The sequence below is a fragment of the Lactuca serriola genome, chromosome 5 (assembly GCF_051521515.1).
Source record: "Lactuca serriola cultivar US96UC23 chromosome 5, Lser_US96UC23_V15, whole genome shotgun sequence".
Classification (NCBI taxonomy): domain Eukaryota; kingdom Viridiplantae; phylum Streptophyta; class Magnoliopsida; order Asterales; family Asteraceae; genus Lactuca; species Lactuca serriola.
The window spans coordinates 36,807,125-36,879,213 of NC_136412.1; the positions used below are offsets into that span (position 1 = coordinate 36,807,125).

Below are 72,089 nucleotides of genomic sequence, written 5' to 3' on the forward strand. Positions count from 1 at the left end.
TTAACCAAGTTGTAGTATATGTTACAAGGTATCCGTACATATAAAGAAGGCCAAAATCCGAGTTATAACGAAGAAGTTATGACCCGTCGAAGTTTTTTGGCAAAATCGGCACGACACCGGGAGATGTAAATAGTGAATTTACATTGGAGGACTTTTTAGCCTTGGTGATCTAAACCAAATTTGTAGTATACGTTAAACCGAGAGCATCCATAAAAAGAACGCCCAAATCTGACTTCGTATGAGGAAGTTATGATTTTTCTAAGATTCGGCTTAGCAATGCACGGCCCGAAACTCGAATTTTAGTTCGAGCAGTTTTTGGTTTACGCGACCTAAATGAGAGTTGAATATCTCATTAATAGGAACTCAACGGTAAAAAGATAGACGAAAACGGAGTCCGTATGAAGGAGTTACGAATTCTTCGCGGTCATTTAACAGTCTAAACGCCTCCTACTGTTAAATTTGATATCGGTCGAGAATTAGTCGATGGAGTCTAAATAAAAGTTGTAGATCTTGATTTTACCTATGTGTTTAAAAAAAGAACGTCGAAAACGGAGCTCGTATGCGAGAGTTATGATTTTTCTAAGTTTGAAGGCTGATACGCGATAGGGGGTGACGTGGCACCACCAGAATTGGACACGTGGAACCACTAGAAGGCTACCACATGCCCTAACTTGGCGAGTAGGTCCTCCTACTCGGCGAGTCCATCAGTCAGCACCCCTATAAATAGAGGTGTCGGGTTCCCTCACTTCCTCACACCTTCAAACCCTTCTTTCTCTCTCTAGTTTCTCTCTCTAAGCTCCCTTAAGCCCCCTAAAGTCTAGGTAAACCCCCTAGCACCCGAAGGAAGTCCCGAGGCTCCCGGAGTCCCGAGAAAAGAGCCTTTCAACTCGGGAACGCTGCTCCAGCGAAGCCCGATTTTTGAGAAAACCCGTTGTAAGTGAGTTGTACCTATCCTATCTTTAGTATAACTTATGTTTCAATATAGTAATGTTATTAGGACCTTATAAGGAGTATTTGGGCTATTATTATGGGTTATATAAGTATTGTTTAACGCTTATATAATAGTAGTAATAGCTAGACTATTAAACTAGTCTCGTCAAACGTTAGACTAAACTCTAGTGGTAATGACACTAGGTTTCGTCAAAGGATAATTGTTTTAAGAGTAACGAAGTGCTGTCCGAGTGCCGACTCACCACCTTATCAAGTGAGTGCATAGTCCCTTTCATCTTACACATAGATATGAAGTATTTTAATATAAATTTCGTGCTATGTGTGCATACTGTCTGAATACTTGTTGTCTACGTTGGGTGAAATATTTTTATACATGTTTTAAATGATTTAAACTCTATATGTGACAACCGTCAATTTCCGGTCGAGTCAAAGTCAACTAAAGTCAACAAGTCATACCGGTCAACTCAGTTAACCCTTGTATGCTAGGGTTTACGTTATGTAATTACTAAACAACTCGCTATTCTAATGAGAGATCATAAATTGAAAAGTTCGTACATCTAGATTTCCTTAATCTAAAACTGTGGTAAGTAACGAACCAAACCGATAAAACAATGTTGCATACTCATTGGGAGTGTGTAAGATCCTTAAACATGGCTTAATGGGGCTTACGAACCTTGCGTTGCGAAGCCGGACACTCACAAATGTCACACACGAAACCTCTCTAAATCGTTTTCATGCTATCTCTCCTTATGGAGAATCTCTCCTAAATCTCTCCACGTATGTCAAATCTCTCCCAAATCTCTCTTTGTATGAAAAATCTCTCCAAGAATGAGGAATCTCTCCCAAATCTCTCACCATATGAGAAATCTCTCCAAGTATGTGAAATCTCTCCTAAATCTCTCCACGTATGTGAAATCTCTCCCAAATCTCTCTAAGAAGGTGAAATATCTCCCAAATCTCTCTTTGTATGAGAAATCTCTCCAAGTATGTGAAATCTCTCTCAAATCTCTCCAAGAAGGTGAAATCTCTCCCAGATCTCTCTCTGTATGAGAAATCTCTCCAAGTATGTGAAATCTCTCCCAAATCTCTCCAAGAAGGTGAAATCTCTCCCAAATCTCTCTTTGTATGAGAAATCTCTCCAAGAATGTGAAATCTCTCCCAAATCTCTCCAAGAAGGTGAAATCTCTCCCAAATCTCTCTTTGTATGAGAAATCTCTCCAAGAATGTGAAATCTCTCCCAAATCTCTCCAAGAAGGTGAAATCTCTCCCAAATCTCTCTCAAAACCTCTTTTGGATTTATTTTGATCATTTGGGGCATCCCGACACTTGACTTGGTGAAAAACCACTCGATACGGGGAGATTCCTTGGAAATTAGCCTCTTAGGGCCGAAGCCTCTCTATAGGGGCCAAAACCCTCTTGGAACCGAGGCCACATAAACCGAGTCCGAGGACCTTGAGTAGCCACAGCCATCCAGCCGCAGCCACCGAGCCGAAGCCCAGAGTCGCAGCCGTCAAGACCGCAACCACGAAGCCAGAGTCACCGAACCCGGAACCAAGCCCCACAGCGAGCTTCACCTCGGACCGCAGCCCTTTTTCCTTCGGATCCTCTTCAGCATCCTAACCCCCCACTTCGGATCTAATGCTGTTAAGGCCGGAGTCACCCTCCTGACTTCAGATTTGCCATTTTTCACCCGGTTTTCGACCCCAACTTCGTTTTAAGCCCGTTTTTCATAATTTTAACGCGGGATTTTCTCCAAAAATCATATTTTAACATATAAGACCCTAAATATTCATAATATAAACATATTTTTTTATGAAAATATTTATTTAAAAATAAAATCCATTAAAGGAAATCATGAGGTGGAGTGTTAATATTGCCATAATATTTGACACAAACAACCACCCCATACCCATTCCCATGACCAGCCATTGTACTCCCCACCATACCTGGTCATTCTAGAGTACTTTCCCACTCTTTTCTTCAGCAAATCAATATCCAAAGAGTTGGGAAAGTACTCCACTCACTCTTCATTTCTCTCATTTCTCTCATTTCCACCCAAGGAACAAACACCTTTTCTCTCAAACTTTCCCCCTCAAATTCGAGATTCAAGGCTTATCATCAAGTTTTCTTACACTCTTGGTAAGTTTAATTCATTCCCCTTGTGTTAATTAAACTTCCATTTTACTCAAATCATTGATTCCTTACACAAACATCATCACATTCATTGTAGATCTTCGAATCTTCAAGTGATCCTTCAAGTGTTCTTGAGTTGAACACTTCTCTTCTTCAACACTCATCTACTGAAACCACTCAAGGTGAGTTCATACCCCTACATTTTCATGTTTTCTCAAGATTTTAGGGGGGGGGGGGGGGGATACAAGTTAAAACTCCAAGAACATAACTAAACTTTTCTAACAACTTTCATCAGAAAAGTTGGACTCCATTCACGGACTGTTTTGGGCAACTTAGACATTTTAGTTTTCAAAACTGTTTTAGTTGCAAGTAGTTCCAGTTCTTAGCTTTAAAATGACTACTTGCACATCTCCATACGAGTTTTCTACAATTTATGGTGATTTTTACAAAACTGCCTATCGTTTCAAGAGCAAATCCGAACCAGTCTGTGATTATGAGCATTTTAACACAATTTAAAGGCTTCCAAAAATCATGATAAAAATTATGAACAAACTAGACACATTTTAGGAACTCTAAGAATTTACGGATTTAGTTTTCGGCTTCGTATGATTTTTCTATGATCTTTCTAAAACAGTGCAGAAAGGTTAAAAACTAGTTAACAACTTATAACTTTCAACACACTTTATAACATGTTGAGCAAAGTGTTAAATCTTTGATGACTTCATATTTTACATGTGTTTCTTGTTATGGTATAATTATATAACATAAAATACTCACTGAATTGTAAGAATCCTCCATCATTACCATTAGCACAAAACAAAGCAAGATAAACATAGTTATATTTTGCTATACATTCAACTTACATAGAAAAGGGTTCTTATACACCACAAACAAACATACTAAACTATAATAGGTATAGTTAAGTTGCTTATACATATCAAACATCTTGATAAACTATAATAGGTATAGTTTATGTTCATTTACATTACAAAATGTTTTCATACGAAAAGGGGTACAAATACAAAGTACCGGTTTCATACCAAAAAGGGGTACAAATACAAAGTACCAGTTTTAGGTTTTCATACGAAAAGGGTACAAATACAAAGTACCGGGTTTATACAAAAAGGGGTACAAATACAAAGTACCAGGTTTTCATACAAAAAGGGGTACAAATACAAAGTACCGGTTTCATACCAAAAAGGGGTACAAATACAAAGTACCGGTTTCATACCAAAAAGGGGTACAAATACAAAGTACTGGTTTTATACAAAAGGGGGTACAGATACAAAGTACCAGGTTTTTATACAAAAGGGGTACAAATACAAAGTACCAGGTTCACATAAAATAGTTTTTATGATATTAAAACTATATTTCATCTAGAATTGTTAGACTTCAGCTATAATTGCTAAGTGTATATGCTAGAGTTATATAAGAATCTAGTCAAAATCGACTTAGAATTGGTGGGCCCGCCTTATCTCCTGTTCCTTGTTTGGTTGTGGACCTGGGGCAGACCCATTATATTCAACGGTTTATTAACTTAATTTTTATATAATTTATATATGCTGAGTGATTATAGAAGGAATCTATGGGACTTTCTATGATTCATTATCGCATAACATAGAAGCATTCATTTCATACATGATAAGGAAAATATTGGATTTTCTGGAAATATACTTTGTTGCTTTTACAAGGAAAACGGTTCCATTCTAAAACAAAACTCTTATGAACTCACCAACTTAATTGTTGACACTTTTTCAAAACTACTTGTATTCCCAGGAAATCAGTGAAACAGGAAAACCAACAACATTTTGAGGATGGGACGATAAATCGTCAAACATTTCATTTTGTCATCATAATGTAATTGATTTTGAAACATGTAAACTTGCTATGATGTAACTTTCTCAATTATATTTATGATGGTTGTATTTACTTTGAGCACTATTATACTCGTTGTTATGATACTATACATGAAGTCCTCCACCCCCGAACGTTTCCGCCATCCTTGCTTTGGGGGTGTGATAGTATATGTATTTTATATCTACAAAATGTATTGGGTAAAACATGGGTAGATGAAATAGTTGTGATAACACGATGAAAGACATCAATGTTGACAGTGATCCAGTCATCTAGTGGAGTATAGATGACGACCACGGACGATACTAGACAGTCCAGTGGAACGTTAGCAGGCTCGTAATCTATAGGTGTTTTTGAACTAGGTGCTCATTAGGTCTTTTTGAACTGAGTGTGTTCACTAGGTATTTTTGAACTAAGTGTGTTCACTATATATTTTTGAACTAAGTGTGTTCATTAGGTATTTGAACTGAGTGTGTTCACTGGTTATTTTTGAACTAAGTATTTACCAGATGTTTTGGACTACGTGTTCACGAGTTGTAACTATAAGCCTTGGTAACGATGGACTTCATGCCGATTCCTTAGGATGATCCTTAGGAATGAATAAACGAGGAATAGCTGATTTTTAGAGTATATCCTTAAGACTAAAGAAGATAACGGGGATGGGTAATTGGGTTGATTGTTTGATTGTTTAAACATAATAATTATATTATTGTGGGTTGAAAACCCTATGTACTCACCAGGTTTCCCAACCTGACCCACTCAGTTTATTTATATCACAGGTGTTGAAATGAAGTCACATTACACTGAGAGATTAAAGAGATGTAGATCACTAGTGTAAATAAATGTAAGTTCCGTTTATGCTTATGTTTCTGTATTGACAATGACATCCCAAGCGTTTTAAAATGAATAAAATACGTTTTTTCGAAAATGTTTTGATAACGTATTTATCATGTTTTTCTGGGAACAAATTCCACAACATTTTTATGAAAAGAAGTACAAAGCAAAAACACAAAAAAATCGGTCTTTTTTGGCAATGAAAAATGGGGATGTCATATATAACGGTTCGACAACTTTGATCCCTTTTCTAAAAACTTGCTAATTCCTACCGCTTTAATTCTTTAGCCATTTTGACACTTTCCTTGCAGTCAAAACTTTTACATTTTTTCATAAAAACATGAACAAAACGGTCCGGGGCAAAGTCCGGGCTTGTCATCCTTGCACTTTCTACGTCTGTCATATTTATCGATTCGGAAACAAAATTGAAAGCTTCTGGCCCCCGCGTAGCGGGGGTAACCTTTCTAGTTATGATTAAGAATTTAAGAATGACTTATTTAATTATACTAGGTTATAACCAGTGGGCACCACAGATTAGAAATTAATTTTTTTTAATTAAATTGTAACTTATTTATTTAAAATTGATAATTGATAATAAAATCTTTACTTATTAAAGTGTATATGTTTTGCAGTAATATGATAATGACATAACTATTGGTTGAAATTAGGAACCGGTCGTGATTTGAATATACAATTGACATTTTGTATTTGTAGATATGCAAAAAAAAGTTATAATTTTATAAACTTGAATACGCGAATTGAGTAATAATGAAATAACAAATAAATTGGGTCCGGAACGGGTTAAAGAATATTTATAGGATAACTATATTCACGGTTCGGAATTATCTACCCGTTTACCGAATATTTACAAACAAAAATTAGAGACATAAGAAGGAGTACACATTCTCGTTGTTGGAATTCCAAATGTTGGAAAATCGGTTTTAGCAAAATCCTTACATCAAATAGGCAAAATTAGTGCTGCAGGTTATTTTGTTTTTTTGTTACACGCACAATAGTGTGTTTTAAGGTGTATTTACAAAAAATGACCATAATATGTTTAATATTTGGAATTATCTACCCTTTTACTGAATATTAAATTTGGTCAGAAATACTCGTTCCGGACCAAGCGGTCATTATGCCAAAAAATAATGATAATGAAATTATAATTTAAAAAACCAACCAAGAATAGGGTTGGATTACTCAATCGTAATAACTATTGATAATTCAGAATCGTAATAACTAATCAATATCCAAACTAATAAATCCTATTTATCAATCTTCAAATATTAGTTTTTTTAAAATCAATTTACGTTGCATATCATAGTTGATTAATATATATGTGTATTTTTCTAAATTGAGATTTAAATTATTTCCCTTAGAAAACTAATAAAATAGATGGATTTATCACAAAAGTCTACTTTAGTTAATTAAATAGAAAACAAATGTTTAAATCAATATGTTAATCACTTAGTAATTGCACAACATACATGTCTTTTTGGGAGTTAAGACTTAAGACTACAAGCCGAGACTCCGAATGACCATTTTGACACATTTGTTAACAAAACATAAATTGCTAACAAAAGAAAAAGAAATTCCATATGGGTATTTTCTTAGGCCCCGTTTGATAGTTGCTAACTGAGAAAGCACTGAATGAGAAATGTTTGTCTGAGTAATAAATTCTAACCGAGTAAGAAATCATGTTGTTTGATTGTTCATCTGACTAAACGTTCTAACTGATGCAAAATGACCATTTTATCCTGATAATAATAATAATAATAATAATAATAATAATAATAATAATAATAATAATAAATCCACAACAAATAATATAACCAAACATCACAAGTTTACATCTCACAAAGCAATACCGTCATCTTGAGTCTATAGAACATACTAGAAATACCAATAAATTCTGCCAATTTGATTTCTTGATTGAATTTTTGTATGATTGTGTCACTCATCTCAAAATCAAAATCTCATATCTGCTTATAAGTTAAAACCACCATACATGGCCTAAAATGAGCTTATTATATCATTGAACCTGAGGTGGAGGTATATTAGCTTATTATATCATTGCAAATCCTATCTACACCACAATGGATACAACAAGAATAACCCATCCACATATATTATACTTGATACTTCAAATCACTGCTCTTTTGTGATTTCAAACCCTGCAATCAATGAAATGCAATCTGTTCATCAGTAAGTAGAATGACATTTTTACCCTCAAATTATTTATTTGCTGACAAGAGATGATACCCTGGTATTGGCATCAACAAAGGCATCTCTGTTAACCACTTGAACATATATATGTATGTGTTCAATAAAATCAGCAAATGCATATTCAACATCACACATGAAGTGAATAAAAGAACTTTTAGAGAAATAATGGCAGAAATCGGAAACAACAATAATCGAAACAGCAAAAATTGAGAAGTGAAAATCGAAACTTTTAGAGAAATAATGACAGAAATCAGAACTATTGATGCAGAAATCGATGCTTGCTAGTCGATGATGGCAGAAATCAGAAGCATTATGAGACGAGGAAGGAAAAATTGATGCTTATCCGATCAGATGAGGAAGCAGCTTCGTCGATGCTTGTTGGTTGTGAGAGAAAAAACGATTCATTGAAAGATGAGAAAGAAAGGGAGGCGATGGAGAGCTATCGATGGAGGCGGCCAATTTTCCTTGCTGATATCGCTTTTAGGTCACAATGGAAGAAAGAAAATAGAGGGTATGAGTGTAATTTTTTCAGTCAGCTTTATTTCAAAGTCTGACCGAGAAAGCCATATGGGCTAGACAATCTGATTGAGGAAGCTTCTATCAAACACATATTGTCTGACCAAGTCAGCTCAAATTGCTGACTCATTCCCAGTTAGACGGTAACAAACAGGGCCTTATTATAGAATATTCACAACATTTAGAGGGACTCATTTGTGTATTTGGCCATACAAAAGATCCAAAATTTTATAAAATGGGTGATTTATGACAAGTATTTTCTATTCCACCATCCTAATTTCATTGACACATTCAATTACGACAACGATGGGAAAGAGAAAACTGAGAAGGGAACATATCTTCAGACGATGGAGGCCCTTTGTGCAGAATCTGAAAAAAAAATGGTCGAAAGAGGATCGATTTGTTGTAGTTACAGAATGAAAGCGAGGAAGATTTGGCTAATATTGAGCCAATGAAAGACTTCTTAATATGCGATTTCAACAGGTAAAAAATTAGGGCTTTTTTTTTAATGAAGATTGTAATGCCCCGATTCTCAGGTATTTAATTAAATAAGAATTTCTTTGGTTATAAGTCCTACTCAACGAGTTGGTTTCCCTACTCGTCGAGTAGCAGCGAGGTGGGATCGCGTGTTTAGTGACCTACTCGCCGAGTCCAGAAAGGGACTCGACAAGTAGGAGCTGGCAGATGAAACCCTAAATCCCGGGGTTTTGCACTCTATTTAAGGAATCATAAGCCTCATTGGCCTCTTTGCAGTCCTTGAGAGCTCATAGAAACCCTAATTCGTGTGCTGCTTCATTCTTGTGTGTTGTAAGCTTGGAAAGAAGGTTTTTGGAGAGGAAGAACTTGGAGAGCAAGAGGATAGGAGCAAGTAAGGTGTGGGAATCCAAGATCTACCTCAGTTAGCATCCATTGAAGGTATCAAGTCTTCATCTTTACCTCTTTTCCTTCTAGACCTCATATGGTGGAGATCTAGGGTTTTATGGTTTGAATGAGGTGATGTTGTGAGATATGAGCTAGATCTGAAGTTGTAACTTCAGATCTGGACCCTTCTTAAGTCCTAGAGTTATAAAGTTTCTGCTTTGGACGTGAATGAAGCCTTCCTTGGGTAGGAAACCCCATTATGGGCTTGGATTGGACATTTAGAGCCCTTATAGCTATGCATGCACGTAAAGTTTGCAACTTTACGTGAAAAGCATGCCTTAGAAGCTTGGATATGTAGTTTGGAGCCGTTGCATGAACCAAATGAGTTTGTATGGCAAAAGGACTGAAGGGACTCGGCGGGTCGCATGGTCGACTCGGCGAGTCATATGAAGATAGGCTTGAACTCGACGACTTGGAAGAACAACTCGGCGAGTCCGTTGAATATTGCCATAGACTCGACGAGTTGTATGAACAGCGAGTCGGATGAGGTTTCCCCGACTTATGTATACATGTGTAATCGTCTAGTTGCAAGAAGGAAACCCGACGAGTGGCCTTGGAGTTCGATTGTAAACCGAAGGAACTCGACGAGTCACTCCGTTGACTCGGCGAGTTGACAAGTACTCCAAGGAACTCGGCAAGTAGCCAAGGGTACTCGGCGAGTAAGGTCAACATGGACTGTTGACCTTGACTGAGGACTTTGACTTTGACCAGGGGATGACTAGTTGGTTTATGGAGTACCTTGTAAGGTTGAGGACTTATGGGTATATTTGTATTATGGTAATAGGTGGTGGGGTCTTTGGCAAGTGATCCGAGAGTTGGAGTCTATCTACCGAGTCGATATCCGCGAGGTGAGTTATCCTCACTATATCGATAGGGTCTACGGCACCAAGGCCTACCCTTTAGTTGTTATTATTATGGTATGCTACATGTGGTTATGATCTGTTAGATTGGAATCAGGATAGACAGTATGTTACGCTCTTATGATTCGTAGGGATTGGTATGTTAGTGACCTGCTAGGTCGGTGCTCTAGTTACGAGAGATTTCTATGATTGATGATTAGTGACATATATATGTTTGATGTTTGTATATGCCAGTATATGATAGTTATGCACACATGGTTATTGCTTGTTGATTGGGTTGAGGCGGTCTTGCTTTGTGCTGAAGGCCAACATACCCTATGAGCAATCCGGGGAGACTGTAGGTCCACGTGGTGAACCAGTCATGCCGAAGGCTCGTGTAACGCCCCAAAAATACGGTCCAAAAATTTCTTTTAAAAACATTACTAATTCATAGTTAAGTCGTTCAAACTTGCAAAAAGGGTTTATATTACAAATCATAGTCTCATTCCAAACAGTTGTTTAATTATCAGAGTAAAACATCCCAGGTTAACTTATCATGGTGTGTGCACTGCAACCCTCCCGAGCTCCTTCTCTAAAACTAGATACCTGAAACCAAAACTGAAAACCGTAAGCACGAAGCTTAGTGAGTTCCCCAGATACCACATACCATACAAACCAACTGATCCATACATGTCATACATAGCCAAGAGCCATAGATAACCAACATATCCATAATCAGGTAAGGGGCTATGTGCCAAACATAGTCTTGCCAAGGTGCTATGTGCCAAACATAGTCTTGCAGTTATGCCACGGGCCGCACGTGGTCTTCCTGGTCAAGCCTGGGGCCACTCCTTGGGTCTTACAGACAGGTGCCAAGGGCCACCCCCTGGTCTTTCATGCAAGTATCACAAAGACAACTATACATACTACTCTACTAGGCTACTCCACATGTAGTGTGCCAGGATCCACCTCCTGGTCTTTCATACACAATGTCATACAATGCGCCAAGAGCCACCTCCTGGTCTTTCATACATATTGCCTAGGGCTAACCCCCGGGTCTTCCTATCATACACAAGAACATACTGAGTGCCAGGAGCCGCCTCCTAGTCTTTCATGCATAATGCCTAGGGCTAACCCCCGGGTCCTCCTATCATACATAATACTACATGGGCCGACATTAGTGCCCTAGACCCATACAAACAGTGAGGAGACTCACCTCGCACTGCTGAACTTTGCTGATAATCCTCTGGCTGCTGACCGACAACCCTCTGAACCGTTGCTCCACTAGCTCCACTAGCTACTAGTACCAACATAACTCTTAGTTCCAACTGAACTCCAGAAGTCAAACTAAGCCAACTCCGGTCAAAGTCAAAGTCCTACCTTCCAGGTCAACCCTACTCGCCGAGTCTGCCTACTGACTCGCCGAGTTCATATACTCAGAGTCCATCCATTCGCGGCTCGACTCGCCGAGTCCACCGATTTCCGAGTCCTGTCCTGTCCAACTCACTGAGTCTCCACTTGACTCACTGATTCGAGTCTTAACTCGAAGGGTTCGGGGTTTCGCGACTTGACTCGCCGAGTCCAAGAACAGACTCGCCGAGTCCAAGGCAGTCTTCATCCGACTCCCCGAGTTCCTACCCAACTTCATCCGACTCGATGAGTTGTTCATCCCACTCGTCGAGTTCCTCCAAATCTTCATGCTACTCGCCGAGTCCACTCAAAGAACTCACCGAGTCCATTCAAATCTTCATACATGCAGAGGAATTTTGAGTCATGCATGGACTCCAAACTGTAGATCTACCCTTCCCAAGCCTATTCCTCACGTAAAGTTGCAAACTTTACGTGTAGAGAAGGAGATCTAGGCAAAATACACCATAAACTAGGGTTTAAGGCAAAGAGGCTCCATAATCAACTCAAGGATACTTTATGCTTCTCAAGACCATAATATGCTTAGATCCGAAGTAGCAACTTTAGATCTGGCTTCTAACTCAAATGGATAGCTAATCATGGCTAAAAATCCCCCAAAACTCACAACCATAATAGATCTAAAGGAGGGAAACGACTTAATACCTTCAATAACTCATAAAGTTTCCCCAATCTTCAGATCTAAGGCCAAACCTTGACGTTTCAATGATTCCCCCTCTTCTTCTTCTTCCTTCAAATCACCCAAAAATGGCTTGGAAGCTTGAATGGGCAACAATAGGGCTTAAGGTTCGATGTTCTGGGTGAAAGAGGCAGTAAAGGAACCCTAGGGGATAGAATGAGACATTTAAATAGGCTCCAAGTCCCGAATTTAGGGTTTTCCTCGCACAGACCAGACTCGCCGAGTCTCCTTGGCCGACTCGCCGAGTCGGTCACTTACTCTTCAACCCGGATCCCGCTCGGACTCGCCGAGTTCCTCCTTGGTCTCGCCGAGTCGTCCCTTAAAATTAGGGTTTCCTTTCCTTTCTTGGCCTTCCTGACTTTGGGTGTTACAGCTCGGGATAAGATCAGATAGACTGTAGGCCTTGCAGGGCGGTCCAGTTAGGCCGATGGCCCAGTATGCATGTTATTGATTGTCTGTTACTGACGTGGTATTATCAGTATGGTATTGGTATTTTAGGGGTAGCTCACTAAGCCCTCGGGCTTACAATTTTCAGTTTATTGTTTCAGGTACTTCATGAGATCATGGTAAGGCGAAGACGTAACCGTACCGCTCCTCATCATTTTGATCTAGTTATTGGGACACTCTGATGAATAATTATTTGAAAACATTTTGTAAACAAATACTATTTGGTTTTTATTTATGATTGGAAAATTTTAAATTTGGCGTAAAGTTTTGGATGTTACAAAGATGCAAACTGCTTGAAATCGGGTAGAATACTTTTTCTTATTCAATCCTGAGGTCATAAGATTTCTTTATGTATGTGAAAAAATAAATCCCGAATATCTCTCTGAAAAATTTAAGTTCCCGCTAGTGTAATTCCATTTTCGGATTTCATACATCCCATTTGGTAATCTACGTTAATCAAAAAATGTATTTATGGTTATTTCACTTGGATTTTTTTTAAATGAGTTTATTTGTAGTTTCTAAACTTTTTACAAGCAAGAATTAGAGACATAAGAAGGAGTACACATTCTGGTTGTTGGAAATCCAAATGTTGGAAAATCTTCTTTTGCAAAATCCTTACATCAAATAGGCAAAATTAGTGTTGCAGGTTATTCTGTTTTTTTGTTACACACACAATAGTGTGTTTTAAGGTGTATTTACAGAAATGTCCATAATATGTTTGATATTTGACAAATTGACCACTTTTTGATCATTAGCACATCTGATTTCTTTACTAATAAACTTTAAGCCTTTAAAGACGGGGGTATTTTGGGATTTTTTTTTCTAGAATTCAAGTTAGAAGAATTGAGTATTCGGTATATATGCATATTGGCATATTGCATGTTTAATGAATCATTGGTTTTTTTACTAATAAAGTTAAAGGACAGGGGTATTTTGGGAATTTTATTCAATAATTCAAGTTAGAATAACTCTATATTTGGTGTTTATGCATTGCATGTTAAATAAATCAATGGGTTCTTTACTAATAAAGTTTAAGGACGGGGGTATTTTGAATTTTTTTTCAAGAATCCAAGTTAGAAGAACTTTGTATTATGTTTTGTTGTAATGGATTATACTTTCAAGGGACCCTTTGTTATTTTGCTCCTCCTAAAAGGAAATATGTCATTTGTTGATTGTAACATTTTAAATATTTTTTTTAAAGAAAAAGGGAAGTTAAAACATGCAACTGTGAGTCCACATCCAGGGGGACAAAATATATCACAAGTTTTAAGGTATAAATTATAGGCTTAATCTGAAGTTTAATATTTATTTACCTATGTATTTATATAAAAAATTAATTTCAGATTGAAGCAATCCTAATATCTATATCTTGGACACCCCTGGGATTTTGCCTCCTGAGATTCTTGATGCTGAAATCTCATCTTTTTTTTTTATTGCAGTTATAAAATCCAAATCCCATAAAAAGTTTATTAAGTTTGGAGTTTCAAATACAATCGGTGTGTTTCTTTTTTGATTCCGATCAAAGTCTTCACATGTACGGGAGTTCAATCCATCAGGTTGGTGAATAATCAAATTTTAATATATTTTTTTGTTTCTTTTTGTGTTATTATCTTTCTGTTATGCCCGAACACTAAAAAAACATCATACATTTGAATATTACACGGTTTTGAAAACTTACTATGATTTCTTTTAAAATATGCAAAAAAAATCTACAAAATGTATTACTATAAATAGAGTATAATTTTGACAATGCACTTTCAGAATTGTACATATCTTAAAACCATTCATTAGAATAAAAATTTTAAAGAACAATTCTATAATAGAAAAAATGAAATTCAGATTCTATAATACACAATACACACACACACACACACACACATATATATATATATATATATATATATATATATATATATATATATATATATATATGAAAGTATATTGGTATTTATAAATGCAGGAGCTATAGCTGACTCTTTGATTGACCAATCAATACTATGAAGGTAAGATTTGATGCTGCAATTTATCTGCAAAAAAATTAGAAAAAAGAGAAATTCATAAAATGGTTGACTTCATAAACAAAAAACCACCATTATTTCTTTAAAACATAAAAGGACAATTATGAGATTTTATATTTATGAAAGGACCAAATTTCCCTTTGAGTGAAATAAACGAAAAATAAACTTTCTGTTATAAAACTGTTAGAACAGAAAAGTATGATGATACAATATGTTAATAAGAAAATAAATAATTTACATTTCCCTTTTTGACCTATGAGTAAAAAAATGAAAAAACAAAAATTTGTGTTATAAAATTCACATAATTGAAAGTTATGATGCTATAAATGAAAAAAAAAATTAAACTTATAGAATGGTATTACAAACCAAGTTCATTGTTGTAATGGTTATTAACCGGAAAAAATAAACTTTTGGCCGAAAAATATAGCATAAAATGGTCACTGTAGCAGAAATATTGTAAGAATCGGATTGTAGAAGAAGGAGATTAGGAGAAGAAGAAGAAAAAAAAATAAAAAAAACAGATAGTGATTTACATTACAAGGTATAGTTGAGTTTCATACGATATACACTAAATTGTAAATAAAAACTACCATTATTTTTTTAAAACATAAAAGAACAATTATGCCATTTTATATTTATGAAAGGACGAAATTGCCCTTTGAGTAAAATAAATGACAGATAAATTTTCTGTTGTAATGGTTATTAACTGGAAAAAGTAAACTTTTGACACAAAAATATAACATAAAATGGACATTGTAGCAGAAATATTATAAGAATCGGATTATAGAAGAAGGAGAAGAAGAAAGAAATAAAATAAAATAAAATAATGAAAACTGTTAACTGATGATGCTTAAATTTGTTTATCCTTTTTTCTTTTGTTTTTTATAGAAAATATCGACAAAGTATACAAAGTCAACTGATGGGTTCTATTCATACATGTAAGTCTCTTTTTACCCATTAAGTGATAAACGTGGTAAATGACAGAATGAAAACTGTTACATGTTTATCACAATATAATTTGAGAGCATAACATAAACAAAATCAAATAACAGATAAAGCATGAATTTTAAGTTGATGATACACTAACCTGATGATTTTGGTATTCTGTGAATTCTGTGAATGAAAGTGAAAGGTTGTTGAATGAATTTTAAGGTATTTGATGATATAAACGTATAACATATAACCTATAAATCCGGAATCAATTTCAAATTTATATTTATATTGATTGATTATATGTAGAGAAATAATTCGAAAAAAAGAAAAATATATAGCTGATTTGTAGGGGCTCAAATTCAAATGGATTGATGTATAACAGTTGTTGGTTTTATGGATTGAGTGTAGCTAATTTAGGATATTTAGGATATATTTAGGATATAAGATAATGATTTCTGCATATTAAGTATATGCTGATTTGTAGGAATGACTGTCAATGGATGTTGTGATTATATGGGAAGGAAAAGCAGATGTGAGATTGGCGGTGGAATGACACATGACAGGATATAGTGTTAGAAAAAGGACACGTGACATTTAGGAGAGTGCTTTATTAAGCATAAAGATTTGAATTGATCACTTAAATTATCAACCATTGTTTGTTTGTAGGGTAAGGAAATACAATTTATTATTTTATATGACTCTTAATTATTATTGTCAATAATAAATTTAAAACCTAATTATATTGAAAACTTTCAATTATTATAAAAAGAAAATAAGTTTTTGACATCTTTTTTTAAAGTTGACATGTGCATTAACATTTAAACATATTTAACTATCTTTAAAATATATTCTTTATTTTTTTTTAAATTTGTTTGATATATTGATATTTAAATTAACATATTAAGCATATACTATACTGATAATTCAAAAAGTTTTAAAATAATATTTTACCTTTAATAACATATTCTAAATATATTACTAATTAAAAAAGATATATGAAGTATTTAATTAAAAAAGTTAGGGTTTCATTTAAACTAGGGAAGAACCCCGCTTTGCGGGGCTGGGTACGCCAAAGAAATGGACAAAATAGGAAGATTTTATTGAGTTACATTGAACTGATTACATTAAACTGGTTTTGTAGTCCCAATCCTTTACATTAAACTGATTACATTAATATACAATCAAATGATCTAAATCATACATTGATAGTGAATCAAACATAACCACTTTGTTGTCATTTACTTTCATATTCGGCTCAAGGTAAAATTCCATATGAAAAACTAATGAATTCCTTGATTCCAAGAACAAAAGGAAGTAGAATTTCAATCATTATAATTGTCACTTTGTGAGGAATCAGTCATCCAAGTTTGCATTTGTTTACCAAATGCTAAAATCATACAATGGTTGTTTTACAAGTGACAAATACATGGATGAAAATCTAATTCACTCTTATACATAAGAGGTCAAATCCTGATGTTATATACTCACTTGAGTACATCTTAAGATGTGAAAATGTGAAAAGCTCAAAAAACAAATTCTACGATTATGCAGTATGCAAGACAGCATGGGTGTAGGATCACACAATTAGAATGGAAGACAATCGAGCCTTAAAATATTCTATACTGGATTTAAAATTACACGGAATGAAAACCAGAGATACAGACATGGAAATCCCAATATACCAAAGGTGTAATTGATAATAAGAATGTGATATTACTTACACAGTTCCAAATGAGTAAACAAATTATAGATAAGAAAGGACCACCACTACCAGCCACAATGAAACTTGATTAAACAACAATTCCATTGGGTCAAAAAATGCTAAAATTTTAGATTTTTTGGTAAAAACTGTAAAAAGAGCAACATACTCACAATTTGCAAATTTGTGTCCTAAATAAAATAGTTAATTTTATACCAAAATGCACATTTTAATAAAAGAAATCTATTTTCCATTCTTAAATGGTTTGTTTGTTTTAGAATATTTATTGCTACATCAACTATGATTTTTACATTGATTTATTGATGTTTTATATTTATATTTCTTTGATCCACTCAAATAGGAGTAATAAAGTATCATCTTACCTTCTGACAATGAAGGTAGTTATAATAACCCATATCCCATGCCTAACCTTTCAATCTCCCAGACTTTTCCATCTGAACATGCAAAAAAATAAAAAACAAAGCAAATAAACTTATAATTATCATAAATATGATACTGGAATTGGGGAGAAGGGCCAATATTACTTTTATTGCTAAGAAAAAATACGAACCCTGACATAAAATAAACAACAATCTATAGTCTATGCAAAATACATAATTGCCCTCGATCGACATCCTCATCATAAAAAATTATCTGAGAACGCTTGATCAGTCCAATCCAATGGAACAAAAAAAATTACAACTTTTTGTTCCATACCAAAAGGTAGGATAAGGACTCACTCTTGACTTATCGTTTGCGCAAAAGATGTAAATGCCCCTATCTCAAAAAGGTTGTCCATTATAATAAACACAATCTATATAAATTACAATTCAAGCCTAACTCACTAGGTTACTTTTACTGTCTTCGACTATTTATCTTGTTTTTCATTTCTTTTATAGATACCTCATAAAGGACATAATAGGCATTTTGTATCTTAACCAAAAATGGCATACATGACCCCAACATCCTCACATGGAAAGTAAAACTTTTATGACTAGAGCACATTTAGTGCACAAAAAGTCTAAAAATTTACAGGAGTAAAGAATGTAATCATACATCTATATACTCTCTCCCAAAAGCATGAAACTTATAGTCATCACATTTATACATGGAAAGGATGTTGCCAACGGTAAGCCCTACAAAGTCAGCCAATTTTTTCATAATTAAAAACAAAGGACTTTTTTGGTAGATAATAGCTTGAAAGTCTAAAAATGAGCTTAAAGATGATGCTTATTACTCGTGACAAATGAGATAGCCAGTTATCTAAGTAGTAACAATCATCAATAACCGTTATAATAACAATGAGATAGCCTAAAAATGAGCTTAAATATGATGCTTATTACTCGTGACAAATGAGATAGCCAGTCATCTAAGTAGCAACAATCATCAAAATCGTTATAATAACAATGCATGTGTCACTACCAATGGTAAGGACCAAATGAATGTCTAGTAACTTGTTCTAAATTATCCAAATTTATCTTCATTAACATGTGTGTTTATCTATCATGCTCTCATCCAATATCATAATTGAGGAGAAACCCGAAAGAAATGAACATTACATGGAAAAAAATTCAGGAATGAGTTAGGACCCACCTATCATTATCATATCAATTCATATCTATATGTAAAGGAGAATCTAACATACCTTGCTTATCCATCAAACCTTGTGCTTGTTATAGAATGTCTTCACCTTTGTCCATGTTACACATAAACAATAGAAGATAATAACATAGTAACATTACGATTAAACTGATATACTTGGTTCAAGCATTTAATCAAACACGTTGTTTCACAAAATACAAAATTGATAAGCCCAAAGGAAGAAAAGTGCATATGGAGATGGAAAAGTGAAACCAAGTCTACATGATTTTGTACAAAAGAAACAATTATGTAATACAAAATTAAGAATTCCATCAAGAAGTAACAGAGATGGCAGTATGTACATGAAATCGACCAAAAATGAGCAGCTGTACAAACTAAGCAATGTTTATGAATAACTTATAATTTGAAGATCCTTATTGAAATTATGAAAAATCGCTTTATCCTTCTTGGTTTCAATCAGAACTTTATTCAAAAGGCTATTAAAACCCATCTTTAACAACAAATTCCACACATATGAAGCACTTTGTAGAGAGAGAAAGAATTATAGAAGCAAATGCCCAGAAAGATTGATTCAAATAATACAAATACAAAGCACCCATATTTACCTCTAATGGTTAATACACCGATGGAAGAAGGGGCGTTAATGAGATTGAAGACATCGAGAACCTTTACTGATGACAGGAGAAGAGCGAGCAACAATGAAAATGAAACACATAATTTCAGTTTGAGTAGATATAAAGCTAATGAATCGAATTTATAGAAAACGTATAAAAGATAAATTACCGGAGAAGATTAGGTTTCAGGAGAGGAGATAGGGATGATTTTTTTAGGATTTTTCAACAGTTATCGATAGGATCAAGAGATGTCGGAAGACCTAGTAGGTAAAAAAAACAAGAACATGGTGTCAATAGTGGCCTGCAAGGTTGTGATGAGGGAGGAGAACTGATATTAGGATGAGAGGAAGGGCTTCACAATCGCAATGTGATGGGGGGTGCGGGGGAAGATGAGGTTCTAAGAAATCAATAGAAATATATCTGCATCGATTTCATCCTGATTTATTGGGATTGTGAAGAAATATTGCTGATTTTTTAGGATATATCAAGTGAAAATCTTAGAAAAACCCAACATATTTTCATCAAATGCTTAAAAAAACCATTATATTATTTTTTTAGTACACTAAAACCCTTATATTTTCTAAAATTCTTATTTAAGGTTTTCTGAGCTTAGAAAAACCTACTCTATTTTCATGAAAGGATTAAAAAAACCATTATATTATTTTTTTAGTGCATTTAAACCCTCATATTTTTAAATTTTTTTCAGTCTTATGAATTGTAACAATATAAACGTTAAGAATCGAGTACCTAATATTTTGGATATCTAGGATTTACCGAACTCAATGCCTTAAATGATACATTTTAAAAAATATAAGGGTTTTAACATACAAAAAAAATAATATAGTGGTTTTTTTAAAACTTTGATGAAAATATGTTGGGTTTTTATAAGATTATCCCATGTATTAATTAAAATGCATAAACAACAAATGAAATTGAAAATAGAGAAGCAAAAGGTGGCATAATATTGATTTAAGAGTTTGACACATTGCATGACACGTGACAAAAGCATATTAACACTATTTATTTATTAGAAAGGGAGATGTATATGTTAGTTTTAAATACAATTATTTTGTTAATTTTAAGAATAGGTGTTTTTTTATTTATATAGAAAAATAGTCTTTTGATATATTTTAGTTAATTCAGAAATATTTTATGTTCATGATCTAAAATTTCAATTTAATATTATGCTTAACTTAACAGTTAAATATAGGGAAATTGAGTAAATTAACCATTATAAACAAATTTTTTTAAAAGAAAATCATCATATTTTCTAAGTTTTTGAAAGATAACCACTTTCTTCGGAATGACTAATTTTGGAGTACTGTTCATATTTTTTCAGTTTTATTTTCAAAGAAATTATTTTGTTTTTTTTATTCCGAATGTTACATTTCGTAATGTTTAGTTTCATCGTTTTTCAATAAATGCCTAATTTTATGCACTAATATTTTATATAGTTTATAGTACTATGTTTGTATAATTATTTGTTAAATTAAGAAAAAAAAATTCTTGAAATTCGGGAATTATTGTTCGGCTTTCGGACTTGTTTTGAAATTTTGGAGTTTTTTTTTCCTAATATCTGAAATTTTAGTCCGGTATTTGGAATGTTGGTCCGGAATCCGGAATGTCATTCCGGAGTTAGTAAAAAAAATGTTTTTTCTTAGTCCGGAATACCTCATTCCGGACAACGTATTTCGGACAACGTGCTTATTTTTGCAATTTATTTTTCAGATGCATATTAAAAAATTGGTTATTTTACTGAATTTCCCTTAGATATATTTGATTGATAATTAAAACATATTTCTAAAATAAGCGGCGTTTTCTGAGGGAACGATATTGTGGTTCCAAACTCGGAATTCTCGGTACGATTTAAAAGGAGAATGTTGCTCGTTGAATTTGCTGTATAAAACCCTCGACCGCGTAGCAGCCAAGGCAGAAAATGAGAGTGGTTCTCCATTATTTTCGTCGATTAAAGGTAATGATTATTTGTTTTCCAGAATCGAATTGATTGATTATTATGTGTTTCAGGATTGAATCACATATTTAGCCCAATTCGACCACTACATCATGTGAAAAGATTTTGTTTAACATTTTAACTCATATGCTAAATGCACCGATACGCCTTGATTTTTTATATTAACTAACTGAATTTCATGCTAATTTGTATAAATTTTTTGAACTCATCATTACACTTATGGTGTTGAAGCCAATTATTGTGGCCATGGCCACTGACATGTGCAAAATTAGTGCCATTCTTGGACAAAATGCTAAACTGGATTTCCTTTTAGCTATGTTACGGAATCTGATTTGATCTTTTTATATATTAGGATTAATTAGAACTTGCTTATGAATCGAACTCTGGCTTAATTACCAGATAAAATCTATATTTGCAGAATCCTTTGGTAGCAATCATGGCAGGGGCTATGGTGCAATCTACCAGGTTTTCTTCAACACTAATTTCCAGTGAAAGCAAGCTTTGCTCAAAGTCAAAGCGATATGGTAATTATAAAAATAGTCAAGTCAAGATGATGTGTAGCTTACAACCTCCTCCATTGAGTGTCGAGACTTTCTTTAGGTTACAGGGAGTCAACGCTTTAGACAACAAGGTCAACAGAAGACATGATCTCCACTCAACGGTTGCAGACACTTCCTTATATTGGAGAGGAAGTGCTTGTCATACTTTGCCAAAGACCATGTTTTAGCGGTTTATAGAGAATGCTATCAAAGTTATTGAGCTTGCACAAAAGGAGGCTATATGCCTTGGTCACAATCTCGTGGGTACAGAGATGATTTTATTAGGTCTTACTGGTGAGGGCACAAACATAGCAGCAAAGGCCTTTGAGTCAATGGGGATTGGATTGAACGATACACGGGTTGAAGTAGATAATGCTCTTTACATGGAACTTGGGTATTTTTACCCAAAAAGGAAAAAAGCTATTGGTAAATGTAGTGGAATTGTTGATGTAGAGGTTCCTTTTACATGTGGTTCACAATGCCTAATTGAGACCTCAATAGAGGAGGCCCAAAAACAAGGTAACCCCCAAAAACAATATGTGTGTTTTGGAAACATTAATAATTTAAGTTACGTTAATATAACATATTTAGTACCACGACTTGATCTTTCAGGTCATACTGCTATTGGGACAGAGCACTTGCTTATGGGTTTGCTTCTTCCTAATGGAGGTCTAGCAATTGACGTACTTGAGGAATTAGGTGTCGACCCAAGTGATAGCTTATTTTATTTCCTTATTTTTATTATTTTATTTTAGATTTTTTTAGATCTTTTTATCATTATTGCATTATATATTCTTTATTTTCTTTATTATGGATCATACCGGGTGTTTTTTATGTTGCATGAGATATTTTGTAGGTTTTCGGTGCTTGTTGCGGTTGCGGGTTGATTGGAGATGGGCTTAGTGGGCTCCCGAGGCATTATTGGGCTTGGCGGAATCAAAGAAGTATAATTGGGCTTTGAAAGTTATTGGCTTGGATTATTTGGGCTTGTGAAGATGGATCATAAATTTCTAATTTTGGGCTTGGAGCATCCATTTGGTGGCTAAATGATGATTGGTGGATTCAAATTACATGGACAAAGGGGGGGGGGACCAAAGGAATCTTTGGTAGTGGAAGTGTGGAGTGGTGGAAGGAAGGACCAATAGCATTACAACAACATTTGCGCGGGTGGGATTTTCGTCGCGCGGGTACCCACGCAACTGCCCAGTTTGGGCATTTTGGTCATTTGGCACACCATAACCTTTGGGGATCAGATCTAGAGGCTCATTCACGAATTTTCCACCATTGGAGACCTGCAAGTGACGATTTAGAGAGCAAAATACTCAATTTCTTTCATCTTTTCAAGTCTTAGGTAGATTCTTGATGCAAATTAATTATTGTTCTTGTTACTTTGTTGTCATAAGTGGGTAATACTCTTATTTGGTTGACTTTGACTAAAAACCAATGAATGTTTGTGGCTTTTGAAGGATTTATGTTGATTATCAATTTATTCCATGTTTATGATTCTAGTTTACAATTTTTATGCTTATTTTATGCTTTGATCATGAGCTTAGTATTTGATTGGGCAATGGTTGATTTGTTTCATTGATTTTGCATTGGTTCATTGAATTTATCTAGAACAAAGGCTTTATGATGGTAGAAATCATCTCTAGCTTATGAATCATAGCTCCTTTATGGATGTGTAAGCATTTGACATCCTCTAGGAATTGGGGATTCCTTCAGTCTTAAGGCTAATTGATTTCTTGGGATTAATTGCTTCAATTGACCCTTGATCTTAATTAAGAAGGTGTATTGTGGGCTTCCCCAACCTCCATACTACCTATGAGGAATATTGGCATATCATGCTTCATGATTGCTATAACCAATTTGGGATGAAGGATAAGCTTTGTATTAGATCCTAATGATAAACATACAAATGTTCATTGTGTTGAATTGCCTTAGTTAACCAATTATTCCCAACCTTTGAGTATCTCATCAACTTGCTTAATTGCAAGGTTTTTAGTTATTCAAGTATTTTAGTTTTCAAGTAATCAAACACCCTCCTTTTAGTTTAATTGTAGTTAGTTAGTTTAATTTCACTAGTTCTATTGAATTGCATTGGTGATTGAATACAACCATTTCCCCAATGATCGATACCCCTTTTTTACCTTTATATTACGTTTATTTAGCAATCAAATGGTGTAATTTTCTTGGTGGGCTTGACATCCCATCAAGTTTTGGCGCCGTTGCCGGGGAAATTGGTTATTGTTATTTGATTGTTTATGCCTAGGTCTACAAGAACCGGTGAACTACTCTACAATCCGGAAATTGAAAAAGAAGCAAAAAGGTTGAAAAAGTTAGCCAAACAAGCAAAGCAACAACAACTCGTTCAAGCTTCTTCCTCTTCTCCACTAATCAACATAAAAGATCAAGTTCATACTTCAAGTGATACCGACACCGAACCGAGTTCTCCAATTGTTGGTCATTCCTTTGAAGACATTCCGTTTGAAAACCACATAGCCATGAATCACACTCCACCTCACAATCCCAACCCAAACCCAATCAATCAAGATGCCAATACGCCACCCCATCAACCAAGACAACAACCAAAAGAACCTCTCATTGATATGCCACCATGGAATCAAGCCCCTCCTCAAAACCAACCCAATTATCAACCACAAAACCAAAACTTCCACCAAAACAACCAACCTCAAAGCAATGCTTTTCAAGTTCAACGACAAGTACATTACCCAAATCAACCCAATTACCAACCCCCTCAAATGTACCCACAACAACAACCCCCCTACAACCAATATCCTAATTACCAAGCTTATCCACCACCAATTTACAATCACAACCAATACCCTTACCCACCTTATCATCAACCACCCAATTACTTGCAACAATATCCCAATAATCCCAATCCACCCAATCCCCCCAAGAGTTGACACGTAGACAAATGATGGAAACGGATGTTACTCACACACCTCTTGCTATTGTTTATCCCGCAAACCGCTGAGGGATTGAATTGAAGTCAATTTTCATCCATCAACTAACCAAATTCCATGGGTTGGATAGAGAAGATCCTCAAAAGCATTTGAAGTCCTTTCATATGATATGTGTTAGCATGTTGCCCGACAATGTGACATTGGATGATTTCAAGCTAATCGCCTTCCTGCTCACCTTGGAAGACAAAGCTAGAGAGTGGTTATTCAACTTACCACCGCGATCAATTCACATATGGGAAGAGTTACTCAAGGCCTTCAATAACAAATTCTATCCCACCTCCCGCATTTCAAGCCAAAGAAGTGACATTTTGGGGATTCATCAAGGGGAAAATGAAACATTTCATGATTTTTGGGAGCGCTTCAATAATTTGTGTACAAGTTGTCCTCAACACAATATACCCGAACAACTACTTCTTCAACAATTTTATGAGGGTATGAATGAAAAAGATCGAAGGATGATTGATGCTTCAAGTGGTGGTGACATCTTCAACAAAACCCCTCACGAGATCCGATTACTTTTTGGTACCATTTCTCAAAATCAAAGGAATTTTGGGACTCGAAATGACATGAAGAGAAATTCTACACAAGTGGTTGGTGAAGTTAGCAACACTCAACACTTGGAATCAAAGCTCTTGGATTTGACTAATGTGTTAAGTCAAATGGTGGTGGGAAGTGGTCAACAATTGATGGTATGTGGTATTTGTGCAATGACGGGCCATTATACGGATAAGTGTCCCACACTTGGAAGTGAACCGGAAGATGTGAATGCAATGGGCGGATATCAAGGTCAACCAAGACCCATGGGACTTCAAAACAATTTCAAGCCAAATTGGAGGAATAACCAAAACAACCCTTATCTACTAAAGCAAAATCCACCAAATCTTTTGATGAGACCCCAACATCCACAATACCAATCCTAAAAACCTCCATATCCACAAAATTCTTATAACCCTCCAAATTACCAACAACCTCCACAACAAGGCCAATCAAGTGGTACCCATCAAATGAGCCTTCAAGAACTTGTCACTTCTCTTGCTCAAAGCCAAACCCAATTTCAACAAGAAACCAAGAATACCTTCTCCAACATTCAAGCACAAATTGGAGACTTGGAAACCGCTCTCAACAAGATAGAACAGAGGGGTAAACTTCCATCACAAACCGAGAAGAACCCCAATGTGAGTGCCATCACCTTGAGAAGTGGGAAAACACTTGGAGAAAGTCAACCTAAAAGAGTTTCAAGAGAAGAAAAAGATGAAGTGATCATTGTGGAACCTCCAAAAGTTGTAGTTCCTCCAAAGGAACCGGTTGTGCCAAATGTTGTTCAACCCGATCCTTCCAACAAACCCATCAAACCATTGGTCATACCACCACCTTTTCCATCCCGATTGGCTTCCTCAAAGAAACAAGAAGAAGAGAAAGAGTTTCTTGAGACTTTCCGTAAGGTTCAAATCAACATTTCACTATTGGATGCCATTAAGCAAATCCCATGTTACGCCAAATTTCTTAAGGATTTGTGCACCAACAAGAGAAAATTCAAGACAAATGAGAAGATTCAAGTCAATGCAAATGTATCCGCGGTCATCCAAAAGAAGCTTCCACCCAAATGAAAAGACCTAGGAATGTTTGCTATACCTTGTACCATTGGTGATTTACATGTTGAAAGTGCCATGCTAGATCTTGGAGCCTTAATCAATGTCATGCCATACTCGGTTTTTCAATCTCTTAATGTTGGACCTTTGGAAGAAACTGGAGTCATCATTCAATTAGCAGACAAGTCAAGTGTATTTCCAAGAGGCGTGTTGGAGGATGTACTAGTTCAAGTCAATCAACTAGTATTTCCCACGGATTTCTATGTCATTGACCTTGAAGAAACAACTCCTTCCAAGTCATCTATGATTCTCCTTGGAAGACCCTTCATGAATACCGCTCACATGATTATTGATGTCCACAATGGGAAGATCATCATGGAGTTTGATGGAGAGACCATTCACTTCAACATCTTTGAAGCAATGAGATATCCTAGCAACATATCTCCATTGTATCAAGTTGATGTGATTGAGCCAATCACCCAACAATTATTCGAGTTATCAAATGGGGATCTTTTGAAGATGGTGCTTAACATGAGTCTTGAAGGTGAAAGTTTGAAGAATACCTTGGATTTGTATACATTGGATTCCGAAGTTGAAGATATTGTGAAGGCTTTAGAAATTACTAATTCCACAAAGAAGGATGTTTCTCAAGTTTCCTTATCTCATTCTCCAATCAAGATGTCACCTTCCATAATCCAACCACCCACACTTGAATTGAAAGTCTTACATAGCCATTTGAAATATGCTTATCTAGGTAAAGATGAGACTCTACCGGTGATTATCTCTTCTCAATTGAAAGACTTTGAAGAAAACCAATTGATTGAAGTCTTGGAAGAGCATAAAGAGGCCATGGGGTGGACCATAGCGGACATCAAGGGGATAAGTCATAATGTATGCACTCACAAGATACTTATGGAAGATGATTGCAAGCCTAGGAGGGAAGCCCAAAGACAATTAAACCCTCCCATGATGGAAGTTGTCAAGAAGGAGATAATCAAGTTACTTGATGCGGATATGATTTTACCTAATTTCCAACTCCAAATGGGTTAGTCCGGTGCAAGTGGTTCCCAAAAAAACGGGAATCACGGTTGTTGAGAATAACAAAGGCGTAATGGTAGCCACTCGAGTTCAAAATGGATGGAGGGTGTGCATTGATTATAGAAAGTTGAATTCAAGCACACGGAAAGATCACTTCCCTCTTCCTTTCATTGATCAAATGCTCAAGCGATTGGCGGGCAAATCACATTATTGTTGCCTTGATGGATACTCGGGTTTTCACCAAATACCCGTTACCCCCGAAGATCAAGACAAAACGACTTTTACATGCCCCTTTGGCACATTTGCCTACAAGCGGATGCCATTTGGATTATGAAATGCCCCCGCCACATTCCAAAGATTCATGGTGAGTATCTTCTCCGAGTATGTTGAAAATATAATCGAAGTGTTCATGGATGATTTCACCGTGTATGGCAATTCGTTTGATGAATGCTTGGGTAACCTTAAGAAGATTTTGAAAAGGTGCATTGAGAAAAAGTTGGTGTTAAACTTTGAGAAATGTCACTTCATGGTCAATCAAGGAATCATTTTGGAACACATCGTCTCTAAAAAGGGCATTGAAGTTGATAAAGCCAAAATTGATGTCATCCAAACCCTTCCTTACCCAACGTGTGTTAGAGAAGTGAGATCTTTCTTGGGCCATGCGGGATTCTATAGAAGATTCATCAAAGATTTCTCCAAGATCACGCGACCAATGTGCCTTCTTCTTCAAAAAGATATCGATTTTGACTTCAATGTTGCATGCCAAGAAGCCTTTGACAAACTTAAAGACTTGCTCACTTCTGCCCCAATAATCCAACCTCCAAATTGGGAGCTTCCATTTGAAATAATGTGTGATGCAAGCAATTTTGCTATTGGAGCGGTCTTAGGTCAAAAAGAGGGCAAAGCATCACATGTCATCTACTATGCCTCTAAAACCTTGGATAATTCTCAAGCCAATTACTCCACCACCGAGAAGGAACTTCTAGCCATTGTATTTGCCTTGGAGAAATTTCGGCCATACCTTATTGGGACAAAAGTAATTGTGTATTCTGACCATGCCGCATTGAAGTATCTCATGACCAAGAAAGATGCCAAGCCACGGTTGATTCGTTGGATTCTTCTTTTACAAGAATTCGATCTTGAGATAAAGGATAAAAGTGGTGCTGAAAACCTAGTTGCGGATCACTTAAGTCGGTTGAATATTGGTGATTCTTCTTCTCCTATCCTTGATGAATTCCTGGACGAACACCTCTTCTATATGTCAAATTCCATTCCATGGTACGCGGATATTGTGAATTACTTGGTTACTAAAGAAATTCCTCATGCATTTACCAAGTACCAAAAGGCCAAGTTGAAGAGTGATTCCAAATACTACGTGTGGGATGACCCTTATCTTTGGAAACATTGTCCGGATCAACTCATACGGAGGTGTGTTCATCAAAATGAGGTTGAGTCGATTTTGAAGTTTTGCCATGAGTATGCATGCGGAGGACATTTTGGTCAAAACAAAACCATGCGAAAGGTGCTCGAATGCGGACTCTATTGGCCAACAATGTCAAGAGATACATATCTATTTTGCAAGAGTTGTGATAGATGTCAAAGAACGGGAACTGTATCCATGAGGCATGAGATGATTCAAAGCCTTATCCTTATTTGTGAAATCTTTGATGTGTGGGGAATCGACTTCATGGGCCCTTTCCCCGTTTCTTTTGGTTATACTTATATACTCTTGGCGGTTGATTACGTTTCAAAGTGGGTTGAAGCAAAGGCTACATGGCATGATGATTCAAAAACTGTAATTGACTTCTTGAAGTCAAACATTTTCGCAAGATATGGTGTACCGAGAGCCTTGGTGAGTGATAGGGGCACTCATTTTTGCAATAAAATGATGGAATCAATGACAAAGAGATATGGTGTCAGACACCGGATATCAACCGCTTACCATCCACAAACAAATGGCCAAGCCGAAGTGTCAAATAGAGAAGTCAAACAAATTCTTGAAAAGACCGTCAACACTACCCGAAAAGATTGGAGCTTGAAGTTAGAAGATGCTTTATGGGCGTATCAGACCACCTACAAAACTCCAATTGGTATGTCTCCATTCCGCCTTGTCTATGGAAATTCTTGTCATTTACCGGTGGAATTGGAACACAAGGCATATTGAGCGGTTAAAAAGTGCAATTTCAATCTTGAAGAAAGTGGAAAGCACCGAAAAATGCAACTTCAAGAAATCGAGGAGTTGAGGAACGAGTCTTACGAAAACGCAAGCATCTACAAAGATAAGACAAAAGCGTTTCATGACAAGCACATCACTCGAAAGCATTTTATTTCGGGGCAAAAAGTTCTTCTTTATCATTCATGCTTAAATCTATTCCCAGGAAAGTTGCGATCTCGATGGCACGGACCTTTTATTGTTATAAAAGTGTTTGATCATGGTGCGGTTGAAATTAAGAGTTTGGAAACAAATCAAATATTCAAAGTGAATGGACACCGCTTGAAACCATTTTATGAAGGCTTTGATACGGGAGAATTCGACAACATAACATTGGAAATCCCAAATTACGAAAGTTGATGGAAGCGGGACTATGTCTTGGCAAAGACATTAAATAAATGCAATGTGAATAAATAATGTCCGTTTGAAATTTTGGATGTTTCTAAGTTTGAAGTTGGTCTAAAAATAAGCATCTTGAAGCCTACCAATGATCTTGGTGAAGTTTGAAAAAATGCCAAAATTTTGAAATCTGCGCAGGTACCCTCGCAACAGTTGCGCGGCCCACCCCAGTTGCGCAGGTTCCAAGTTCCAAATTGCACCAACATGGGGTTCTCTCTGATTGTTGCGCGCGGCTAGTGCCCACCCTCGCAGATGTTTGCGCGGCTAAGAAGAAAATTCCACATTCAGTTGCGCGAACCCCCCCCCCCCCTCTTATAACTCCACCAGGAAGACAGCCCCACACCCGTTTCAACCCCCTTCCGACCCGAAAACCTGACCCATTCCTCCTTATACCCCCCTTAAACCGTCAGATCCTTCTTTGTCCCCTTTTCCCTCCCGTCAACGAAAACTCGCCGCTGCAAGCTCCACCGACGATTCCATCGTTCGCCGCTGCCGTTTCCGATCAGCTTCCTCCGCTGCCACCGCTTCCAAGCCCCACCACCGGTTACCCCTTCTCCTACAGCGACACTCCATCTGCTCCCCAATTTCGCCGATCCTCACGTCGCCACCGAAAAATCGCAAATCAACAAATCCGCCTCAACGCTGCTTGTTTTGCCGGCGCTCTACCCCCGCTCTACTCCCCACCTAATTCCGACAAACCCCCACCCATCTATTCACCGGTAAACAGCAACTGCCGCCACATTCCCACCCTCGCCGGAAAATCGTAAAACGGCCGTTCCGCCTCCACATTCCATCAAAACTCGAAAATTCTTGGGGCATTCTTTACCAAATCATCTCGTGCACTCTGATCTACTATTAATTTGGGAAAATCAGCTCGCCAGAAAACTTTACTCCGCCGCCGGCCACCGTCCGCCGCCACCGCCACCGCCGGCCACCGCCACACATTTTGAAAAAAAAAATTCAAAAATTATTGTTTCTCACCGGAGATTCGAAAGACTTAATTTGTGGGCCAAAGTTCAAGCTTGGGGTGCGGATTTTTGCGGATTTCTTTCGGACTTCAACATACGAAGTTGGTAATTCCTTTTAATTTATTGCATTCAATTTGTAATTTTACTAGACTTGTGCTATGCATTAGGTTAAATAGAATTAGTCTTAGCTTGCCTTGAATTGATTGGATTGAATTGCATTGTGCCAAATTGCCAATTTGGAATATTGCCCGGTTTTAAGTATTTGGTTTGATTGGATTGGTGTGAGGCGAGTGTGAAGGATAATTTTATCCACGTTTTTGTCTTTGCTAGGTTTATTCACAGGTACAATGCCACGGGACAAGAGCATTCACACATCTCATGGTTCTTCTCGTGAAGCTCAATCCTCGGGGCCATCCAAGAAAATGTCCACCGACCATGTTGATCGTGATGGGAACCTTACCCTCACGAGTGCCCAAAGCCGAGAGTTCAAATCCAACCTTCAAAAGCGTGCAATCCGCGCCACAAAATTTTACCACCAAGATTCTATAGAGCACCTCGGCCTTGACAACCACTTGCGACAACTATTTTTCAACATTGGTTGGCACGAGTTTCTCGATCTTTCTGCACATACCTATAAGCAGCCCACACTCGAATTCCTCTCCACCTATGCCCGAAATGACAAGACGAGGGTACTCACTTTCAAACTCCAGGGTCTGCAACACCGACTCAAGTACAAAAAACTCAACAAGATCATGGGCACATATGACATCAACAACTCCGAAATTTACAGCTATCAATGGACTCAATTTAAAAGCTTGCCCAAAGTAGACTTTTGGACCCAAATCACGAGCCTTCCCAAGTTCAATCCCAATCGCCAAAAAGACCCCTTTATCATCCATCCTTGCTGGAGAATTGCCCATCGGATCCTATCCACTTCTATCTTTGCTCGTCACGAGCCGGGACAAATCAACACCGTTGAGTTGTATTTTCTCTACTGCATGTCGAGCCAACGTTGGTCTTTACCCGATTTCGCCACCTTCTTTTTAGACAAATGTGACAGCCTCAGGATGAAGACCACTGGTGACATTTGTAATGGAGGTCTCATTACCCTCATTGGTTTGGGTATGGGCCTTCAATTTCCAGAATCTTAATATGTACCAGTGGATGATCCACCTCTCTACCTTCTCGATTGCATAACTCTCATCCGGATGGAATTACTGCTACCTCATCCTACTCTTCCTGGACATTTCTCTTGGCTCAACCATGTCAAGGACCAAGTTTACATCTTGCCCAATCCAAGTATCTCCGCCTTCACCACCAATGACCCCGAAACATGGTTCTTGCCTCAAGAGTTGCCAGACGATGATGATGCAGCAACGGATGATGACATGCAGGTGGACCCTGACAATGCTGATAGCCCATTCGAGGCTGAAGACCATTATGATCTCCCGATCCGCCAGTTGCCACCACCTTATCTAGGTCAAGCCTCCGGGTCACACTTTCAGCCCTCGGGAGAACACTTTCAGCCCTCGGGAGAACACTTCCAGCCACAACATGATTACCACTCATACCAGCAACACAATGAGCCCGACCCCGCACACGAGTTTCCTCTCGATATTTATAGCCAACTTGCTTCCTTGCGCCTCCAGGGCAATAGAAACACCGCAGCCATCCACCGCATAAAGGAACAACAAGCACACAACAACACTTACATGGAGGACCTTTGGTATCATTTTCGGCCTGAAGGCGGTTATCCCCCTCGAGGGTCTCCTCCACCTTGATCCCGGTATGATCCTTCCTTACTCTCATCCTAAGAATTGAGGACAATGCTTAATTTTAAGCTTGGGGTGAGGTATTCTTTATTTTTTTATTTTTTTTATTATTGCAATTAGGTTGTATATTGTTGCATTTAGAGTAAGTCATTTAGGTCATTCATAAAAAAATTGCATAAAAAAATTAAAAAAAATTGCATATTTTGTTTCTTTCTTTTCTAATTTTCATACTTTTTAGATGCATTCTAGTTTAAGTTCATGCATTTTTTTTCTCTCTTGTCTTCTCATCCCTACATGTACCATAGCGCCGAGTCATAAGTATTGAATCATAGATTGGTCTCGGGTCTTGATATGGAATTCCTTGTATTTGATAAATGGGACACGTTTTGAGCCTCACATACCACTTTGAGACCGCTTGAGTGGGGGTCAGATGCAGGTAGCTTGATTGGGTCTAGGTGCGGAGGGATGTGGTTGGTCATGCTAATGTGTGCGAGCAAAGACTAGCCCGGTAAGGTATTTTGAAGACATTGAAGATATTGAAGACTCGCATCTTGGTTTTGTGGGGAGTACCCCTTAGTACTCCCGAGTCTCGTCCGATCCTTACTTAGTTAGATTCTCACCACCTTTTTAAGATAGGTTATTTTTTTAGGAGTCTAGAGTAGATAGCTAGATAGATTTTGTTTATCACACCTTGCATTGAGGTGCTTGATGAACTTTGAAGTGAGCCCCCCAATTCACATCTTTTGGGACCAAGTATTTTGGGTAACACCCATTTTTGAGTCATTTCCCCCCTTTTTAGTTGATCTTGGCACATTGTCAATGATCATTAGGTGTTCATGTTAGCCTCTATCTATCACTTAATTTTCACTATTGGAGCCCTATGTTACTTGGTGAAATTCCTTAGACCTTCCAAGAAGCAACACAAAGAATGAAGAAATTTGAAAAAGTGAAGACAATAAGAGCCTATAAAAGATGATTAAAAAAAAGTAACAAAAGCAAAGAAGAAAAATGAAGAAAAAGAGCAACACAAAAAGAAGAACAAGATTCCAAGTTCAAGACTCATGTTATATATGATTCAAAAAAAAATCTGAATGTCAAGCAACAAATGTGATTGAAGACCCAATAACAGAAGTTCAAGATTGAAGATTTAGGGTGTTAGGTTTAGATTTAGGTTAAGTAGAATTTTTATTATTTTATTTTTTTTTTGATTTTTGGTGAGAAAAGGCCCCGACGATGAGACAGTAGACTGTAAAGGACAGTACAAGGGAGAAGCCTCTGAAACCGAATGTTTGCCCGGAGGCCGTGCTGCAAAGCCCTATTTCGTTATTATACACTTTGGCCTGACAAATGTAGGAATCATAGTGTGTGAAGAGGCGCCTTTCCTTCATGCACTATGGTCTACATTGGTGATTTAAAGTGCCCCCACTGGGCGCATCTCTGTTTCCTTTGTCTTGCACACCGCGACCGCATCCAGTCGTGATCTATTCGCCCATCAAGTGGTTGAGAATGTGGTTTATGGCTCTAAAGCGGGGAACATTTTGAAGATGCGTAGGTTCCATGAAGGACTAATTCTGACCATGTTGACTGATGTTGACCAAGTTCTATGGTACCTTTCTTTTTCCTTTTTAGTTTAACTCATCCCGATCTCATATTAGTCTTGTTCTAACTTGAGGACAATTTAGGTTTAAGCTTGGGGTGATTTGATAGCTTATTTTATTTCCTTATTTTTATTAGTTTGTTTTAGATTTTTTTAGATTTTTTTATCATTATTGCATTATATATTCTTTATTTTCTTTATTATGGATCATACCGGGTGCTTTTTATGTTGCATGAGATATTTTGTAGATTTTCGGTGCTTGTTGCGGTTGCGGGTTGATTGGAGACGGGCTTAGTGGACTCCCGAGGCATTATTGGGCTTGGCGGAATCAAAGAAGTATAATTGGGCTTTGAAAGTTATTGGCTTGGATTATTTGGGCTTGTGAAGATGGATCATAAATTTCTAATTTTGGGCTTGGAGCATCCATTTGGTGGCTAAATGATGATTGGTGGATTCAAATTACATGGACAAAGGGGGGGGGGACCAAAGGAATCTTTGGTAGTGGAAGGGTGGAGTGGTGGAAGGAAGGACCAATAGCATTACAACAACATTTGCGCAGGTGAGATTTTCGTCGCGCGGGTACCCACGCAACTACCCAGTTTGGGCATTTCGGTCATTTGGCACACCATAACCTTTGGGGATCAGATCTAGAGGCTCATTCACGAATTTTCCACCATTGGAGACCTGAAAGTGACGATTTGGAGAGCAAAATACTCAATTTCTTTCATCTTTTCAAGTCTTAGGTAGATTCTTGATGCAAATTAATTATTGTTCTTGTTACTTTGTTGCCATGAGTGGGCAATACTCTTATTTGGTTGACTTTGGCTGAAAACCAATGAATGTTTGTGGGTTTTGAAGGATTTATGTTGATTATCAATTTATTCCATGTTTATGATTCTAGTTTACAATTTTTATGCTTATTTGATGCTTTGATCATGAGCTTAGTATTTGATTGAGCAATGGTTGATTTGTTTCATTGATTTTGCATTGGATCATTAAATTTATCTAGAACAAAGGCTTTATGATGGTAGAAATCATCTCTAGCTTATGAATCATAGCTCCTTTATGGATGTGTAAGCATTTGACATCCTCTAGGAATTGGGGATTCCTTCATTCTTAAGGCTACTTGATTTCTTGGGATTAATTGCTTCAATTGACCCTTGATCTTAACTAAGAAGGTGTATTATGGGCTTCCCCAACCTCCATACTACCTATGAGGAATCTTGGCATATCATGCTTCATGATTGCTATAACCAATTTAGGATGAATGATAAGCTTTGTATTAGATCCTAATGATAAACATACAAATGTTCATTGTGTTGAATTGCCTTAGTTAACCAATTATTCCCAACCTTTGAGCATCTCATCAACTTGCTTAATTACAAGGTTTTTAGTTATTCAAGTATTTTAGTTTTCAAGTAATCAAACACCTCTCTTTTAGTTTAATTGTAGTTAGTTAGTTTAATTTCACTAGTTCTATTGAATTGCATTGGTGATTGAATACAACCATTTCCCCGAGGATCGATACCAATTTTTACCTTTATATTACGTTTATTTAGCAATCAAAGGGTGTAAATTGTTTGGTGGGATTGACATCCCATCACCAAGTAACATTCTCCTGGCAAGTGTAGCTACTATATATATATATATATATATATATATATATATATATATATATATATATATATATATATATTGTATGTAATAACTTATATTTTTGCTTTTAGTGTTTGTTTCTTTTTTACTTAATGCATTCAACATTTCTTTTTTACTTAACTTCGTATATCCATTTTTCAACACCCCAGTCTTAATGGATCGAGTGATAGTGTGTCTTTTTTTTTTTTTTTTTTTTTTGCATTAAGACCATCATTACCATTTTATCAAATCCCTTCTTCCTTGTTCTTTGTTCTATATTTGTATTTTTGTTCCAAATACGACAAATCAAATCGACAAAAAACTGAGTCGTTTGTTATTCAACATCCCCTTTTATTAATAGAAGGTAAAAGGGTATAACGTTTACATTTTGACAATTCATTCAAACATACATCATTTAACCCTTCCTTTGAATGTAGAAAGAAAAAAGAAACATGCCCTAGTTAATTACCAGTTCCCTTATGTGCAACCTTCAATCCTCAAGGGAACAGTTAGATTTTTCATATGCTAAGAAGAAATTTGATATAAAATCTATTATTTGCATAGTGTTTTTGTTTCAATCATGGTGAGGGACTGTAAAAGCAAGGTCCATTCAGTTTGGAGAGGGAATATGCCAATGCCCTTGTTTGAGTGTTTTACAGAAAAGGCTAACCAAGCTGTTATACTTGCACAAGAGGTAGCAAGATCGCTGGGTCATAATTATGTGGGTCCAGAGATGATTTTATTAGGTATTATTGGTGAGGGCACCAGCATTGTAGCAAAGGTCCTCTTATCAATGGGTGTTAATTATGAAACTCTATATGTTGAGGTGGAAAATATTATTGATAGGGTTATTGGATTTGTTGCTGAAGAGATTCGATTTACACCCGTGCAAAACGTGGAATTATAAAATCATTAGAGGAGGCCCAAAAACTTGGTAATATGTATTTTGTTGAAACATTAATAAAGTTAACTCAGCCATAACTTATTGAGTGCCATGTCTTAATCTTTCGGAGTGGTGTAGCAGATCGCGTTCTTGAAAGTTTAGGTTTGGACCATTTTGACATTCGCAAACAGGCAAGTTGGACAAACACACACACACACACACACACACACACACACACACACACATATATATATATATATATATATATATATATATATATATATATATATATATATATATATATATAGGGAAAGGATCAAATGAGAACACCTAAAGGGTTGAGAACGCGAGAACAAATATATTTAGTTGTGATTTCATGTATTCATTTGTGGAGAAATGATAATTTTTTACGCGCAATCAACATGAATATACTTTTTCTCTTCAATTGAAATTAAAGGCGTAAAAATTTATCATTTCTTCACAAATGAATAAATGGAATTACAAATGAATATACTTTGTTCTCGCGTTCTCAATCTTTTTGGTGTTTTCATTTGATCCTATATATATATATATATATATATATATATATATATATATATATATATATATTATAAAGGGTAATTCTGTATGACTTGATGCATACAATAACTCTTAATAGGTTTAAGTGCAAGAGAGTCAGTTTATGCTTTTAAGACCATCATTTTTCTATCCCTACCATTTTACCAAATCGTTTCTCCCCTGTGTTTGTTCCAAGTATTGATGGTATGTGTGTAATTTTGTTCCAAATATGTCAAGACGATCAAAATCTCTGAGAGAAATACAATGGCTATATATATAATTTGAATTTGTAACGGTTATCAATTAAACAGTCGTTTTTATTAAACATTAGCTCTAGATAGAAGGGTAAATTAATCATTTATTCACATTTAGATGACAATGAAAAAAAAAACATACAGTGTATCTACCGATTCAGTATTTTATCCATACAAGAATTGATGTAAAAAAAATAAAGAAACAGGCATAGTTAGTTTCCTGTGCAAAAAAAATCCTTCTCTAGTCTTATGTGGAATCTTTAACACCTTGAGTAGGTGATCAAAATGGTTGAAATGGTTATCGAGAGTGCTGCACTTTTAAGCAAGATGCCAACTCTAGAGAAATATGGTACCAACTTGGCAAAGCTAGCGAAGGAGGTAACTTGTGTTCAATATCGGAGTGATTTTAACTTTTAAGCAAATAAAATAAAAATTGCAACTGTTCTTTTTCCTTTTTACAGGGTAAGTTGGATCATGTTGTTGAAATAGTTGCTCAATTTCCTGAAGGACTTACAAAAACTAATCCAGAAACAATTGATGGGAAGAAGGTCGGTTGCAGTTTGTATTTGTTTTATGTGGATAATGATGATGGTCTTGCATTAGGAGATAGATTGTGTACCATATATAGATTCTAATGAAAGGAGTTGGGTTTTTTATTTAATATTTTCTGTTTCCTAACTAAATGGCAATTAAGCCAATTGTGATTTGTGTTCCTTCTTCAGATGCTTACTGGAGCACAAGTAGGAGAAAGGGCTATTGATGCTGCTTAGGGGTGTTCAAAATATCACACACCGAAAAAACAATCTGAAATTCCAAGAACTGTACAAATTTATTTTTATTTTTATTTTTTTGGATTTTTATAAAGTTCGTTAACATTAGTGAAATCTTCGGGTTTTTTGGCTTGGTTATCATTCATGTTACTTCTGCCGATAGGAAACTGGAAACAGAAATTTTTATTTTCTATTTTCTAGCTAGGTGGATATTTATGTTTAGAATTTTGGTTGATATGAGAAATCTCAAATTTTAGTGCTCGGCTAATACTTTTGTGTTAGATTTATAATTGTAGATCATAATCATATATATCTTTTTAGGGTTATATGCGATTTTTTTTTCTTCCATATTTGATGGAGTGGAGTTCGAATTTTGGGTTTCAAAATGCTCGGTTAATACTTTTGTAGGGCAAGTGTTTGCATGTAGACACTCTTATATTATTTGGTACCCCTGGAAATTCGTTTCTTTTGTTATGGTACATGATAAATTGCTTAAATGACATAAGGGATTACTTTATTTTTACACCCGAAGACAAATGATGCATATATCATATGTTAAACAGGATACTTTTCACTTTTTAGAATGTTTATTTTGGAAGTATTGCCAGCAAGATGTATATATAGTCCCTAATTTGATCTCTTTGGTTAACAATGAACCATGTAAATTGTAGTTTTACTTCATCTGCTGCCAAGCAAATGATAGTGACAAGAGCACACGTTTTTTAATTAGTTCAACCTAAGACTTTAGTTGGATTTCTTAGAGGAATTACTCGTCTAATTCTTACGTAGTTAGAAGTAATATGGTTTCTAGCACCACTATATTGATTCCATAGGTGGATTTTATATTTATGTTTATAGATTACACAAAAACCGGATCCCGGGAATTGGTCCGATAATATCCGAATCTTGTCAAAATTGGATTTTGATCAAACTGGATCTGATTAATGCGATCGGTAGAATCCATATCCAAAATTGGATTGTTCCCGGATTGTAAACCGGTTTTAATGAGAATCCGTATCCAAAACTTCTAAAGATCCGATTCAAAACCATACTCAAAACCAATCAAAACCGGATTCTAGGTGACGTCATTTGTATCGTATCAGATCAGTCAAATGTGTACCTCTAGGGCTGAGTATTTACTGTCGGTTTTTAGATTAACAGGTGTCATATAAAAATATAACACTTTTTATACAAAATAGGGAAAAATCTCCTAAAATCCTAATTTTGACCCCAAATTGATGTTATTTTCACCACTTTCATTATCGTCTCTCCCTTTCAATGATGCTTGGGCTTTTTTTTTTTTTTTTTTTTTTTTTTTTTTTTTTTTTTATAGGAGTTCACCGTAATATTTTCGTAACTCTTTTCATACAAGTAAACCCACCCACCCAATCATCTGTGCGTTTACTCTACAATCGGTCCCACTAAATATTTAATTAATCATCGATTCTCATGTAAAGTTCTAAAATTTTCATTTGTTACACGCTACTGCTAGGAATCGTATTTGAAGCATACAGGTAGCTCTCGTCATCTCTATGATATTCAATTCGTTTGAGTTTTAGTATTGTCAAAACTATAAGTTACGCAATTAGCAAAATTAATATTCTGCTGTTGATTGTGGTTTGCCTTTGGAGTCTCTGTGTATGACATGGTTTCATAAATGATGGGATGAGCTGGAAGGGGACAATGACTTGATGTTGTTTCATTTTAAGTCGCTTGTATTTGAACTCTCAAAGCTAAATCACACCCTTTCGAGAACCAAATCATTTCATGCTTTGCTAATCAAGTCCTGCCTTTTCCATGACCCATTCTACGCAACTAAAATCATCAGGTTTTATGCAATCAATAACGACCTCACATCTGCCTGTAACCTGTTCGATGAAACTCCTAACAGAACTGTCTATCTCTGGAATTCCATCATCAGAGCTTACGCCCAAACCCATTCTTTTCTTGATGCATTTTCACTCTTCAAACAAATGCTGGCCTCAGAAACAAAGCCCGATAATTTCACATTTGCTTGCATTTTACGTGCTTGTTCCGAAAAACTAGATCTTGAAGCTCTTAAGCTTGTGCATGGGCAAGTAATTGTTTCTGATTTGGGATCAGACTCCATTACCGCTAGTGCACTTGTGTCAGCTTACTCTAAACTTGGCCTCGTTGATGATGCAAGAATGGTCTTTGATGGGCTAAACAGACACGACTTGGTTTTACACAACACAATGATTACAGGTTATGGATCTTGTGGGTACTGGGAGAAAGCACTAAATCTGTTTATTATAATGAGAAGAATTGGATATCAGCCTGATGGGTATACAGTTGTAGGGTTATTATCGGGTTTAACATGTTCTAGCTTGCTGGAAATCGGCCAAGGAATCCATGGTTACTGTTTGAGAAGCGGGTTTGATTCTAACACACACATAAGTAGCGTCCTTGTTAGTATGTACACAAGATGTGGTTGTATGAATTCGGCCTATAAAGTATTTAGTGGTTTATCACATCCCGATTTGGTAACATGGTCTGCTTTAATATCTGGTTTTTCACAATCTGGAGAGTATCATAACGCCTTAATTTATTTCAGGAAACTGAATTCCTGTGGCAAAAAACCAGACTCCGTTCTTATCTCCATTTTACTGGCTGTAACTTCACAATTGGTCACTTTGGCACCAGGTGTCGAGCTACATGGTTATGCCATACGCCATAACCTACACTCGGAGGTCATGGTGTCTTCTGCATTGATAGACATGTACTCAAAATGTGGTTTCTTGGACTTGGCACTCAAGGTGTTCGATGAAATGCCTAAAAGAAACATAGTTTCATACAATTCAGTAATAGCAAGTTTTGGTTTATACGGACTTGCATCCGAGGCTTTTGAAGTGTTTCATGAGGTTCTTGAACGAGGTCTAAAACCTGATGAATCTACTTTCACTGCTCTACTATCTGCTTGCTCCCATGGTGGTCTTCTTAAAGAAGGTCGAGACGTTTTCAGAAGAATGAGGGACGATTTTAGCATTGAAGCAAACACTGAACATTATGTTCATTTTGTGAAGCTTGTTGGTATGGCTGGGGAGTTGGATGAGGCTTATGAGGTTGTTAACTCGTTGGGAGAGCATGTGGATTCTGGTATTTGGGGTGCGCTTCTTTCTTGCTGTGATGCACATAATGATTTGAAAATGGCAGAGATTGTGAGTCGGCGACTCCTTGAGTGTAAGCAAGAGAGAATCAGCTACAAAGTTATGGTTTCTAATATGCTTGCTGGAAATGGGAGGTGGGATGACGTGAAAAAATTGAGGGATGAATTAGATGGTGTGGGAAATAGGAAAGTTCTTGGAGTTAGCTGGATTGAGGTCTAACCGAAGGAAATACCAAAGTAGAAAGGACATGTAACCTAGCAGTATCAGGAATGTTGGAACTATGCCCCTTAGCCAATAAATTCAGGGTTCAAGTTCCGGTGTAATTTAGGAGCAGATTAAGGGGTGTGTGAGTTAGTTGTTCAAAAGAAAATTAACAATGGAAATGATTCATAAATGAATTTAATAAATTTTTATGGGGTAAATTTTTTAAGTAAAGTAGTTAGGTTTTCTAACAACTTACTTGAGATTTTTCTTTCAATTAATTTATTTAGTGAAGCTTTAATTTGTCATGCATTAGTTGTATAAAATGGTAGCAGATTGAAGATAACTACATAAGTTGAAAAGAAATCTATTTCCTTGCTTACATAAGTGATTAAGAGGCTATTTGATAGTTGTTGATCGAGTTAAATCCAATTGAGTCAAGGTGTAAGGCAAAGCTCTAAATCTCACCGATTAAGAGGTATATTAGATGAATCATGACTTAGTTAGAGACTTTTAAATATGATATCAAACAATCTAAATCTTCTAAATCTTATCAAGTCAGACTTGAACTCTTAGCAGACCCAAAAATAGACATATCAAAAAGCCCTAACACAATATATTGGCAACAAAGTAACCACGTGAGAATGTTCAAGTTTATTTTTGATGCTTATAAGTGTTTTCATATTGAGAATATTAGCATATTTTATAATATTTCGTGTTTGTCAATCCAATCCATACAAAAAACATTTGATTTGTTATGCTCATATATTTTATTTTTATTTTCTTACCACCTTTCAAGTAATAAAACTCTGAGTTACTGATATTTTTGTATAGTTGTATTTATGATATGTTAATAGTCGCCATGAAAGGAAATGAGTTGTTTTGTATTGTTTTTCTTTTGAGAAATTAAATATTCTCCTATATTTTCTTCCTACATATCATCCTACCTAATTAAATAGTGACATGTGTAATATTTAATGTTCATTTAATGAAATTTAAAGATATTTTAAGATAGTAATATGACACATATCATTATTTAAATGGGTAGGAGTATTTATAGAAATAAAATGTAGGAGGATATTTAATTTCTCTTTTCTTTTTACCAATCACAAATTTATGCTTAAATTTTGCTTATGGTTGTTTCTAATATTAGAAACTATGACTTTCCATTAAGTAAAAGGAATGGACACCTTTTAGAATTAATCTTGGTTTATTAAATAACTAGGTGTGAGACCCATATATTACATGGGTTTAATTAAAAAAAATAAATATAAAATTTTAACAATTTGAAAAGTTTGAATTTATAAGAAAAATAAGAAAAATTTGAATTATTAAAATTAATAAGACTTTAATGTATTGAATACATTACATATATAATCTTTTTCTAATAAATACTTTACATATATATTACCTTACACATTAAATGTGAAATTTTAATTTAATAAAATGAAAAATACAATAAAATTACAAGTGGAAAATAGAAAAATTAAAAATTCTAAAAAATACCATATGCCCAAATGAAGGAGAAGAGGACATGTGACAAAAAAAAACCTTCATTTATTATAGTAGATTAGAAACTATGACTTTCCATTAAGTAAAAGGAATGGACACCTTTTAGAATTAATCTTGGTTTATTAAATAACTAGGTGTGAGACCCATGTATTACATGAGTTTAATTAAAAAAAATAAATATAAAATTTTAACAATTTGAAAAGTTTGAATTTATAAGAAAAATAAGAAAAATTTGAATTATTAAAATTAATGAGACTTTAATGTATTGAATACATTACATATATAATCTTTTTCTAATAAATACTTTACATATATATTACCTTACACATTAAATGTGAAATTTTAATTTAATAAAATGAAAAATACAATAAAATTACAAGTGGAAAATAGAAAAATAAAAAATTCTAAAAAATACCATATGTCCAAATGAAGGAGAAGAGGACATGTGGCAAAAAAACCTTCATTTATTATAGTAGATAAATAAATATAATTTATAACTTCCATTGTTTTCGGTTTACATTGTATATGTGAAACTTTATATATCACTTAATTGTAATTTCTATGGATTTTTTTTTTTCAAACAACATTCTATTTGCCCCGTGACTTTTTCTATACTAGTAGAAACATGTTTTAATAATAATAATAATAATAATAATAATAATAATAATAATAATAATAATAATAATAATAAGAATAAGGTAACATGTTTAGAAAATAATTAGAAAAAATTTAAACTTGAAATTAGAAGGGTAAGGAATGTAATATAGAAAAAGTTATGTGGCAGATGTTAAAAATCACAACATAACATATAACGACCGCCATCACTTTTATCCTCATGTAATTTTCTAAAATAATTGGGAAAAAAATCCCTTAAAACCCTAATTTTGACCCCGACCTGACGTTCTTTTTCACCACTTTCATCATCCTCTCTCTCTATCCTAATCTTTCCTCCCAAAACTCCATTGGAAGATAACAGATAAAGCTTTCGTTTCTTTTTAGGAATTCACCCTAATGTTTCGTGAATTCTTTTCATACAAGTAAACCCACCCACCCAATCCTCCGTGCGTCTACTCTACAATCATTTCCACAAATTCGTCATCGCTTCTCAATTAAGACAATTTTAATCATCAAGTCTAGCAGCTACTGCTACAAATCGTTTCTTATGCATACAGGTAACTCTCTTTTGCTCTATGATTTCAAGTCGGTCAAGTTTTAGGGATTTTGACGCAATTCGTAAAATTAATACTCTGTGGTTGATTGTGTTTGGCTAGTTTCTCGTTTTAATTTCATGAAGGTTGGTAGGTATAGCTCGATATTGCTGAGTTTTGGGAATTAGTTAATTTTGCCATGTTTTATATGGAAAAAGCTAATATAGAAGGGTGAAATTCCTTTGCTTTGCGGCTGTATTTTCATTCATGCTAATGAAATGAATCAAATGATAACGCTAATTCCCCTTTTTTTAATTTAGTTTGACAATTTTGGAACGAGTAGAATGTTCTTTGATTAAATAGGTGATTCATGCTAGAGTTGTGTTTCATTGAGCATGTGCCTGAACATACCTCCAATGGTTTCATGTGGATTTCTTCAACTGATATGAATCAATTATTGCATTTCCAGGTGCTATGTATGATGTTGCTGCATAAATGATAGGGTAAACTGGAAGGGCATAATGGCATTAGTAACCCACCAGGTTCAGGTAAAAGAAATTCTGACTACTTTTTATACTTCCTGCATATGTTAAGATTAGGAATTGTTTGTGAGAGTAATAAATAAATAATAGATACTCTATATTTGCCTTTGAAGGGTTCATATGCTCCTCCAAGACCTTTATCTTTGAAGAAAGGGATCGAATCAAAGAATTTTTTAGCAGCATTTCCAATTGTTAAGAGAACAGATATTATATTATTGAAGCATAGATCTTGTTTATGGTAAGTACTTATCTCTATACGCTCATAATATTGACCTTTCAAAATTTACACTGGATATGACTGCTAATTGTAAAGCTTTTCCACTAAACTTTTTCGAGCCACATCACTGAATACTACATTATGAAGTGGTAGTTTCATCTTCTTCGTAGCACAAAATCTTACAACGATAATAATTATATTAAAATTCATAAACTTTTAGTTATTACAAAATTTCTAAATTCTAATATTTATATATTACTAAATGTTACCAAATTTTGAACTCTTGTTTATATTTTTATAAAATTCAATTCTATAAGTTTTAGAATATTTTATCTATCGAGTTTACATTACGTTAAATAAAATAACATGTTTGTTTGTATGGATAAATTAAAAGAACAAAATAGCTAAGATGCAAAAGAGATGATTAACATTAACTTTTTGTTCAATTGTCATTTATAAACAGTGTAAAGGCGCCTCAATCAAAGAGAAAACCATTAAAAATATCATCATTCAAAGGAAATGTCCAGAATGATGAATCAGGAGCTAGAGAAAACGGGTCAAAGTCCACAAAAAATCCGGTCAAACTCTCTTATCTCCCACAGGATCGCAAAGAAACATTAGCTGAATCACCAAAGGTGAAGAACAATCATGCAACCCCAACATCTAATATGCAACAAGAAACCACAGCAGGATCTCAAGCCATACAACAGCTGTTCAAAAGCTGGTTGACTTTGCTACGTACACCTTCTTCTTCTTCACAAAGTCAACTCCCAAATGAGACATTGGAGGAGACATCTGAGAATGAAATTGTGGAAACAGATGACAAAAAAATCCAAACAAGTGGAAGAGGAGTCATTTTGAAAACAGTTTGGAGAAGCTTTTTGGGTTTGGATGCAACCATAAAGATACCTGCTATGATATTGTAAGTTTGAAAGATAATAATGAATGACTATTTTGCCCCTATAAATATAAATATATCTCTCTCTGATGTCTTTGGGTGAATTTGCTTGCATTTTGCAGCATACCCATGTATCTGGCAGTGAACATCAAGTATGGGCCGGAAGTTGCAAAGGAACTGACTCCATTGTGGATATGTGGGCCCCTTATTGTTGCTCTTTACATCAAGATTCTTCATGGGTTATGCTTGCTCTATATTTACAGCTTCAAGCAATCGGTCAAAGTGGTGAAGGATTTGCCAGTTTATTATGATTATGTGATTAGTGGAAAGCTGAAAGAAGCCATAAATGTGCGTTTATGGAAGCCTGTGGTGGAGTTTAGGAAGTTAGGGTACAAAGGCATATGGAAAAATTTTCAAGAATGGGCAATGGATAAGTATTTGGACTACATTGAATCTATATGGCCTCATTATTGCAAACTCATAAGGTTTTTAAAGAAGGCCAATTTCATCTAGCTTTTTCATGTAATGTTTTGGAAATTGGAATAGGGCAGATTTTGAGGCAAGACATCTCTCTCAATCTTTGAGGATTACAAGTGAAAACAGGTTGGATTTTGTATCTCTGAATACATTGTATTTGGGTTTTTTATTCTAAGTCTTTGAGATTAATCATTTTTTACACAGATTTTGTATTCTCATAATGTCATGTCATGGGTTATGCTTTTGCTTTTTGAATTCGTTTTCTTGTTTAGTGGGATGGCTTCTTATCTGCTTTTTTTTTTGTTTCTTTATGCATTAGTAATCAGTCACAATCAGTTTAAACTTTTTTTTTTTGAAAAGAATTGTTTTAGTAAATGTCAGGAAATACATACAGAATGTTTATTTTGATTATAGAAAATAACATAAATGTCACTCAAAGAAACATCATATCGTTTAATATTTGATGTTATATTCAGTTGGTATAAACCATAGGAAATAGCAACATGCTTTCTTATCTACAAGTATGTATTTCCCATAACACAAATCTATGTTTTTACTTGAAATAGCGACATACTTATGTTTTTTTTTACTGATAATAACATGACACTTATTTTTTTAAGGGTGCTTATTCGTACACAATAAAAATTTTGCCATCCACAACAAATTTTTATGAATAGACAAATTTACCCTTACTTCTATTTTGCCAAACTTCACACTTTACCCCTTAATTATATAAACTAGACGAATACTCGCGCGTTGCGCAGAAAAACCCATATAGTTGAAGTCTTTAAAGATATATACTTTTTTGATATAACAATAACGTTGTTATTAAATTAGATATAATAATTTGTATATTAAATTGATATAATATATTGATTATTTTGAATTATATGGTAATATGTACATCTATTATAGCTTCATAATCTCAATCGTTTGAATGACTTCTATCCGCGAATTACACATGAATAAAAGTAAATATAATATATAGTTTAATGTTATTTATATTTGTTGTTATTGTTAATTAACTTTTTAAAATTTATTTGGTTAATGTTTTAATTTCTATCATTATAATTATTTAAAACATCAAACATTATTTTTTGATTTTAAAAGTAACAATATAATCATTTATATAGATTTATTTTTAACTATTTTTATTGTAAGTTATTTTAATCTATTTATTTGAAAACTTTTAACAATTATAAAAATATCTTTAGGTAATATTTTAGTTTAATTGATATTACAATTTAGTTTTTATATTTATCACTACAATTTATCATTTTCAATTATTTAAAAAATATTATTTGGTTTTTTAAAAGGAACTGAAATTTTTATTTAAGTTGACATTATAATATGATATTTAAGTTAACACTTTAAGTATTTTGTCCAAATTGTTCAAAAGTTGTAGCTTTAAACTGATAATGGTTTACATATAACAACATAGTCAATCTAATAAATTAAATAAAATATGTTAAAAGTTAACGACATAACTTTATAAGTAGAAATGATGATATTACTTTAAAATTAATATTTAGTTTATTTATGATTACACTTTAGATTTAATATTTATTTAACCTTATTAACCAACTTATAATCATTATTAGAAAGACACTACAATTCGTCACTTTTAACTATTTATAAAACATTCTTTGGGTTGTTTAAGTTAAACTAAAATTTATATATAATTTGACCCTGTAATGTAATATTTAAATTAATAATTTAAGTATTTTATACAAATTGTACCAAAATTGTATTTTTAAATTGATAATAGTTTACATCCGACATTATATTAAAGCTAATAAATTAAGTATAATATGTTAAAAGTTAGAAAAACATAATTTTATAAGTAGAAGTAAAGATATTATTTTAATATTAAAATTTAGTTTATATATGTTTATACTTTAGGTTTGATATTTATTTAACCTAATTAACCAAATTATAATTATTATTACAAAGAAATTGAAAAGTAATGGGAGTTTCAAATGAATGTGGTGAAAGAAAAAATACATGAGAGTTTCAAATAAATGTGGTGAAAGGAAAAATGCTTCCTTAAGTATACTAGGCGAATAGCTGCGCGTTGCGCAACGTAAAATTACGTACTTAAAATTTTGACAAATAAATATTAATATATGTTATAGATATTTATATCATAATACCTTTCATATTTTACCCTACTATTTCATGTTATTCAAAATACAATGTTTTCATTTTTAGAAATATATTAATGTTTTTTTTGGTATTTGATGGGTTTTTTTCTATCAAAGCCAAAACACCCAACAAATACTACAAAATCTATGTTTGTTTATCACCATACAACTCTACTTCTCGGATTCAATCCCGATTACGCTACTACAAATGCACAAAGTGACATTCATATCCATTAATATTGATTAAGTAAATAATGTGATGTACTTATTATTTGTTAAATGCATATCAATACATCTAATTTTCATATTCCAACATCATTAAACTAAAACCACATAGGCATAGTCTGGATACCAACATCGAATTTCCATTAGAGACTAATAGAAACACACCCATGCCACACAAATGCTTGGTTCAGACTAAATGTATATATACAAAAAAAAAATGAAAGCTAAAAGGATTACATTCTCATGACTTGAAAAGGAGCATGTCAACTCATTGGTATCGGTTAATACCAGTACAACATTAAAATATGCATGACCTGCCTTTAGTTCACATGTGATATTTTATAGGATCAAATAGGAAATCATGACTTTAGTGGAAACTAAGACCAAATGACATGTAAAACAATTTATATTTAGCAATACATTTGCTAATATGACTTCATATTTTCCAATATCTTCTAGGGTTCAATAAATCCGCCTTGTGATGCCAAGGATGAATATTTCACTGTTTTCCATCTTTTTTTATATTCTTAGATATTAAAATGGTTTTAACAAAAAAAATCTTAAGAAAAATAGAAGTTCTTACATGCATGGATACATATGGAAGTGTCAAATAGTGAAGGTAGAGATAATTTCCATTGTTGAAGGAATGATGATGAAAACCGAATCTATTCAAATAATTTAAAATGCTCAGCAAGATTTGTTTGTGTGTGCGTGAGTCAAATATTAATTTAGTACCTGTAGTGAATGGAATTAATTGCATCTTTATGCAAAAGTTTTTACTCTGAATATAACATGTGACATACCAGAAGCAACCACACATTGAACAGTTGGTAAAAACAAATATATATATATATATATATATATATATATATATATATATATATATATATATTGAAATTTGTATGAAAAGCAATACCACATAAAAGTCTTTTTTCCTTCTTTAAAGGTCGTTAATCCTTGCAAAATATGACAAAGATGTTCCCATTATTCATCGTATTTATACTTGGTCTTGTTATGTTTGATGTTATTCATGTTATTTTTACATTAAAGAACCAATTAATAATTATTATTAAATAGTATTTTGAGTGGTATTAATTAAATTAGGAGGTTTCAAATGCATAATAATCTAGGAAATCAAATTAGGGGGTTTCAAATGCATAAGAATAAGGAAAAATGCTTCTTTTATAAGTATGTATGATATAATGATAATGTTAATGATGATAATGATAATGATATATTTGTCTTACCACATATAACACTATTTTTGCAAAATTTCAATTTTATATTTTCTCTATTTTACTAAACTTTACATATTTTACTAAACTTTACATTGTACCTCCTATCACTAATTTTTTTTTTGCCCTAGATTTTTTTTTTCACGTATAAACTTAAAAAATAAAATATAAAACAAACATATATATATACAATAGCAATTCAAATTGAAAACATAGTTATATCACTTAACTTTTATTGGACAAATGTGATCAAACAGCTGTCTAAATAGAAAACCAAACAGGCATCCGAATCAATAGTATATAGAACTAGTCGTTCAATATATATATATATATATATATATATATATATATATATATATATATATATATATATATATATATATATATATATATATATATATATATATATATATATAGGTAAAGGTTCAAATGAGAACCGAAAAAGATTAAGAACCTAAGAACCAACTAATTAAATTTAACCCACTTTTACATAATACTGGTTATATTCAAAATTAGATCTAGACTTGGATTTGGTCTCTCTCTCTCTCTCTCTCTCTCTCTCTCTCTCTCTCTCTCTTCAAGCTTCAATAACTCAACTAATGTCTCCTTTTGATTTCCACCACCGGTTACTCCTCAACCGCCGCCATAACCACCTGGACGACAATGCGACCTCCGACGATCACGACTGTCGATGATCCGGTGACTGTTGTTGCTGATAACGTCAAACCACCATCAGATCTATAACATCGATGTCAGCTACTGCCATTATAGTCGGACATAATCCTTCAGTGTTTGCGACGAGCATCTAACCTCCGACGACCTGCATTGTTGTTGCTTCGGTTAACCGTCTTCATAACCATCGACATCAGCCTTGTACCATCAGATCTGTGAGCTATGCTTCATTTCCAACCACCTTCCGACCCCTGACCTCTCTAAATCACCAGAAAACATTGTGTCGCCTCTCTCAACCTTTTAGATCTAAAGCCAAAGACGTCAGAAAAGTCATCAACTGCCATTGATCTTTCAGATCTGAAGCAAAAACACATCGCTTTCTTGGATTTGGTTGGATCTGGTCAGATCTGATGTGTTTGGTGTAATTTCAAGCATAGATCTTGTTAGATCTGAAGTCAAAGACACAAGGATTTCTCAGATCAGGTTAGATCTGTTCAGATCTATAATAACCGAAGACTCTAAGAAACATGACAATCTCAGATCTATAAATCACATCAGATCGAAAACAATATGCACACAAGGTGTTTGATGAAATGCTTCAACGAGATCTGTAAGTTTTTTATTTATGAACAAGTGTTCAAAATTTTGTATTAAGCTGTGAATTGTTGTCTGAAGTGTGTATTATACTACGAATTCTGATTTTTTGATGCATTAAGTTGTGAATTTTAGTGTCTGAAAATTTGAATTAAGTTTTGAATTAATATCTGAAATGTTTTATTAAACTGTGAATTATGAAACTTTTGTTATCTAGATTTGAATTTTATACACGTAAATGAGTTGTGAATGTAGTGTGTTAAAGTATGAATTTTGTATATTAAGTTGTGAATTTTATTCATACTTTAATATAATAAATTCATATTTTAATACATATAAATGCCTCTAAATAAAAATGTCTAAATATAAGTTTTAAGTTGAGAATATGGATCTAAATATATAATTTTGTGTATTCAATTGTGAATTTATTGTACTTAACTGTGAATACGTTTTATTAAACTGTGAATATTTTATCTGAAGTTATAAATATTAGTTTTAAGTTAATAATATATAACTTTCATATGTATTAAATTATGAATTTGTTATATCAAGTTGTGAATTTTGTGTATTAAACTGTGAATTTTTTTATTAAACTGTGAATTGACTATATTAAATTGTGAATGTTTATCTGAAGTGTATTAAATTATGAATTTGTTATATTAAATAGTGAATTTTATATATTAAACTGTAATTTACTGTATTAAGTTATGAATTGACTGTATTAAGTTGTGAAATTTTTATATAAATTTGTGTTAAAATAATAATGATTTTGTGAATGAATTTTTCTATTAACTTTATTGTGAATGTATTTTTTTGTTGTATTTATGTATTAGTTTTTAGATAATTATTTTGCATTAAATTCAAATTCAGGGAATTAATATGTTTATTAAACTGTGAATATAGTATTTAAGCTGGAAATACATGACTTTATATATAGATATGATTTTCATTGAATGATGGCTACGACGGTGGCACAAGATGGTTAATGACAACATATGTTGGTGGTGAGAGAAGAGACAAACACAGGAAGTGAACGGAGACTCCCGAGCGAGACAATCAGTTTGAGAGGTACGATTACGAGATACCGAACAACAAGTAGCTCGTCTCTGAGGTGCATCCACTTCATCAGCACCACCACTAGACACTTTCCGTCACAATTAGGATCGGCCTTTTTCTTTTCCCCCCTACTATCCGATATGACTCTCTTTCGTGTACTAAGATGGTACTTAAGGATCTCGAAACCGAAACAATCCATATCCTCTGAGGGTAGACGTAACGATCGTGCCAAATCTGTGATTACCTACTACCGCAAATACATCATAGGGATGTAGATGGAAGCAGTGAGAATTATACAACAAGATGCAAAATTTATAGAGTACAACCAGGAATGACGATCATTACTTACGATCTGGATTATCAACGTGTAGCAGGAAAATGCCATCCCGCAAGAATAACAAGCGCACCCTCGAGACACCGCTTCTGCAGATGGACTGTGCTACATTCCAAGCTACTGTAACGGCGGCAGTAACCGCTGCGATGGCGCAAATCAATGCAAACAACCCCAATGGAGGCGGGAACAACATTGACAACTCCAGCCAAAGGAACTCCAAACCCCAAGCTTAAGAGCAGGAAGCTGAGGTCTGGAAGTAAGAGAAAGGGACAATACACTCAAGGGTTCTCAAGGAAGCAACATGTTGTTGTTGTTCATGCGACCATGACCCCTATTATACCAACAACCAGGAGACCATATGCTAGAAGCCTTCCAAAATGCAACCAATGCAAATTCCATCATAATGGAGCCTACCGGGAGATGCATTGTAACAAATGCAACCGAAAGAATCACACCGCCAAATTCTGTAGAACTTATCCATGTCAGAATCGTCAGCCAAATGAAAATGACAACAATCGCAACAACCCTAACAACAACACCAATGATGAGACCAGTCACACCTGCTATGGGTGTGGAGGAACCGGTCTCCTCAGGCGCAATTGCCCCAAGGATAACAATCAAGGAGCAGAAGGATCGGAAATGGTCCTGACCTTGGGTCAAGGCGAAGCAGTCCAAGACCCAACGATTGTTATTGGTACGTTCCCACTTAACAACTCTTTTGCTTACCCCTTATTCAATAGTGAAGCTGAGTGAAGTTTCGTTAGTAACAAATTCGAGCACATACTAAACAACAACCTCAAAGCTAAGCTAAGCCTTTACGATGGACATGGCCAATGGGGAAAAACCGAAGTAACCTAGGATATTTTTGTGGAGTACACCTTAACACTAAACAACCATTCATTTCAAATAGAGTTGATGCCAGTAAATATTAGGAGTTTTGATGTGATAATCGGCATGGTTGGGTTAAGCCCCCACCGTGCTAATACTATGTGTCGCGAGAGGGCCGTTTTCCTTCACCTTCCCAATCACAAAACTCTAATAATCCATGGTGATAAACTTGGCGCCAATCCTCTTCCTATCTTGTGCATCAAGGCACAGAAGTGCCTGCACCAGAAGAACTACGTTTTCCTTACTCTTGTTGTGGACAAGACCAAGGAAGAAGAAAGTATACATGGTATTCCGGTAGCATGTGATTTTCCGAATGTATTTCCCGAAGAACTTCCGGGAATACCTCCAGAAAGACAGGTTGAATTTCGAATCGATCTCATACCGGGAACCACATCGATTGCCAATTCACCCTATAGGTTGACTCTCGCCGAAAATTCACAAGTTATCCAGTCAATTGAGAAGAATTGTTGCGCAAAGGATTCATCGGACCAAGCTTCTCACCCTGGAGAGCTCCGATCTTGTTCTTCAAGAAGACGGATCCTTCAGAAGGTACATCGATTTTAGGAAATTGAATAAGCTCCCTATCAAAAACCGATACCCACTCCCTCTGACTGACGATCTATTTGGCCAGCTCCAAGGAGCTAGTTACTTCTCTAAAAATAGATCTAAGAATCGATTATCATCAACTTTGAGTCCGAGAAGACGACATTTCAAAAACTGCCTTCCGAACTCATCACGACCATTTCAAATTCATTATGATACCCTTCGGTCTAACGAATGCCCCCACACTATTCATGGACCCTACGAACCAAGTTTTCTCAACCATTCCTAGTTAGCCTTTTCATTATTTTCATCAATAACATACTCATCTACTCACGAAGCAAGAACAAAACACTGTCAACATCTACGACCAGCCTTGAAAGCATCAAAGTCGGAGAATATCGCGAAGAAAACACTACGTGGATGGATAAAACTCTCGGAGTTGAGAGATGAAGCTTATAGAAATCAAACAAGATGGAAGGATTAGCTTGGTTCTATATCCAGGAGATCGTGAGACTCCATGAAATATCGGTATCTACTATCTCGGATCAAGATAACGGGATTCATTCAAGACTTTGACAGTCACTTCAGAGGGCTATGGGAACATAGCTAGATATGAGCGTTTCTTACCACCTTCATGTTGGATTAGTGTCTAAGTCCATAGCTATTTTGGTATGTACTTGACCCGATGGTGCATGGTCCTTTTGGGTTGCCTTCACCAAAGCAACTTGATTGGAGAAATGAATAAAGAGAGAGAGGATAATATGATTTATTAATATGTTATAAGAATAATATATTAAAGGAGAAATCATATTTGTTTAATTAATATTGGTCGATAATTAATTAAGAATTAGTTTTGTGATCAAATGTAATTAATTAAACTAGAGGGGCTGATTTGTAATTATGTGATAGTTACAAAATAAGGTAAGGATTATCTTATAAGTATGGTGGACGAATTTAAGGTTGGAAAGCCTTAGAATTCGAGTATGATAAGGATTCAAGGATTATCTTATTGGTTGCTTAATGGATAATCAACTAGATAAGGATAATAACTGAAACCCTATCTCTACACCTATATAAACAACCCCAAGGCCATGAATTCGTGTATCCCTTCCCAAGAAGTCCCAAATACGAATTCTAACCTACCTCCTCTCTCTTTATACCTTCTCCACTTGCTTATGGTGTTTGTAAGCCATTAGAGGAGTGACACTTGTGACTCTCTGCTTTCCAAGGTCAATTCAAGGAGGAATTGGATTGTTATTGCTATATAACAATCAAGTCTTGGATTCAAAGCATGTACAATAGAGAAACCTAGATCCAATCATTAGGGTTTGTATGAGCACATAGGATGTCTTATGACCAAAACCCATCAGTGGTATCAGAGCCATGATTGGTTTCTATTGTATTGATGCTTGATGTAACTGAAAATCGTGTTTTGGCCTCACTGTTCGACCTGACTCAGCGAGTCACTCTTGGACTCGGCGAGTCAGCCCTACTCGGCGAGTTCCAGAGGGTGACTCGGCGAGTCGGTGCGTCAGACAGTGCTTATCTCGGGATTTCTTGCTGTTTTTGCATTGGGATAATTACCTTATCATGTTAGATTAATATTAATCCGATTATATGATATATTTGACTATAATTTTAATCTAATTGAAGATATTTATCAATTAATAGGATAATTGTTTCCTTATAAGATAATTGATTAATTATTTTAAGTAAATTGATAAATTATTTTGCAAGAAATCATCAAATATGGATAATTATGTGATTAAATGTTAATTTGAATTATTTGTTATTTGATCCTTGTTGTTGTGAAAAGTTTCATATTTGGCCCTTTAGGTTTTATAGTTTAAAATTTGAACCCCAAAAAGTTTTGTTGTTTTGAAATTTAAATAGTTGAAACCCTAATGTTTTGAAAAAGGTTTCAAAACTTGCCCTCAAGTTTTGGAATTTAAATTTTGATTAAATAGTTTAATTTTGATGCATATTTAAATTCTAAACCCTAATGTGTTGAAATGTTTCAAAACTTGCCCTCAAGTTTTGGAATTTAAAAGTTGATTAAAAGTTTAATTAGGAATGTTAAATTCTAAAACTCTAGTATAGTTTTGAAAAAGTTCAAATCACACCCTTATGGTTTTATTAATTAATTAAGGTGTATAATTAAAAGAGATTTAATAAATCCATAAAAGTTTAGGTTAACCATTTAATTAAAAGTATAATTGTTATAGTTAACCACATAGTATTTTAAAAGTTATAAAATACACCCTATACTATATATAACATTAAAAGTCTAACATTATATATATATATGTATAACTAAAAGTCAGTCTTACCGTTAGTAGGCCTCATTCACGAAGCTGGTCTATAAGGGGTGTTTAAGGAAATTGCCTATAAAATGGCGATTAAATGGGTATCCACTCTTACCCACCGCACTCTTGACCAGTGGAGGGTCGTTAGCCGAACGGGTAGGATAGGACGAAACCTTCCTTTATAAGTATAATGAAGTATAAAAGTAACTAAATGTTTTCAAAATTCCCAATCTTAGTTACTTAGGCAAAAGTGAATTGATGCAATTCCATGAAATTACACTTTGTGCCCTTGCGAAGACGTTAGTGGAGCGTGTGTGGTTAACCGGCACACTAAATGGGTCTAAGCAAAGGTAGCAAAGGGTGACTCAATGTTTGTTATAGTTCGGTGGAGCGTGTGTGGTTTACCGGCACATCGAATAGGCGACTGTAACATGTGAGGGCACCATGTAAGTTTGCATGGTTATTCACACCCGCTTTGTGATCCTCGGCATCCCAGTCACAAACAAGAGGGGCATATCGAGATTTAAACATGTCATTGAAAGTTCAATGTATCTCAAAGGATCTAGGAGTTTTCATAGATTTAAAACTTAAATTTTTTTTTTCGTTTTTCATGGTGGAAATTAGTGAATCGTCATTCACTTACCTTCAAATATTCTGCAGCTAGATTACGACATCCCTTTTCTAGGTTGTAGCGTATTGTGTTGGGTCCTAGCCTTGGAATTTCATTTGGGTGATCTACCAAGGACTCAATCTATCAACTAACTTGAATTCATTTTTCTCCCGTATTGTAGATGTCAAAGTTCGACAACTATGGTCTTCTCAAATCCCGTGGAACAAGCATTCCACATGAAGATGATATTCCACGATTCGATCGAGGATCAAGAAATCATGCTTCACTTCCTCCTCCTCCTCCAATTATTCTCCCTAACCCACAAGATTGAAAAATTGAAAGGTTCAATATCACTCAAGCCCTTTTGGCAAGTAAACATAAAGAAGGAAAGTCGGTGCGTGCACACGTCCTAGGGATGAAGTCGCGCATTGATAGACTAAGAATGATGGGATCCGTTGTTAGTGAAGAGATGGCTGTTGATTGGGTTCTTCAGTCACTTCCCAACTCATATAGTGAGTTCGTAAGAGAGTACTATATGACGAACCACAACGTGACCCTTATAGATCTCACCTATATGCTTATTGCTGCCGAATCAGCAATGGTTTGGCGCAATAGAAAAGCAAAGTTGATTGGTGAATCTGCCTTCAAGACCTCTATGGATATAGACAATGGCAATGAAAGACATGCAATGATCGAAAAGTTTGATCATAAGAGAAAGGCGATGTCTGAAGTAGTTCCATGTGTTGTTCCGAAAGAGTCAATTTGATTTTATTGCCATTGGAGACAAAGTTGCCCTAATTACCTAAGAGATCTAAGAGATGGGAGAGTCAATAGTATGATTGTGCTTTAGGTAAATATCCACTATCTAACTCAATTAAGTTCCTATTCATTGATACATGATGTAATAAGATTGCATTTGAATGTTTTGAAAAGAAAGGAAGCTTGATAAGAGAAAGCAAGATGAATCTAATCACAAGAGATGGATCTCGATCGCATGGACTTGAAGATTAGATTTTGAGCTTAGAAAGTTATGATAGGGTTGTTAGAAAATTTCTTTTGTACATAGTTTTCAATGGATTTTGCATTGTAAGGACAAATTTTTTCCGCTGCTTTTATAAATAAAATAAATTTTGTTTGACTTATTTATTTATTTATTTCCTTACAATGAAATCATTATGAAAATTGATGTTCGAATATTTCTACAACGAATGGATATGATTCTTAGTTATGTTATTTATGGAAATGTCAAGAATTTACCAAATAGGGAGAGTTTCTCATCGCCCAAGTTTCAATTGGACAGAAATTTGGAATCATGCAACTTGGTTGCACGATGAATGAGAAATTTCATATTTGGAAAGTAAACTAATACATTGACAAAGTGTCAAGTGAAGGACTTGGAGATCGAATACACAAAGTTGCGTGTTGATCAAGTCCACCATAAGAGTAACAAAGATATTCGTCATGATTTACTAAAGGTTTAGTAAATATGATTATACTTACAAGATTAAGTGTAATTCTGAATTGATTAAAGGGTTTAGATCAATAGCAGAACGAATAAGAAGAATCAAGTAGGCAGAAAGATAAAAGTTTCTCCATTCTAAGAAGAAGGGAGAGTATCTTTTATGCTTTATGATATGTCTTAGTGATTAAGAACCATATCTCAATTGATCCTCTAAGTGAGTCTTAGTACAATTGTATGTCTAAGAAGAGGAATCAAGAATTGAAGAAATGGTTAAATCAATAAGTCAATCATACTTCGTTCCAATAACAAGTCTTAAAGTTAAGATTGTGACAATGAGTGAAAAGTATTAAAGGTTTATAACATTCATCAAATGTAGGAAGTTGTGATGTCTTGAATAAGACAAATGCCAACTAGTACCAATTTATGAAGTGTTTTGATAAAAGCTACACTAACTCTTGAATATTTGTTTGTCAAGAAATGGTTATTGACAAAAGAATCGTATATGTCAAGGAGTCAGTGGGAGTCTTAATGGTCTTGAATAGTTTCAAGAACAAATCAAATAAACCTTACCAATCATCACTAGCACACGAGTTGAAGTTGACAACCTATCGTATTGACATTATTTTGATTATGTGCTGTTCCAATTGAGTTAATTGTGCATATGAGTTCTATGAGTTCTCATCTTGAATGCATAAAAGGCAAGGAACCTTAATCAATGAAAGGTACATTGATAAGAAAGGGTGAGATGCTTAACTACTTGGAAGACGTGGTGGGCAGCTGTGCTACCATGAGGCAAGAAATCAAGATTAAGAAAGTTCGATCCATATGAGTTTGAATTTGTCGTAAACGTTGGTTTTGAAAAATTCACATGGATTGGAACATTTGCATCGTTTAAAATCTAAGTGTCATAAGATTTCCTCCTTCATGAAAATGATTGTGAGGAAATGCTTTCACTAAGAAAGATTTTAAGAAGATAGTGATTGTAAAATTGCATTCTCGAACTCAATTATGGTTACAGCATCCCTTTCCATAATTGAATTGTGAGGTTTGGCAATTAGTCTTAATTGCTTAGACACACATATGAACTATCGAAGGCAAAGGTGTATAAAGAATCCTTGATAAAAGATTATCAAAACACTAAGTATTAGAAACATGAACTTAAGAAATTCAATAAGCATTGTTTTCTGAAAGTTAAGATGTTTATGAATACATGTTGAAGCTAGTGGGAGCATAAGTGTTATGTTTTATAATAATCATCAAGATAGTGGGAGCATAAAAGTTATGATTGTATGATTATTAAGGAAAGTATTGCAAGGTTAGCAATATTAATTATAGAAAACAAGAGTCATACTTTGCAAAGTCGCAATAGTTGAAGAGTTGTTTTGCTATAATTAAGGGAGAGAATATTATGCTTCATTTCAAATCTAAAGGTTTAGGTTGAGAAATGTTAATAAAATTTAGTCAAAGGTACAAAGTGTGTTCTTAAAATTTCGATTATGATTACGACATCCCTCTTCACAATTCGAATTTTGAGAACATAGAAAATAAAACATTATGCGTCGTGTCCCATACGCTTCAGGTATAGGATCGATTGCAAATGCTTTAATGTTTGACCATTCTAAAATTTTCCAAATGTCGAGCACATTTAGAGGGAAAAAGGACTAGAACCGGTTTAGACTAAAATAATTAAACAACTATCAAAGGACAATCCATGTTCGACGAGGATTGGTCGCTTGTGAATAGTTGGAAGTATAGTATTGGAAAATATGGAAACGTTTCCATATTGGATGGACCATATCGACATCATTATGAATAGATAAGATTCTATTAAGAATGAGTTGTCATATGGAACATATGGAAGTGTGTCCATATTGAGAATTGAATATTGAGAAATCTATGACTAGATTAGAAACTTCTATGCAAAAGGATGTTCAAAGAAAGTACTTTGAGTGAGAGACATCACATCTATGAAATTGTCTTGTAACAATCTCCGATAGAAGACTTTGTAATATCATTGGCAATAGTCTTTGTGACTTTGGTGCAGTGACATTACGAAAGGATAGTTGCATAGAATGTTAGAATCTAGCATATTCTATAAGTAGCAAGAATTTGATATTCTTTAACTTATGAAAAACGGATTTGGAGTTGTGAAATGAGAAGGATTGGAAATGTGTTCAATGTGATCTATTTCACAAAGTAAGAACCATAGGTAAACATTGTGTGCATGCTAGGAGCATGAGACAAGTGTTGGAATTCAAGTAAGAAGTTGATTACCCGAAACGACAAATAATGAGTAATCAATATGGTGATAAATAAAAGGTGTTTTATTTATACTCAAAGGTTTGAGGCCATATGGGATTAGTATTATTCTTGTGTTTCACATTTGCATGTTTTGACTTCCAGAATAATTGAGTTTATTAAGAATAATCGAATTATTCAAACGGGCCACAGTCGTTCATATGTTGGAAGTAGATATGAATGAAGACTGTCGTGAATTGGTGTGTGGATTGTCTAAAAGAGTATTAGACATAAGCAAATGTTTGCTGCAACGTTCATGAGTGCTTATGAATGTGATTTGAGCATTGGATTAGACCCACGCTCACTTGGATCACTCCATGGATTGTATCACGAGTGATTGGTGAGACGATAACATCTTATATTCTTGAAACAGAGAGGTGTGAGTTGTATCTTGCAAATCGGTTGCACATTGATAATATGTAAACGCACCAGTAACTTGGTGTTATAAAACATATTGTTGTGTGTGATTTGGTGCGTGAGTACAAGCAAGCATTGTATCAAAGTTTATCCGTTCCTTTTATCCAAAGTAGGATAAAAGCAATATCTTTAGGCCCCTCGATGGTTTAGTGATGACAAACGTAAATGCTCGGCCGGGCTAGGGCTAATTTGATTTGTTCAGTTAGTCTGTCGTCATAAATCAGAAATCGAGAAGTAGTACAAAGAGAATGATTTGAAATCATATCTCATATGATATCTAGAATGGAGGAATGTATGATCCCTTATCTAAGGACACGCGTATTTGATATGATCAGAGTTGACAGCGGCTTTGGAAAGCTACGATTGCAGATCGGGATCTGAAGTCATACGCATAATAGTTATTAGACTTATCCAAGTGGGAGACTGTTGGATTAGTGTCTAAGTCCATAACTATTTTGGTATGTACTTGACCCGATGGTGCATGGTCCTTTTGGGTTGCCTTCACCAAAGCAACTTGATTGGAGAAATGAATAAAGAGAGAGAGGATAATATGATTTATTAATATGTTATAAGAATAATATATTAAAGGAGAAATCATATTTGTTTAATTAATATTGGTCGATAATTAATTAAGAATTAGTTTTGTGATCAAATGTAATTAATTAAACTAGAGGGGCTGATTTGTAATTATGTGATAGTTACAAAATAAGGTAAGGATTATCTTATAAGTATGGTGGACGAATTTAAGGTTGGAAAGCCTTAGAATTCGAGTATGATAAGGATTCAAGGATTATCTTATTGGTTGCTTAATGGATAATCAACTAGATAAGGATAATAACTGAAACCCTATCTCTACACCTATATAAACAACCCCAAGGCCATGAATTCGTGTATCCCTTCCCAAGAAGTCCCAAATACGAATTCTAACCTACCTCCTCTCTCTTTATACCTTCTCCACTTGCTTATGGTGTTTGTAAGCCATTAGAGGAGTGACACTTGTGACTCTCTGCTTTCCAAGGTCAATTCAAGGAGGAATTGGATTGTTATTGCTATATAACAATCAAGTCTTGGATTCAAAGCATGTACAATAGAGAAACCTAGATCCAAGCATTAGGGTTTGTATGAGCACATAGGATGTCTTATGACCAAAACCCATCACTTCAAACCAATAGCCATGGCGAATGAACCATTCAACCACTCAAAGTTATGCTACAAGTCTGGGTGTCTGAATTCGACAAGTCAGGGGATACCCAGTTGCCCTTGACTGAATTCTCATGCCATAACAACTATCGCACGAGCATCAAGATTGCTCCTTTCGAAACTCTTTATTGTCATAAATGCAGATCACTCGCCAGTACTCTCATGAGACCAGAAACCATTTGCAAAACAACAGAGAAGATAATCCAAATTAAAGCTTGACTTCAAGCATCGCGAGACCGACAGAAGAGCTATTCTGACAAGCGGCGTAAGCCATTAGGATGTCAAGTCGGGGATCGCGTGTGATTAAAAGAACCTCCTTGGAAAGGAATGATTCGCTTTAGGAAACGAGAAAACCAAACCCACGATACATCGGACTGTTCGAGATTCTTGCTGGGATTGGTCCAAAGACTTATAGGCTGTAGCTGCCTGTAGAGCTCAACTACGTACACCCTGTGTTCCGCGTCTCGAATCTGAAAAGATGCATATAAGATGAGACTCTTATCATTCCTTTACAAGAAATCGGAATAAACGAGAATCTCATGTTCGTCAAAGAACCAGTCGAGGTATTGGATAGGGAAATAGAGCATACAAAACAAAGCCACATTTTGATTGTGAAGGTTCGATGGAACGCTAAGCGTGGACCGAAATTCACATGGGAAACGCAAAGATCAGATGAAGTACCTACTCTCTCATTCATGAACCTACCTTTCTAAAGAATTTCGGGACGAAATTCCCTCTAACGGGGGGATGATGTCACAACTGGCATTTTGCTAGGAAATTCTATTCTCATATAAACATCATCCATTGTAAGAGCCTATACTCTAAGTGAATACTATACTCCATTCTCATTCAAATATATCTCATATGCTCAAATAAGGGTTGGAAACCCTAGATATTGCATTTCATGTTCACTATGGCCTAGGATTCTCTTATTGGGCCTAATGGACCAATAAACCTTCAAGTTGACTATCTTGGGCCTAGAAACCCTAATTGGGCTCTAAATAGACCACATTCATAAAACTTTAGCATTTTGGGTCATGTGGGCCTAAAATAATCCATCTTACCTCTAATGGACCTTATTGGGCCGATAATTCCTCCCTTTGATCTATATTGGGCCGTGAACATCTATGAGGGCCCAATGGGCCAAAAAGATAATTATTGGACCCCATAATTTCAGGTAAAGACAAGTAAGGGTCCAAAAATATTCAACTTCTTTATTCAAGCCCAAAACTTCGGCCCATATGTAAAAAAAAAAGATTGGATGATGAAATAAGGAGATAAATTGGAAGGGTGACAACACACAATTACATGGCATATATCTAGATGATCACATGTATCTAGAAGTGTATTACCTTCCATGCAAAACCTTCCTCCCCTCTCTCCTTCTTAATCTCAGCCATAGAGCCCAAAAATCACCCACACACTCATTTTACTCACAAAATCTCTTAAGGAAAGCTCTCAAGAACTCCTACAACTTCCTCTAAATTTCGAGATTTTAGGTGCATCTTCAAAGAGATTTTCATCTAGATCATCATCCCTTGGTAAGTTTATGACAAAATCTATTGTTTTGATTCAAGTTTATGCTAAGAATCCTTCCCTTACTCTCCAATTTTCGTGATTATGGACCTTAGAACAACCATCATTTCAAAAATTTCACCAAGAACACAAGCTAGGCTCAAGCTTCTTCTTCTTCTTCATCTATATCTCAAAACCCCCCAAGGTGAGTTCATACCCCTTGTTTTCTGTTTTTATATGATTTTTGGGGGAGAATACAAGTTGCTTTGTGTAGATCTATGTGTATATGCATGACTATGTGTGTTTTCCATGAATTATTTGGTGATTATGTGTTGATTTCTTCACTAATCTAAAAATATGTTAAGAAACTTGAAGTTTATCACTAGGATCTTCATATGAATCTTGAGAAAAGTATGTTTTATCACAAGTATTACATGTAAACATGTAGATCTGGGATTTGTATATTTGATATAGCAAAAATAAGTGTTGTGTTCAAAGATCTATAAACTAAACTCACAAAACAGCCCTTGACAGAAAACTTTTGGTCCAATCTCGAACTGTTTTGACCATCCAAATGGAAGTATTTTTCAAAACTGTTTTACATGGATAAAGTTCAGATTAATACCTTTAAAATGACTACTCTCACATTTTCATACGATTTCTCTACAATTTTTGGCGAATTTTACAAAACTGCCTATCATATTTGAAATAATTTCGGACCAACCTGTGAAGATGAGTAATTTCACACTAGTTTGAAGCCATCAAAAATTATGAGAAAAGTTGTGAACAAAGTAGACAAAATTTGCAAACTTCCAAAATTTACGGATCCAGATTTCGACTTACGATGAATTTTCTACAAATTTTCTAAAAACTAGTTCGGAAAAGCCAAAAACTAGAAAAATATGTATTTTCACAAAACCAAGCCAAAAATGATATTTTTGACAAAAATGGGTTTAAAATGCTATTTTTATCACAAAGTAGTCATCAACACAAGTTTTTAACAAAATTGGAGGTTAAAGTGTTATTCTTACAAAAATTGGGCCTTAATTGTAAATTTTTGGCTTATTGGGCCAAGAATGTCATTTTTACAAAAAGTGGGCTTTAGATATCAATTATGTAAATAATCAAGCTAAAATAAACAAAACAATAACAAACGGTTTAAAAAGGACATTCATATCCTTATTGGGCCTGGAAATAATATACATGTTTAGTGGACCTTAATGTCCTTTTACATGTATATTGGGCTCGAGATAGGTATTCATATCCTTATTGGGCCTGGAAATAATATACTTGTTTAGGGGGCCTTAGTGTCCTTTTACATGTATATTGGGTCTAGGATAGACATTCACATTCCTTTTGTGCCTGGAAATAATAGACACGTATAGTGAGCCTTAGTGGTCCACTTACATGTTTATTGGGCCTAGGAATGAGTTTTATATGCGTTATTCTCTTTATGCTATTTTAGTGGATACTATTTGTGTGCTATTTGGGCCTATAAATACCTTACATGTGAAATGGGCTTTAGTTGTCCTTTCACATATATTTTGGGCCCATGTTATATAATCTCATTCCCTTTAGGTCTTGAAATGATTTACATGTTTAGTGATGCCTTAGTGGTTCACTTACATGGATCATTGGTCCTAGAATGAGTTTATACATTTTTCTTCGCGTAAATTCGATTAAGGATCTAGCGAGTTTTTTTATCGGTTGGCACCTATTAAGTGTACGATCGTAGCCTGTAGTTATAACCAGAGTCTCTTGGAGGGAGAGCGGGGATTTGCGTATAGATCTATACGGGGATGACACCCCACACCTGAGCTGTTCGCTACAGTTAGACGAGGCCAGTCTAGGGTGACAAAAACCTTATTCTATTTTCCGTCGGCGTCCAACGACGCCAAGACAGGCGAAATTGTCATTATTTAGTATGGTTATGACGGCTCGCTTAGAGGAATTAACGTTATGAAGTTTACGGAAGACCATTCACCATTCACCATTCACCATTCTCTTGGATTACTCGGAAACATTCTCTTACTAGTACTCAACCTCGGGGGTTGGTATGGCGACTTTCTCTTGTACAGACAACATCGGGTTGTCTGGGAACATTATCTTTACATGCTCTTACATTCTCTCTACATTCTCTTTACCCTTTTTAGTCAAATAAACAATAACATACATGCATTAATACAAGATCTAACACACACACACACTAAACCGTTTTCAGAAAATATCGGATTTTCTGGTGGTTTTCAAAGTTATACAAATCATTTTCACAAACATGCTTATGAACTCACCAACATTTTTATGTTGACCGTTTTCAAAATAACTTGTATTCTTAGGATACCGTTGAGGCAGGATGAACAAAACAAACTAATGGATACTATGTTATATTTTGTTTCATCATACTCTTACTATTTTGGCATGTAATATTCAAATACAATACTCATGTAAACAATGAATGTTGTAATATTACATGTGTGATGATGATGATGTTATGTTTCAATTATATTCACTGTAATGATATTTCAAGATGAAGTCACACGTGCAAGCCCCCGGACGTTTTCATCGTCTGGTTCGGGGGTGTGACATTCTTAGGGTTCTTAATTTTTTATGGTTCTCATTTGAACCACTCCCTATATATATATATATATATATATATATATATATATATATATATATATATATATATATATATATATATATATATATATATTGAACGACTAGTTCTATATATTATTAATGGGTTAATGTCACTTTTGGGTAACAAACTTTTTTTTAAATTGCTTTAAATGGTCCCTCAACTTATTTTTTGGCTTTCTAATGGCATAATGTGGATGCATATCTCCTTATTTTGTCCTACTAACCTGAAATAACTTGACCTCATACAATAAGTTGGAGAAAATGTGGATGCGTAGTCAACATAATGTACACGTACATGGTTGTCCACTTGGACCTAAAGTTTATTAAAAGGGGAATGGTGGATTTCACTTACTTTCTTCCAATGAAATGGGGGTATTTGACATACTCCAGCAAAACTAAGCAAACAATCACGAGAGATGTATAGAGAGGGTATTAATAAGGTTTTGAGAGAGATCTTCTTAAGCTTCCTATGAAAAGGAAAATGGGTACTAAATAAAGATGAAAAGTATGGAAACTGATGTTTATCTATATTGAATTCAAAGACAACCACAATAGTACGACAACCTTTCTAGGGTTAGGATCGACCAAATTCCCAAGAATTAACTACCACCCCTCATAAATTACTCCATAAATCTTTGAATTTCTTTCAGATTGAAACGAAACCAACAAGCACACCATATGTTTGTTCTAATGACAACGAAGTTAGTCTCTTTCTCCATGTTCTCTAATGACCCATGCTTGTTGCCCATTTCTATAGGGTTGTTGAAGACTAAACTTGCATCTATCATATGAAATAGCAGCTGTGAATAGAGTTACAACCCCTTTACGTCAATTGTGATGAGTTTCTCGATAAACCCAATTAGATGGAGGATGGGATGAGTCATTTTTGTGCAAAAGCATTCATATTGATGGGTTTAAAGTGTGGAATCGAGAGGAAAGGAGAAAAGGACACGACAGCTTCGACGGGGAACGTGAACAGAGTAGAATAGGAATCCATACAAAGGATGTCGCCATAGTAACAACTTGTTGACCAACAAGTACGACATAACAAATATGTAATTGGCTTACCCATTCAAATTTTCAGAAGGGACAATTTAAACCCGACAAAAGCCATTGTATGCCCCCCCGAAAGCTAGAAAATAAGTTGATGGACCATTTAAAACAATTCAAAAGAGTTTGTTGCCCAACAATGATATTAACCCTAAATTAAGTGGAAAAAAAATCAAGTAAATTGTTAGAAAACCTGACTACTATACCTAAAAATATTACAACAAAAAAAATTGTTTTATTCATTTAATTTGTTAAAGATAAAAACAACCCAAATCAACTCATTACTAAATAAAACAGCCGACACCGCAACCACTAATCTCATATATTTAACATAGATATGAATCATTTCCTTTGTTAATTTTCTTTTGAACAACTAACTCACACACCTCTTAATCTGCTCCTAAACTAAACCGGGACTTGAACCCTGAATTCATTGGCTTAAGGGGCATATTTACAACATTCTTGATACCGCTACGTTACATGCCCCTTTCAACTTTGGTATTTCCTTCGGTTAGACCTCAATCCAGCTAACTCCAAGAACTTTCCTATTTCCCACACCATCTAATTCATCCCTCAATTTTTTCACGTCATCCCACCTCCCATTTCCAGCAAGCATATTAGAAACCATAACTTTGTAGCTGATTCTCTCTTGCTTACACTCAAGGAGTCGCCGACTCACAATCTCTGCCATTTTCAAATCATTATGTGCATCACAGCAAGAAAGAAGCGCACCCCAAATACCAGAATCCACATGCTCTCCCAACGAGTTAACAACCTCATAAGCCTCATCCAACTCCCCAGCCATACCAACAAGCTTCACAAAATGAACATAATGTTCAGTGTTTGCTTCAATGCTAAAATCGTCCCTCATTCTTCTGAAAACGTCTCGACCTTCTTTAAGAAGACCACCATGGGAGCAAGCAGATAGTAGAGCAGTGAAAGTAGATTCATCAGGTTTTAGACCTCGTTCAAGAACCTCATGAAACACTTCAAAAGCCTCGGATGCAAGTCCGTATAAACCAAAACTTGCTATTACTGAATTGTATGAAACTATGTTTCTTTTAGGCATTTCATCGAACACCTTGAGTGCCAAGTCCAAGAAACCACATTTTGAGTACATGTCTATCAATGCAGAAGACACCATGACCTCCGAGTGTAGGTTATGGCGTATGGCATAACCATGTAGCTCGACACCTGGTGCCAAAGTGACCAATTGTGAAGTTACAGCCAGTAAAATGGAGATAAGAACGGAGTCTGGTTTTTTGCCACAGGAATTCAGTTTCCTGAAATAAATTAAGGCGTTATGATACTCTCCAGATTGTGAAAAACCAGATATTAAAGCAGACCATGTTACCAAATCGGGATGTGATAAACCACTAAATACTTTATAGGCCGAATTCATACAACCACATCTTGTGTACATACTAACAAGGACGCTACTTATGTGTGTGTTAGAATCAAACCCGCTTCTCAAACAGTAACCATGGATTCCTTGGCCGATTTCCAGCAAGCTAGAACATGTTAAACCCGATAATAACCCTACAACTGTATACCCATCAGGCTGATATCCAATTCTTCTCATTATAATAAACAGATTTAGTGCTTTCTCCCAGTACCCACAAGATCCATAACCTGTAATCATTGTGTTGTGTAAAACCAAGTCGTGTCTGTTTAGCCCATCAAAGACCATTCTTGCATCATCAACGAGGCCAAGTTTAGAGTAAGCTGACACAAGTGCACTAGCGGTAATGGAGTCTGATCCCAAATCAGAAACAATTACTTGCCCATGCACAAGCTTAAGAGCTTCAAGATCTAGTTTTTCGGAACAAGCACGTAAAATGCAAGCAAATGTGAAATTATCGGGCTTTGTTTCTGAGGCCAGCATTTGTTTGAAGAGTGAAAATGCATCAAGAAAAGAATGGGTTTGGGCGTAAGCTCTGATGATGGAATTCCAGAGATAGACAGTTCTGTTAGGAGTTTCATCGAACAGGTTACAGGCAGATGTGAGGTCGTTATTGATTGCATAAAACCTGATGATTTTAGTTGCGTAGAATGGGTCATGGAAAAGGCAGGACTTGATTAGCAAAGCATGAAATGATTTGGTTCTCGAAAGGGTGTGATTTAGCTTTGAGAGTTCAAATACAAGCGACTTAAAATGAAACAACATCAAGTCATTGTCCCCTTCCAGCTCATCCCATCATTTATGAAACCACATTATCCGGCATAGACAGTGTAAATTTTGAAAGGTCAATATTATGAACGTATAGAGATAAGTACTTACCATAAACAAGATCTATGCTTCAATAATATAATATCTGTTCTCTTAACAATTGGAAATGCTGCTAAAAAGTTCTTTGATTCGATCCCTTTCTTCAAAGATAAAGGTCTTGGAGAAGCATATGAACCCTTCAAAGGCAAATATAAAGTATCCATTATTTATTCATTACTCTCACAAACCCTTCAAAGGCAAGTATAAAAAGTAGTCAAAATTTCTTTTACCTGAACCTGGTGGGTTACTAATGCCATTATGCCCTTCCAGTTTACCCTATCATTTATGCAGCAACATCATACATAGCACCTGGAAATGCAATAATTGACTAATATCAGTTGAAGAAATCCACATGAAACCATTGCAGGTATGTTCAGGCACATGTGAAATACAACTCAAGCATGAATCACCTATTTAATTAAAGAACATCCTACTGGTTCCAAAATTATCAAACTAAATAAAAAATGGGGAATTTCACCCATATATATTAGCGTTATCATTTGATTCATTTCATTAGCATTACTGAAAATACAGCCGCAAAGAAAAGGAATTTCACCCATATATATATATTAGCTTTTTCCATATAAAACATGGAAAATTAACTAATTCCCAAAACTCAGCAATATCGAGCTACACCTACTAACCAACATGAAATTAAAACTAGAAACTAGCCAAACACAATCAACCACAGAGTATTAATTTTACAAATTGCGTCAAAATACCTAAAACTTAACTGATTTGAAATCATAGAGCGAAAGAGAGCTACATGTATGCATAAGAAACGATTTGTAGCAGTAGCTGCTAGGATTGATGATTAAAATTGTCTTAATTGGAAGCGATGACGAATTTGTGGGAATGATTGTAAAGTAGACGCACGGAGGATTGGGTGGGTGGGTTTACTTGTATGAAAAGAATTCACGAAACATTTTTTAGGGTGAATTCCTAAAAGGAAACGAAAGCTTTATCTGTTATCTTCGAATGGAGTTTTGAGAGAGAGAGAGGGAGGGAGAGGGGGAGGGGATGATGAAAGTGGTGAAATTTTTATAAGGGCGTTTCGGATAAATAGTTTTTTAAGTTATTAGAGCTTATTGCTTATTTAATAAGCATTTTTTATAAATATGCTTGGATTAGCTTATTGCACTGGGAACAAGCAATAAACAATAATCATTTAAGTGTTTGGCAAAATAAAACAGTTTATATGAGTAAAATGACCAATAAACAATAAGCCATAAGCATTTCCCCCTTTGCTTATTAAAATCAGCTTATTTTGCTTATTCCTACCGCAATAAGCTGATTTTTAAAGACTCCTATCCAAACACTTAAATTTGCTTATTGCGGTGGGATTAAGCAATAAGTAGCCTTTTTTTCCCTATCCAAACACCCCCTAATTATGATGTGATTTTTAACAGGGAAAATGACTTTCGAGAGTAATTAACTTTTGCGTTTGTACTCATTTGGTCCCTTTCCTTTTTTTTGTATTCAATATACCATCGAACTTGTTGTTTGTGTTCACCATAACCCTTTTGACCGGCTTTTGACCTGTGATAGCCGGTTAAAGGGTTATGGTGAACACAAACAACAAGTTCGATGGTATATTGAGTACAAAAAAAAAGGGACCAAATGAGAATGAACTCAACAGTTGGTTAC

General features: G+C 35.0%; 3 protein-coding genes and 1 pseudogene across 6 annotated transcripts; 3 read left to right on the forward strand and 1 right to left on the reverse strand.

The window, feature by feature from the left end:
• Positions 1-26,808: 26,808 nt before the first annotated feature.
• Positions 26,809-27,828, forward strand: LOC145049428 (uncharacterized). The gene has a single exon (XM_078997840.1). It carries the CDS (start codon positions 26,809-26,811, stop codon positions 27,826-27,828), a length of 1,020 nt encoding a protein of 339 aa, XP_078853966.1.
• A 12,505-nt stretch (positions 27,829-40,333) lies between these two features.
• Positions 40,334-42,414, forward strand: LOC145052315 (putative pentatricopeptide repeat-containing protein At1g64310 pseudogene; annotated as a pseudogene).
• A 2,157-nt stretch (positions 42,415-44,571) lies between these two features.
• On the forward strand, positions 44,572-47,242 carry EMB2759 (embryo defective 2759). The gene is made up of 5 exons (XM_079000116.1): positions 44,572-44,877; positions 45,323-45,401; positions 45,509-45,633; positions 46,076-46,534; positions 46,633-47,242. The coding sequence occupies exons 2-5, from the start codon at positions 45,375-45,377 to the stop codon at positions 47,021-47,023; spliced, it is 1,002 nt and encodes a 333-aa protein (XP_078856242.1). The 5' UTR covers positions 44,572-44,877; positions 45,323-45,374; the 3' UTR covers positions 47,024-47,242.
• A 21,146-nt stretch (positions 47,243-68,388) lies between these two features.
• On the reverse strand, positions 68,389-71,477 carry LOC145052317 (putative pentatricopeptide repeat-containing protein At1g64310). 4 transcript variants are annotated; one of them, XM_079000119.1, is made up of 4 exons: positions 71,209-71,477; positions 70,673-70,751; positions 70,455-70,579; positions 68,389-70,203 (listed from the first exon to the last, which is right to left on the reverse strand). In XM_079000119.1, the coding sequence occupies exons 2-4, from the start codon at positions 70,697-70,699 to the stop codon at positions 68,685-68,687; spliced, it is 1,671 nt and encodes a 556-aa protein (XP_078856245.1). In that variant the 5' UTR covers positions 70,700-70,751; positions 71,209-71,477; the 3' UTR covers positions 68,389-68,684. The 4 variants fall into 4 exon arrangements, with proteins under 4 accessions (XP_078856245.1, XP_078856243.1, XP_078856244.1 ...); XM_079000117.1 differs by having other exon boundaries at positions 71,177-71,477; XM_079000118.1 differs by having other exon boundaries at positions 71,165-71,477.
• Positions 71,478-72,089: the final 612 nt, after the last annotated feature.

What these genes read in the sequence shown, in the direction of transcription:
- LOC145049428 (XM_078997840.1), top strand. Translation starts at nt 26,809, where the DNA reads ATGTTTGCTATACCTTGTACCATTGGTGATTTACATGTTGAAAGTGCC.
- EMB2759 (XM_079000116.1), top strand. Translation starts at nt 45,375, where the DNA reads ATGGCATTAGTAACCCACCAGGTTCAG. An exon ending in TAGTAACCCACCAGGTTCAG is followed by an intron (nt 45,402 to 45,508) that starts GTAAAAGAAATT and finishes TTGCCTTTGAAG; the next exon opens with GGTTCATATGCTCCTCCAAG. An exon ending in AAGATACCTGCTATGATATT is followed by an intron (nt 46,535 to 46,632) that starts GTAAGTTTGAAA and finishes TGCATTTTGCAG; the next exon opens with CATACCCATGTATCTGGCAG.
- LOC145052317 (XM_079000119.1), bottom strand. Translation starts at nt 70,699, where the DNA reads ATGGCATTAGTAACCCACCAGGTTCAG. An exon ending in TAGTAACCCACCAGGTTCAG is followed by an intron (nt 70,580 to 70,672) that starts GTAAAAGAAATT and finishes TTGCCTTTGAAG; the next exon opens with GGTTCATATGCTTCTCCAAG. An exon ending in AAGCATAGATCTTGTTTATG is followed by an intron (nt 70,204 to 70,454) that starts GTAAGTACTTAT and finishes TAAAATCATCAG; the next exon opens with GTTTTATGCAATCAATAACG.